This window comes from Rhinolophus ferrumequinum, chromosome 4, assembly GCF_004115265.2.
Source record: "Rhinolophus ferrumequinum isolate MPI-CBG mRhiFer1 chromosome 4, mRhiFer1_v1.p, whole genome shotgun sequence".
NCBI lineage: Eukaryota > Metazoa > Chordata > Mammalia > Chiroptera > Rhinolophidae > Rhinolophus > Rhinolophus ferrumequinum.
The window spans coordinates 85,802,771-85,874,859 of record NC_046287.1 but is presented as its reverse complement, the minus strand read 5'-3'; the positions used below and the strand labels follow the sequence as shown (position 1 = coordinate 85,874,859).

Genomic DNA, 72,089 nt, shown 5'->3' with positions numbered 1-72,089 from the left:
AGTGGGGAGGGGATCAGTGTGAGACTCACTGAGTTGTAACTGACTGCGGGCAGTTAGGGGGAGGTGCTCGGGTTGGACTTGGTCTTGGGCTTCTTCAGGGCTCTGCTGGGTGGTGAGGTCAGCCATTAACCTCCCACGGGTGTAGCCTTAGCTCTTGGACGAGTGGCGCCTGGGGCATCTGAGCCACACGAGGTCTAACAGCTGGGGCAGGGGCAGGACTGCTGGTGAGCCCCGTTGGGATAGGTGCCCAGTAAATACTTGTTACTAAAATGAGAGAGTGGGTTCCTGGTGGCCTTCAGGTTCTCAGCCCCCATTCTTCCTGAGGCTCATCATGACCCTGCAACACAGCGACAGACCATTTATAAGTTCCCCCTTGGTTTGAACTTGTTTAATTTGGCTTCTGAATGTCGCAAGTCACAGTCCCACCGAGCCTGGAGGTGGAGAAGCTGGCAGAGAGCTCTCAGGGATGGAGAGAGAGCTGCTAAGTGTGTTGATGCTGGTCAACACTCAGGCAGTTGATCTAGAAACTGAGAAGTGGCTGCAGAGCTCTTAGCTGTCAAGTATGTGTGGTGACTGTGAGCAATCAGGCATGTGTGTGTGTGTGTGTGTGTGTGTGTGTGTGTGCGGGGGGAGGTGTGCAGCCTGGCTTTCTCCCGCAGTACCTGGAGCAGAGTAGGCATTTGGATACCTAGCAGGTTTGCCTCGCAATCATAAACTTGGGTCTGCCAGGTAATTGCTTTTCCAATTGCCATTTTCACTGGGGCTGGGAATTACACGCTGGCCATGACTGGACTTCAAGCAGTTCCCAAAGTCACACAGGAATCCAGGAGCCTTAAATGATCCAAGAGCATGAGAGAGGACCGCCCCTCCCCAGCCTAGCAGGTTTGCTCCCCAGTTTTCAGAATCGATGTTCAGAGTGATTCCTGGGAGTCCACTTGTGGGCCACCTGTGGACAGGGGAATCTGCTGAGGCCAAGCACCCTGGACTCTGGGACAGGCCCTCTCTAAGTCATGCCATGTGACCTCTGCCTCAGAGCTCTTGCCACCACAAGCCCATCTGACCAGACATTCAGACAGCACCTGTCTAGCCCAGGCCACACAGAAAGTTCTGAGCAGCTCGCTGCCTCCCAAGCCATAAACACAGCATGCAAGGTGATACTCTATTCTATTTTCAATCCATCACTTTAAAGGGGTTCAAGCATTTTTCTCCCGCAAAGATATGCCCCTCCTGTTCCCTCTCTCCTACTCAGCTGGGACGGGTGCAGTGGGGGCAGAATGCAAAGCATTTTCTCAGCAACGCAACCTAAGGCCAGCTTCCTCATTTACTCCCCTGGCCAGTGTGGAGGACGTCGTGTATGTCGTACATGTGTGTTGGGGAAGAAGTGCTGGTGCAGCCTGACCAGCTGTGCACCTGGGTTGTGCCTTTCTGAAATGTCAGGGCTGAGACTTCTGCTTTTGTTCTCTGGGTCCTCTATTACACCTCTCTCCAGACAACGCTGGCCCTGTACAAGGGAAGTCACAGGATGAAGAAAGTAGGCTGGGTAGAGGTGGTCAGTCCTTCACAGACCACCCAACCACAGGCGTTATCACTCGGGAAAGGGCTTCAGTTAGAGCACTGGGAACCTCTGCACACACCCTTTTCTTGAAGACTCACTAGACAGATAAACACTTTAAAGGTTTTGAGAGGTCACCTCCATGAAAGAGTCCCGTTTACACACCAGCGTTTTCCAAACTGACTCAGCTTCAGGAGCTTATCTTGAGGAGCTTGCGTGGGTCGGGGGCAGGCGTTGGCTGTTACCCCTGGAACTGGTTGGCTCAGGGGCCTGCAGAAACCTTAGTGCGATGGGTTAGTTTCCTATAGCTGCTGTAACAAATGACCAGAAACTGAGTGGCTTAAAACAACACAGACTTATGCTCTTGTAGTTCTGTAGGTCAAAAGTCTGAAATGGATCTTATGGTCTTATCAACAATGCAAAAGGAGCCACTTTAAAACAGAGCTGGTGCTGCCATGCCAGAAGAACTGCCTTACCCATCTTATACCTCAAACCTTGGAAATGTTAAAACAGAGCAAAATTACCTTTGGACTGGGCCTAGGGCAACACTACAAAAAACAACAACAAAAAAAAAACCAACCTGTTTGCAAGGATAACAAGAAAGCAGATATGACTACTGGACTGACAACTATCAGACTGAAAATTAAAAATCATTATTTGGAATTAACATCACTATATTATGTTACCTACACCAATAGAAATGCCTTCCTTCTGTTGATGTAATTGTTCCCTTTCCCTTTCTCATAAATACCCCTGGCCTTTGTCTTCTAATAGGAACACTATTTGGGCTTCTGCCTGCATCAATACATTCCAAACAGCTGTTCTTTAATCTCAAATAAATGCTTGTTTGCCTCTCATTGTGAAAGGGGTTTTATTTTTAAGTTAACAGGCTAAAATCAAGATGTCAGTGGGGGTGGGTCCTTCTGGAGAACTGAGGGAAGAATCAGTTGCGTCACCTTTTCCACCTTCTCGAGGCCACGTGCATTCCTTGGTTTGTGGCCCCGTCCTCCATGTTCCAGCACAACATTCCAACCTCTGCTTCCGTCATCACACCACCTTCCCTGACTCTCCCCCTCCTGCCTCCCTCTTTCAATGACACTTGTGGTTATATCAGCCCCACCTGGATAACCCAGGATACTCTCCCTAAGATCCTTACCTTAATCACTTCTGCAAAAGTAACATTCACAGGGTTTGATTAGGATGCAGACATATTTGGGTGTCAGTGTTCTGTCTACCACAGTGCGTGGTGTTAAAAGGATGGAGTGGGCTGTTTGAATCCTTGATCAGATTCAGGCAACGGTCTGTCACGTCACGTGGAACTGGCTAGTCATTTTCTCAGACAGGCCTCTATTAGTAAATCCAGATGAGCCCCTGGGAATTCTGCCCCCCAATGCCAGCAGGAGTGGGAGGACAACCTTTTGACAAACCCACTCCAGTTTTAGACTCTGAAAGCTGAGCTGTGACGTAAGCCGCGATGCCCCAGGCTAGACCTTGCATCCAAGCCATTCAATGAAGCCTCTCAAGAAACAAGATAGAAGTGGGCCAATGAGGAATCGGCCTTGTGGCTCTGACACGGCCTCAGTATCCCCACTCACGACAACCTGGGGAAGCAAAGAAATTCGTGGCTTGTTAAGATCAGGGAAAACAAAACAATACTAGCTGTGCCAAATCCACAGAGGTTTGGGGAATGGCGTTAACCAGCTGACAGAGCACATTGTCTCAGGGGTCAGTGCAGGTGGCTGCCTGTTTAAAAAAAAACTGCCTGTTTAAAACAAGAAGAAAAGAAAGAAAAAGGGGAGAGAGGAAGGAAGGAAGGAAAGAAGGAAGGAAGGAAGGAAGGAAGGAAGGAAGGAAGGAAGGAAGGAAGGAAGGAAGGAAGGAAGGAAGGAAGGAGAGAAGGGGGAAAGGAAAGGGAAGGATAGGAAAGGAAAGTACAGGAAAAAAGAGGAGAGGTGAGCAGAGGAGAGGTGAGGGAAAGAGAGGGAAAAACTCCAAACCCATTTAGGCTCTCAGTCCATCCCCCTGCTGAGATGACAGCCCCTTCCTCTGAAGCCAGGAGTCTCTTCAGTTTTCGTTGCAGGAGGATTTCCTTAGAAAGGCTAATCCAGCCTATATGCATCCATTTGGGTCATTTTTCCAAGTGGGTATCTGCTCTTTTGCATGCTTCCGGAAGAAGCACCCTTTGGGGGCTCAGTGAATTATCTGAATCAATGAATAAACATCAGTGCTGCTCCAGGGGCTCGAGGCTGAGTGGGGAAAAGGAGCTTCCTATTCTGTTAGGTTTGAAAAGCACACCTTCCTCAGCCTGTGATCCCAGATGGATGCATGGGCCGCCTTCCCTGCCCTCAGTCACCGTTGCCCCAAACTGCCCCACCGTTGCACACGACCGTCTGGAGAGTGGAGCCCCAGCCAAGGTGCAGTTTGGGCTCTCCTCCCCCAATTTTTTTTTTTTTTTTTTTTTTTTAAACAACCCCTCTCTTCCTCTTTCCCTCAATTCCAAGGGAAAGTGGGCTGGACCTTTAGGGGGTCTTCACAATCCTGGAATGGGGTTGAGGCCAGGAGGGGCCGAAGTTGGCACTAGTTATTCTTCCAAGGACCCCCCCACCTCTGCACTCCTGGGTCCACTGTTCAGCGTACGGGGTGGGGAGGGAGAGAAGAAAGAGGAAACCATGTATTTCTGTATATACATACATATATCTACATATAAGAGAAACACATAGATGTTACAGGGATAGGTCCCGAATGTCCCCTAAATCCAGTTAGAGAGAAACAGAGATGTGTACCAGAACCTTCCCTTATAACTCATACCCTTTACACATGGGCCCCCCCATACACACTTGCCAAGGACTGGTATGAATGGTCTTCTACCCTTTCTGCCCCTTCAGAGGTCAGTCCAGGTCCTTGGAATCAAGTCAACAAATGTTTGCAGGCCAACTTCTAAGCTTAGCCCTCGAGGCCCGTCTTTAGTTCACCCAGGCCACCCTGACTCCCAGCACAGCCCTGACCCACCAGGCTGGTCACCTGGCTTTCCCCGATTCCCTTTTGCTCCTTCAGTCCTCTCCCTGCTTGTTCTTCCATGAAATTACAACCCACACTTCAGTGGGCAACCCAAAGGCAACCCTCATCCCAACACAGGGACCACATGCAATTTCGCTCTCCTCCCCAGGTTCTTCTCCTAAGACATGGGATCTCCTTTGGCCCAATAGGGGTGTGTGTGCGTATGTGTACACACACACACACACACACACATGCACAGGTGTCTGTGGTAGGGAGGGGAGGGGAGGAAGGATGGGAGGTGAGGAGAGATGGACTCACTTGCACTGAATGTCCTTAGTGCACAGGGGAGTAATGATAATTGGCAGTGAAAGTGTGTATATGTTAAAACATTATCTAGAAATGGGTGAAGTTGTCAATGGAAAACAAATCCCTTATCCTGAGGTGTCTAGTATTTTTCATACTTTTACAGAAAACCCCACTAGATCCAAATGTAAGTGAGTCTCAAGTAAGAGAACGGTAGTGTTAGCTTCTTTTAGATTCCCAGAAGTAATACATTTCAAAACCTAGCTGGATTCTTAGTACATGTGGATTTTAACCTGAACTCTCACCATTAAACAGGAAGGAGAAAACAGAAGTTTACAAAACACGTGTATTCCTCCAAAAACCCAGAAAGATGCGCTCTCTGCCCTGCTCCTTCCAGAGCACTATTTGAAGTCAGGTTATTCTGAGACTCAGTCTCTATGATGTCATGGCCACTCCACTTGTGATGGACATACACCTGTGTGCTGGGTTTATCTTTAGCCCCCAAAGCTGAGTCATCAGAAATAGCAGAACAACATGATTCTATTTTAATCAAATGTTACTATATTCTCTAGGAAATCATACCTGAGGTGATGTAATTCTACCCTGGAGAAAGACATCAAAAATTATTGGTAAAAATGATCAGATTCCTAAATATAATGCAGATAGGTTGAAGGAGACAAGACCTTGTCCTCTAAATCAGACTGAAAAGACACGTTAAAAAGAAACCACTTCACTTTATTCACAGCTCTTGTTCACCAGCACCCTTTATGCTCGTTTTCCTCCTTCCCACTGTGCACCAGCATCATTCAAACAGTCAATAAATAGCTTCTAAGAGACTGCATCCCATTGCCAGATAACCCCGGAACTGCCGAGGGAGTCATCACCACACGTTCCCTGGGAGTGGAGGAAATGTCACGTCAGTGCCATTCTATGGTCTCGTAGTCGCTCCTGGGGCACGTAATTCCATTTGGCCTTCACAAGCCAGTGAAGGGGGAGTGCACTCCTTCCAATCCGATTCAGAAGCTCAGGTCGGATGAGTGACATCCTCCAGGAATCCAGCCTGGTTTTGAACCAGGTCTGCCCAGCTCTAAGGCTGGTGTTTTTAACCTCTGCACCACTGCTTTGGCCGGGGCGTGCTTCCTGGAACGCAGAGCACGCTGCAGAGGAGTGTCAGGCTCTGGGACCACTGGGAAACAGGAGAACTGGAGTCCAGCCTGGTGCACAGTAAACAGGACCACGGCCCCTCCTTTCAAAGCAACCTGCCCGGTGCAAGAACTCTTAGAAGCAGACCCATCTGTAGGCGCTTCCTCCTGCCCAGCCAAGGCACACACAAAGATGGTTTTCACTTGCTTGAAACAGAAAGGCTGGAGTTTTTCTTTGTGTTTCTTGTGTCTAGAATACAGCCACCTTCACTCCTAACAGCAGCGGCAGCTAACATTTGTTGGGGCCTCAGGATGAGCTTTCCCCAGAGGACCTCGTTATATCCTCACAACCCTGGGAGGTGGAAGCTATTATCATCCCACTTTGTACAGATGAGAAAGCTGAGGCCCCAGATCACTTTATTTTTAAAAACTGTGACAAGGTAGGAAGTCCTAAGGGGGATTGGATACCATGTCCATTGCCTGTTGAGGTTACCTGAGTCCATCGGCCACCTTGCACTTTCATGGGGGGTTTCCTATGGACTGCCCCTTCTGTCCTCCTGTCTCAGGACAGTGCTTCTCATCACCAGATGAGGAAATAGAGGTCCGGAGCAGGTAGGCCCTGGCCTGGGTGCCAGCACTGTATGGACACAGCTGGGGACAGAGTTCTGCCCAGGGGGTTGGGGTAGAGGCTTATAAGCCCAAGCAAACCCCGGAATCTTAGAACTTGGAGCCACAGAAAACCACTGAGTCCTTAAACACGTTTTTGTTTCATGTTCAAGCTTCTTTTAAAAAAAAATCTAAGCTTGCCAGAAGATAATATGAAGCTCAGATGCATGTGATATAATAATAAAGGAAATCATCACTGTTGAGTCATCCCAACAATGTACTCTGCACGGCCAAATGCACATGGAGGAGCCTCTGAGCCCTGGGCTGCGAGTACACATATAAATACATCGTAGCTCAAGGTACGCCAGCCCCAGGGCTGAACTCCTGCCTCCCACTCTGCTCCATCTCCCACATTTTCATGATGATGTTTATCTGAATTTCCAGATGCATCAAAATGATCAAGAGAATTTGGGCTCTGGCTGCAGACCGGGAGGTTGGTTTTGGTCAGAGAGACACCTGGTGGCTCTTGAGATAAACCACACAGTCCTGCCCAAGGACACTGGTGTTGCCCCAAGCACGTTACCACAGGGTGCCAAGGAAGCTCAGCTTTTGCTAAGGAGAGTACCCAGCGTCTCTTTTGCAGGGATGGGGGTGGCCCAGAGGAGCACAATGGAGTGGGTGTGGGGCTTTGTGGCCCGAGCCAAGTGGGCTTGAACACCTGGCCAGCTCTGTGTCCTGGACAGTTACCCTGACTCCCCTCAGCTTGGTCCCCCATCTGTGAAAATGGAACAGTGATGCACATAGCTCTTAAAGCCATTGTGAGAACTATGTGTTTCCCTGAAAATAAGACGTACTCCGAAAATACGCCCCAGTTAAGATCATCAGTCAGACGGACGCATTTAGTACGTTATGACGATGTTCCAGAAGAAGCAGATGACATGACTGTATTTGAATAAATGTAGATTGTTGTACATGAAAAAATAAGACATCCCCTGAAAATACGCCCTCATGCATCTTTTGGAGCAAAAATTATATAAGACCTGGTCTTATTTTTGGGGAAACACGGCAGCTGAGCAAGAATGATGGAACCTACTGCTGCAGCACCCCTGCTATTTGTTTCCTGCCCTCACTGAGACCTGGGTGCCTGTCAGTTCACAACAGGTCTATCCCAGGGCCCACTACAGCACTTCTGTGCTCAGAGGGTTACAATTTGGTCAGGGAGTTGGGTCTCCATGGGCAGCCAGGCTTTGGTCCCTCAGGGTCCTAACGCAGTACACCCACAAAGGACATCCCTCCATGAAATCATATTCATGGGCTGCCTCTTGAGAGCCAGGGGTGCTGCTATTAGGACAGCCTTTTTTCCCCTTTACATATTTCAGTATGCTTCAGTTTTTGCTACAAGCAGTTATTTTTATATTAAGAAAAATAATAGCCATTTCCTTTTCAGAGGAAAAATATGTTAAAACTTCCATCATTCTTGTTTTCATCTTAGTCTTTGGATGATTTTACATGTTTATTCATCTTTTGGAATAGAATAAAGGAGACTGTGGGATTTTGCAGCATTATTTAACATTCTCATATTCTATCCTTTAATTTCAACTGTTGGCATTGTCTTCACAAGGGAAAATAGCACACAAGCAGACATCTCCCTCTGGAACGAACCCAAACAATGGTGTCTATGTATTTCCTTGGCCAAGTTGAGTCTGAAAATGAGGAAAGTAGAGTGATTTCATTTCTACCAGCTCCACAATACTTTCCAATACCAAATCAGCTTTCCTACACATCAAGGTAATCTGAAAGGGAAACTGAGAGTCAGAGCACAAATGGTTGCTTAAAGCATTTTTTTGCTCTGGCCCTTACTCTCTCCCTTCTCTCCCTTTCTCTCTCTCTCTCTCTCTCTCTCTCTCTCTCTCTCTCTGTCTCTCTCTCTCTCCGTCTCCTCCACCTCACTAGGCCCCTCGCTCTCATCTCATTAGGCCCATTCTCTTCCCTGAGAATGTATCACTAACAAACCCTGCTTGCATATTAATCAGCTTGCTGACCTTGGATTCTTCACTGGATTGGCAAGGAGAACTGAGACTCCCATAATACTCTGGTGCCACAACTCAGATTGCACCCTTTGACTCCAACCATTTGGAGTACAATGAGTATGGATTGGAAGCTTTTCTTGCCTTTCCCACCTTCAGAGGAGATTCTGGGCCTTTTCAGACTTCTTTCTTTTACCTCTCAAATTTGCCTCTCCAATCCCTTAAGGCCATGCTCTTTTTGAACACTATGGCCCAACAAGGGGTAACACTAATACCAGCAGACCAGGAGGTGGAGGAACAAAGAGACAACTGCTTGCAGGAGGGCTTGAGTACTTCGTTCTGGGTGGAATAATCAAAATCATACCCTGTGCTTTCCCCATTAGCCCTCTATAATTTCTGCCTTCTGATCAAGCCTTTTTTGACTCCCAGAAGAATGTGGGAACTACCAGGACTCTTTCTCAACCGCCAGAAATCCAGAAAAGGGGTGGGACAGTCTTGCCATTGCCCATCTCCCAAGGTGACTTGTCTCGCTCAGCGAATTTCCCTTTTCTAGTTGGGGAATCAAGAGTCCATTCCTGCTGGTACCCCCTTGAGATGCATCCTTTCTATTTGGTCACAATTTGATCCTCAAAATTTAAAAAAAGGCCAACTAATCTTTTTTTGTAACACAGCTCAGCCACAATACCAACTAGGGGAAGGGGAGATTTGGCCCCTTAGTGGGACCCTAAACTATAACACAGCCTCTTTTGTAAACGTCTTGGGAAGTGGTCAGAGATTCCTTATCTACAAGTATTTTTCTATTTGAGAGGCTGTAGATTTACGTAAAAAGTGTGAACTTAGCCCTACTAATGAGGTGCTTACTGATCCCCAAAAGCTCTCTGAACCACCCCCCAGTGCCAAGGACACCAGAGAAAGCCCCTTTGCTGCCTTCTTTGCTACCTCTGTACCCGGGTTCCCCAGCACAACCATAACCACTGGACCCTGCTTCTCCAGCCCCTAAAGCTGCTCCGACTATTAAGCTCAAAAAAAAAAAAAAAAAAAAAAGGCTTTTTTAAAAAATATATATGCCTTCTTTACTTAAAAAAAAAAAACCACAAATAATGAGGTTAAGAAAGAGTTGTATGCAAAACAGTAACTCAAGAATTTTACATACATTAGGGAATTTATCTATTGAAATACTGACATAAATTTTTTAAAGCAAAAAAAATCCTTCTGTAATCTAATAATCTTTTTCTAATTAACCTCTTTGGCTGATTTTGCTATGCTGGATTTTCTTAAAATAAAGGTCACTTATTAATCTTGATTTCTTAGTAAACAGTACAATTTTGGGTGATATATTTTTTGATGTGTCAATTTCCAGTTGTCATTAAAAAATACTCGAATTTGGGGAGGGCATTTAGCTCAGCTGGTTAAAGCGCGGTGCTCTTAACAAGATTGCCGGTTTGATCCCCACATGGGCCACTGTGAGCTGCGCCCTCCACAACTAAATTGAAACAACTACTTGACTTGGAGCTGATGGGTCCTGGAAAAACACACTTAAATAAATAAGTTTTAAAAAAAACACTAGAATTATTACATTCATTTATTTAAAAGGAGATCACACCACAATTCTTCACTACGGTCTTAAAGGCTGAAAACTTATTAAAAATGGGCAGATGTTATAATTTATTCTGGTACATGTGGAATCATATCAGGGACATTTGCTCAAGTTTTAGAAAGCATCTATTCTTTAAAGAAATGGAACCCCATAAAAGGTGGTATCAACCTTCCCTTTCCACAATGCGACAGGCATACATGAAATTCCCATACCTGGGCATCCAGAAAGATAGTCAAGCACGCCTAGCTCGATGTCCTACGGGGCATGCTGAGTATTCCCGTAGTACATTGGCAAACAATACAAACCCATGACTGACTTTCTAGCTATGCGATCAAACTGAGCCACATGACAATCATCTCGATGTTTCTACAGAGAAGTGTTGGTATCAGGATGTGAGAGAGGGGGGAAATCTCAAAATTTGATATAGAATTATGTCACCGTCACCAGTGCGTCTGTGAAACCTCCAGTTAGAACAAAGTTCTAAAGTGATACAGTTTGTGTCTGTGACGACTTCATAGTGTCTATTTCTCTTTTAAGGAAGGTGACCATATGGCCCAGATTGCCTGGATAGTCCTGGTTTAGGCCAGTTTTCCTGGAATTATTATTAATAATTATTAGCAGCCCATAACCTTCTTTCATTCTTAAGTGTTCTGGTTTGGATGATAAATGACCCTGTCACCTCACCTTCATGTGTGGCCTCACGACCTGCCCACCTCTCCCTGCCACCCCCATATGCCCACAGAGCCTTCCCAGCAGAGCCCCTTGGTCCAGATTTTCCTACTACTCCCCCCACCAGAACTCCTTCAGAGCCAAAGAACCCGAAACATAGCCCTCCAGATTAAAATGTGTGCATTTGAAAATAGCCTTTTTCGACAATCACCCTCAACCAGAGAAGTGCATCTAATGGGCTGTCTGACTAGTGGGACAGACACCCCAGTGGGGGTGGTGCTTCAGAGCTCTCCCCACACTCCACTGAGGCAGGCATTCGGGAGGAGCTCACACAGTGCTGGGGATGGCCAATCAGAGGGCTCTGGCCACCCTCACCAGAGGAGATCCAAGATGGCGCAGTAGATAAACACTGTGCTTGCCTCATCCCGTGAACACATCAAAATTACAACTAAATTATAGAACAATCAGCCTGGGGAACCATCTGAAGTCTAGCTGAACAGAAGTTTTAAAACAGGATATAAAGAAGCCAAGTTGAGATTAGTAGAAGCTGTGGATACGCGCAATAGGCTGGCCCCACACCCATGTGTAGCAGTTGAAAATCAGGAGAGATATCTCAGCCACTGAGGTTCCTCACGAAGGACCAAGGAACCCCAGCCCCCCACACTAGGCTCCCCAGACTTGAGTACTAGTGCCGGGAAGAGGAGTCTCCCCAGTTTCTGGCTGTGAAAAATAGTGGGGATTCCGACTATCTAGGTGGGACGGAAGGCTGCAGGAAAACCAGACATTCTCTTAAAGGGCCCATGCAGGTACTCACCCTGGACTCCGGAGGAGGGAGGTGATTCTGGGGGTATCCAAGACAGATGGGGAGAGGCTGAGTTAATGTAACTTGGGATGAGGACAGTCCCAATTTTCCCTGTGTGGGGCCATTCTCCTGTGCAGCCGGCAGGCAAGCACCATCTTGCCTGTGTTGAGCCCGCCCCTACAGGCCAAATCTGAATCTGATTGGCTTGGTGAGCTCTGCTGCTCCACCCTGCTGACTCACTGAAAACTTGCCTCACCCACCTTGCTTACCGTAAGAGGCTTTATCAGCGGTGGAACCCTATAGGAGTCGGTAGGTGGCAGCAGGCCTCAGAGTGTCCTTTTTGTGGAGCTACCCCAGACCTGGTACGGGTGGCAGCTGTCCTCAGTTTGCAGCATGGCCTCTCCCACGCATCTCTAGGTTCAGCAGAGGCAGCGACCAACCATGGATTTCTTGGTAGCTCCTACCACATATTCCTCAGCTACTCACGGAGAGTAGGTGACCTGGGCCTGCACCGAAGCCCCTCCCAAAAGACCCCAGAACCAACATACTTGGAGGTTGGCTTCAGACAGCACCACCCAATTAGCTCCATAAGCAGCACACACAAAGGGCAGTTTCAACAGGCACCAGATCCCACTGGGGCGAATTCCGCTCCATGGGGTAAGCACCCCGCACAGCAGCCCATAAGCTATGAACATGGCTAAAACCCACAGCCAGTCAGCCTGAAGGTCAATACCACCCACTGACATGCCAACAGCAATCAAGGCTCAACTATAACAGGAGGGCACTCACAACCCATATAAGGGACACTCCTGGGGCACTAAGCACAGGCAACCAGGGTGTCTGTGGCATCGGGCCCCACAGGGCATCTACTACATAAGGCAACCCAGCAAGACTGGAAGACATAGCAGATTTACCTAATACATAGAAACAAACACAGAGGGGCAGCTGAAATGAGAAAACAAAGAAATATGTCCCAAATAAAAGAACAGGAGAAAACTCCAGAAAAAGAACTAAGCAAAATGGAGGCAAGCAACCTACCAGATACAGAGGTCAAAACAATGGATATAAGAATGGTCAAGGAACTTGGTGAGAACTTCAACAAAGAGATAACAAGGCATAGAAACCATAAAAAAGAACCAGTCAGAAGTGAAGAATACAATAACTGAAATGAAGAATGCACTAAAAGGAATCACCAGCAGACTAGATGAAGCAGAGAACTGAATGAGTGATTTGGAAGACAAAGTAGGAGAAAACACCTAGTCAGAACAGCAAAAAGAAAAAGGATCCAAAAAAAAAAAAAATGATAGTTTAAGAGACCTCTGGGACAACATCAAGCGTACCAAAATTCACACCATAGGGATACCAGAAGAAGAGAGAAAGCAAGAGATTGAGATTCTATTTGAAATCACCAAACATTTTCCTAACCTGGTGAAGAAAATAAACATACAAGCCCAGGAAGCGCAGAGAGACCCAAAAAAGATGAACCCAAATAGGCCCATTCCAAGACACATCATAATTAAAGGTTAAAGGTTAAAGGTTAAAGGTGCCAAAGGTTAAAGACAAGGAGAGAATCTTAAAAACAGCAAAAGAAAAGCAGTTAGTTACCTATAAGGGAGTTCCCATTAGACTGTCAGGTGATTTCTCAGCAGAAACTTTGCAGGCCAGAAAGTATTGGCAGAAAATATTCCAAGTGATGTAAAGCAAGGACCTACGACCAAGATTACTCTACCTAACAAGGCTATCATTTAAAACTGAAGGACAGATAAAGAGCTTCCCAGACAAGAAAAAGCTTAAGGAGTTCATCAGTACCAAATCAGTATGACAAGGCATGTAAAAGGGACTTAAGATAGGAAAAAAAAGATAAAAAATATAAATAGTAAAATGGCAATAACTATATATCTATCAACAATTGCTTTCAATGTAAGTGGATTAAATGCTGTAATCAAAAACATAGGGTGGGTCAGCCCAGTGGCTCAGGCGGGCGGTTAGAGCTCCATGCTCCTAATTCCGAAGGCTGCTGGTTTGATTCCCACATGGGCCAGTGGGCTCTCAACCACAACGTTGCCAGTTCGATTCTTCAAGTCCTGCAAGGGATGGTGGGCTCTGTCCCCTGCAACTTAGATTGAACACGGCACCTTGAGCTGAGCTGCCTCCCAGATGGCTCAGTTGGTTGGAGCACAGGCTCTCAACCACAAGGTTGCCAGTTCAATTCCTCGAGTCCCACAACGGATGGTGGGCAGCGCCCCCTGCAACTAAAATTGAACACGGCTCCTTGAGCTGAGCTGCTGCTGAGCTCCCAGAAGGCTCAGTTGGAGTGCGTCCTCTCAACCACAAGGTTGCCAGTTCGACTCCCACAAGGGATCGTGGGCTGCGCCCCCTGCAACTAGAAAACGGCAATTGGACCTGGAGATGAGCTGCACTCTCCACAACTAAGATTGAAAGGACAACAACTTGACTTGGAAAAAAGGCCTGGAAGTACACACTGTTCCCCAATAAAGTCCTGTTCCCCTCCCCCAATAAAATCTTTAAAAAAAAAGATAGGGTGGCTGAATGGGTAAGAAAAGAAAACCCTTACATATGCTGCCTACAAGAGACTCACTTCATATTGAGACACACACAGATGGAAAGTAAAGGAATGGAGAAAGTTATTTCATGAAAATAGAAACAAACAAACAACAACAACAACAAAACTGTGGTAGCAATACTTATCCTAGACAAAGTAGACTTTAAAGCAAAGGCTATAACAAGAGACAAAGAAGGACCCAGTAATTCCATTTCTGGGTATTTATGTAAAGAAACCCAAAATGCTACTTTGAGAGGACATGTGCGTCCATATGGTCGTTGCAGCACTGTTTACAATGGCCAAGATGTGGAGACAGCCTGGATATCCCTGAATGGATGAATGGATAAAGAAGAGGTGGTACATATATACAATGGAATATTGCTCAGCCAGGGAAGAGAATGGTTCTTGCCATCTGCAGTGGCATGGATGGACCTGGAATTATTGTCCTGAGTGGAGTATTCAGACAGTAAAAGACAGATGCAATGTGATTTTCTTTATATGTGGAATCTAAAGAACAAAATAAACAAACAAAACAGAATCAGACTCATAGATACAGAGAACATTTTGATGGTTGCCAGATAGGAGGGGGGTTGGTGGTGATGGGTGAAAAAGAAGGAATTAAGAAGAACAAATTGCTTGTTATAAAGTAGTCATGGGGATGTAGGGTACGACATTAGGATTACAGTCAATAAATTTGTAATAACTACGTATGGTATCAGACGGGGACTAGATTTATTGGGGTGATAAATGGGAAGGGGGTTGGGGAGCAGGGTGAAAATGTGAAAGGATTAATAAGTACTACTTGGTAGTTACAAAATAGTCATGGGAACGTAAAGCGTAGGGAATATAGTCAATAATATGGTAATAACTATGTATGGTGCCAGGTGGGTACTAGACTAGTCAGGGGGATTATTTCTTAAATCATATAAATGTCTGACCACTAGACTATACACCTGAAATTCATATAATATTGAATTCAACTGTAATTGAAAATTTTTAAAAATGGGGGAAAAAGGTAAAGGGGAATAAGAGGTTCAAATTTCCAGGTATAAAACCAATAAGTCACGGGGATGTAATGTACAGCGTGGGGAATATAGTCAATAGTATTGTGATAACATGGTTCGGTGTCAGATGGTGGCTGGACTTATCATGGGATCACTTCTTGAGGTATATAAATGTTGAGTAACTATGGTGTACACCCAAAACTGACATAATATTGTATGCTAACTATATTTTTAAAATCTTAAAAAAAAATAAAAAGAAACCATCCCTCTGTCCCCGGAAAAGTCACGGAGAGCAAAGCCAGCCCCTCGTGGTTCTCACTGAGGACGGCACTGCTCCGGCCCCCACACTCCTCACTCGGACACAACCAGCCAAAAGCACGTTTTTTGATGAAAAAGAAACTTTATTCTAATATAGCACTCATAGTTTTTGAAGTAGAAATGGTTCTTATCTGACCAAAAAAAATTCCTGCACTTTGAACATCTAAAAGGTAATTTTCTGTACAATTATATAAATATCTTTATGTCTATATAAACATGATATTTACGGTCCTACCAGCTTTTTGAAAAAATCAATACAATTAGATTCTTTAGACGATTAGCCTACTTAGAAAACAAGAAATATTCCCCAAGCACAGCAAAGAATAAAGAGGACACACGGCAGGAAAGTGCTGGGAGGAAAAGGAAAATTGACAACAATAAAAACAGAACCCTGCACTTGGATTTTAGAGGATAAGACCCAGCAAAAAGCAAATCATATGCAAAAGTGAAAATGAACCATCCAAGGGAAATGAACTTGATCATGAGGTCATCAAGTGAGATGACCTTATGATCAAATCTCATTCCAAGTTGATACAAAAAATACACCACCTGACAGATTTGTTCTTCCAGGAGCAAGGGGCTTTTTCTTGTATATTCTTTTTTTAAAAAATTAAAGTTTATTGGGGTGACAACTGTTAGTAAAGTTACATAGATTTCAGGTGTACAATTCTGTATTACATCATCTATAAATCACATTGTGTGTTCACCACCCAGAGTCAGTTCTCCTTCCATCACCATATATTTTGAATCTTGTACATCCTTATCAAGCAAAATATTCAAAGTGGAGCCGAGATAAAGAAAAGACTTCAGAGCCAACAGACAGGGATTCAGACCCCTGTTCTGGCATGTATACTGGCTGTGGGATCCTGGGCAGTATACTTAGCCTCTCTGAGCCTATTTTCCCACTTGTGAAAAGTGGACAATAATATCTACTTTGTTGGGAGGATTAGAGATAACTTATAAAAAGTGCTTACATTGCCTTGGAAAATAACACACTCGATAAATAAAATTATTTTGTGTGTGTGTCAAGGGATTCACATTAGGATTTAGAATAGGCAGAACATTTAGAATTTAGAATAGGCTCTGCCTATTCTAAAATTCTAATTCTACTAGTCTATTCTCATGAGGTCTGTCAATCAACACCAACTTTGGAGTCTAAAACTAGCCACATTCCTGCCCCTCCAATGTCATACAATCATAAAGAGCACTGAAACAGACTTCCCTTTGGGAAATTGTAGTCACCCCTTTCCTACGACACCAACTCAACGTGCAGAAATGGAAGTCCGTGAAAAGTACTATGATTTCCTCTAAGTTGGGTATCATTGCTTTCCTTGGAGGTGCACAATGCCAGGGGCACTGCTGACATGAATTCTATATTGAACTCCATTCACATAGCAGACCATGTAATCCAAGAGCAGGGAGCCGCGAGGGAGGTTTCTGCACGCACGAGCCTCCCCACAGGACACCTGCTTCAAGCACCAGAGGCATCCCCGGCTCTGAGGCATCTGAACCCCACAGGAAGCTGGATTTCTTAAGTCTCAGGCTCTGGGACCCTTACTCCAGCTAAGCAGTCAGAGTCGGTGGGGAGAGAAAAAGTGCAGAGAAGCCATGACTGTGGAGAAGGGTCTCGAAAGCAAGAAAGAGCTCTCCTCCACCTGAAGAGAAGCCTGACAAGCTCTCTGGCAGGGCGTGCAGTGAGGAGATTCAGGCAGAAGTGCACACACGTGTCTGTGACTGGAGAAGCACCTGAGAGCAGCAGCAGGGACCGCGAGGATGTGAGTGGTCCTGACCTGACAGAGGATGGGGGTGCCGCGCCCCCAGTGTCAAGGACAGAAAAGGAAGAGATTGGACCAGCAGAAACTAACAGTGCACTTGAGGTAAACTGTGGTCTCAGACACGTGACGCATGTTGTCATCGTGAAAAACAGGACAACACCAAGGTTTTGCATGCGTCCTATGCAAAGGCCCAGCTGAGGTTTTGGTCCTGATGAGATTTTCCTCATTTCACAAGTCGTCATCTCCAACCCTAAAGCAGAGGTCTGAGGAGGCTGGCTAGAGTCCAGCAAGGTTTCCAAGAAGCCCACGCCAACAGCATGGCTGAGGTCTCAGCCTCGCCTGTGGATCCAGGCAGGGTGGTCCTACCCGGGAGCCGCATCTGGACAAGGCCACATACTGCAGGGAGGAATGATCTAGAATGTCCAGGGAATGGAAGTCCCCAAAAGCTTTGCCCATCCTGCTGCTGGCTGCTGGAGCTGCCCCTGTGGGGCTCGAGTTGCTGCTCAGCTGGGAGACGGGCCCTGGCTCTGCATCGGCCTGGAGCTTTCAGATGCACTGCTCCTCGTCTCTGTCATTCAGGAGCAAAGACCACTTGTCCCCACTGTTGTCAGCTGTGGTGTTGTGCCGCGACAGCTTGTCGGACCTCAGGGAGGACAGAGACACCTGGCTGATGTAGCTGACCTGGTCCCAGGGCGTGGCTCTGGGGGAGTCCCGCCGCCGGTCGTCCAAGCCGACGTGCACGCTGACCTGGGACTCCGACAGGGGCTTCATGCGGCCCTGGGCCTGGGCTGTGTACCTCTCCAGGTCAGGCTTCTTATAGCTGCAAAGCAAGAACCCAAGAGCATTTGAACTACTCTGGACACAGACTTTTTTTTTTTGAAGCCTGATTGAAGGCCTTTCATTCAAGTCTTTCAATAACATGAGTATCAAACTCCTAGGGTTCAGGTACAGTTTGCCCAATTTAGAAACGTCCTATCCAAGTGCCTGGCACATGGTAGGCTGTCAGTCATTTTTGTTAAATGAAAGCATAAGTAAATAAACATCTATTTTAAAAAAGGAAAACTGTCAATACACAGGGATCCCATGTCTACATACAGTCATGAGCCATATGACCATGTTTCGGTCAACGACAAACCGCATATATGACGGAGGCCCCATAAGATTATAACGGAGCTGGAAAATTCCTGTCACCTAGTGATGCTGGAACAGTCCTAAGGTCGGGTAATGCGTTGCTCCCGTGTTTGTGGTGCTGCTGGTCTGCCAGTCTAAAAAGTGCAGCGCTTACAGTTATGTGCAGTACATAACACTTGATAATGAAGAAACGACTGTTAATGGTTTATATATTTACTATACTTTTTATTGTTACGAGTGTATTCTTTCTACTTACGACAAAAAGTCTGCTGTAAAACACTATGCTGTGTTACACTGGCAGCAGCCTCATAAAGCTTGTGTTTATCACGTGTCTTAACTGCATCATTTTCTCATGTGCTTATTTAATCTCACATTGTACAGTAACACGCTGCCCAGGTTTGTAGTCCAGGAGCAACAGGCCATACCACGTAGCCTAGGTGTGTAGCCGGCTGGGCCACCTGGGTTTGTGTGAGTGCGCTCCGAGATGCTCACACGGTGATGAAAGCCCCACGCCGCCTTTCTCAGCAGCACCGGCCTCACTGCGGTTAGGCGGCACAGGGCGGTATTTTCATAAGCAGCCCTGGGGCAGAATAACTAGAATGGCCCAGCACGGGATGGCTGTTAGGTGGTAAGTTATTTTCTCATGATAAATCATTAGGCAAACACACGCTTGGCTCCACTCAGGGCTGTCCCTTCGGACTTTGCCTTTGGTGAGTGAATCAGAAACCCGAGCACAGCACACACCCACAGCTAGCCCAGGAGGAGCACCGGCCAGCCCTGTGCGTGCAGAGCAAAAGGGCCTAGCGAATGCCGCCCGCAGCGTATGCTCCCGCCGCGTGGGGACTCACCACTTGAGCTGCAGCGACGAGAGAACCACAGACACGGAGGAGGCTGCCATGGCCGCCGAGCCCATCCACGGCTGCAGCACGATCCCAAAGGGCATGAAGACACCTGCCAAGGGGAGGACAACATTTGCACCACAGCCCAGAGGAGAGAGCAAGGGGAGGGCCCACCATGAGCTGCTCCTCAGGGTGGCTCAGAAGCCCACATGCCCACAGGCCTCTGAGGCAGGCAGCGGGGGTGCCATCAGGGGACTGGGGTCTCCGTCTCCCTCCGCCATGACCTTCCTGGGTCCATCCACAGCAGCGTCACCCATTTCAGGGGACACTCCAGGGGAGCAGGGAATGTCATGGACCTGAGGGGCAGCAGCAGGGCGCGGGGAGCCAGCTTCCGGAGGCACCGCGGAGATGGCGAGTGTTCAGACAACACACGCTGGTGACCACAGGCCTGTTGGCATGGATTGTCTCCCGTGAGGGCTCAAAACACCTTTTTAAAGGGCAGTAAGAGCCAGGCCCCAGGACAGAGCCAAGAGAATGCGTCCATGTTCGGGAAAAGACTTGGGGCCGAGGCACCAATACAGCAGGAACCAGCTCGAGCCAGCTCTGCAAACAGAAGGTACACCTGCCTGGCCGAGGTGACCCAGGAGGCCACAGCAGACAGGTAACCCTAATCTGTGACGTGAGTCCCCATTAACGGCTCACACACAACTGGGGGCCGGAGGGGGGGATGTCATGTTTAAAAACTTCAGGTCTCAGCCCACGTCGGAGCCTTTCCTTGCCGAAGTGTCTGAAACTTTGCCCTACCTGGTAACTATATTCAGCAGGGAAGGAAGGAGTTATAAAGTGGAAAAGATCTCTCTCTTTCCATGATAATTTCTGTGAGACTGGGTGAGTGAGGCGCCATGACGTTTTAAGATAAGGTTCTCAAACATCAATCACTGTGCCCTAGCATGTAGCAGGTGCCCCTACCTGTTCATAATGATTGCTTTTCGGACCATATGTCTTAATACATGGTTCAGAAGATAGGGCCATAGCACACAGTGAAGCATCCTGCTGGCGGGCAGACAGCTGGCGTCACGGTAACCTACCTGCTGCGATGGGTATCCCAACCATGTTATAAATCAGCGCCAGCACCAGGTTGAGCCGTATTCTCCAGACAGTCCTCTTGGAGAGGTGAATGCCAGTGGCCACATCGAGCAAGTCATTCTGTAGCAGAGGAACACTGGGTGAGCCAGGAGCTGGGCCCCTCGGCCCTGACCACTCCCACTGCTTGCACCGGGGGAGGAGGAGACAGCAAACTCACTCTGATGAGAACAATGTCAGCCGCCTCGATGGCGACATCTGTGCCTGTCCCGATGGCGATGCCCACGTCGGCCCGGGCCAAGGCCGGGGAGTCGTTAATCCCGTCTCCCACCATGGCTACTTTCTTCCCTTCCTTCTGGAGCTCCTGGACCTTGGCCACCTTGTGAGAAGGCAGCACCTCCGCAAAGACTTTGTTGATGCCGACCTAAAAGGAAAGGGAAACAGCGTCAGAAACAAATACATGCCAATACCCGGCGCTGGCAAAGGACAGGAACAGCGGCAGAAACCCCAGTCATCCTGCCCCACCCCCACCCCTACCCCCCTCAGCCTCCAGGGCCAGTCATCAAGCCAGACAGGCTCTAGGTCACATGGCACAGTTATCCCCTGCTCTCATCCCAAGGCCTGGCAGTGGTTTGGGGCCCTCTCTGGGCTCCTTGCCCACATCCCCGCCTCCCATTCTCTTCTTCCTATGCTGTCCCAGTGTATCTCCAAATCAATAATCATTTGGTCACTTTACCCTCCTGCTTAAAGTCCTCCAATGGACCCCAGTTCCCTTAGGACAACATCTAAACTCCTTGGTCTGCCTCCCAAGGTCCCCTTGGATCAGGTCTCTGCCCGTCTGCAGCTCCCTGCCTCGGGGCTCCCATGGGCCTGTGCTGTACCACTCAGCTCCCTGTGCTCCCAACTCACTGAGCGGCCTGTTGTGCGCTGGCAAGGTCAGCTGGCCGTCCCTCATCCCTCCCCCACTACTTTATCGGACCACTCGTGACTCAAACATCCTCTCCCCTGGAAAGGCATCCCCGGGCCCTGCCAGGCTGGAGGGTAAGTTGGTGGCTCCCCTGTGTCCAGTGCTCTCTGGAGCACCAAGCACTCAATTTATACATGGTCCCTGGGCCACCCTCCCCACAGGACCATGAGCTCCTCAGGGCAGGTGCCCTCTTCACCCCTCTCTGCAGCCTGCCCGTCACATGGGTGGTGCTTAATAAGTGCTTGCTGAATGGATGAACAAGTCTGAACCAGGAAGGGGGATACTCAACACATCTTTTTTTTTTTTTTTCATTGCAAAGCCTGGGAAACAGAAAATGATGGATGCATTGCTTTTCCAGGGTTGTAGCCGGTCAAGCATGAACACAGCTCCAGGTCCCAGAGATGTGATCTTTGTTGTGGCAGCATGGTGGTCCCCTGTGGGATGCTGCATGGCTCCCACAGATCAGAGCACAGGGACGGAAAGTACCCAGTGAGGGGGAAAGCGCAGAAGAAACGCTGAGCACTGGATGCATGGGCACTTACTTTTTTTTCTGCTTCTGCAAGCTTAAAATCAGTTTAATTTGAAAGGGAGACGATGGCCCCGGATCCTGGATCCGGCCCGTACCTGGGCAGCAATGGCTCTGGCTGTCTTGCGGTTGTCGCCCGTGATCAGAACCACGTCCACACCCATGCTCTCCAGCGTGTGCACAGCCAGGGCGGCCTCCTGCTTGACGGCATCTGCGACGGCGAACATCCCACAGAGGACCCCTGAGGGAGATACCACAGTAAGTGCACAGCAGCGGGCCACAGGACGGCCTGGGGAGCAGATCCGACTTCATGAATGGGGACGTCATTACATGCAGAAAACAAAACACCCAACTGTATAACAAACTATGGTTTTGATTTGTTTTTTAAAATGTAATACATTGACAGACGCCAAGAGAAATCTGGAAGGACTATCAAAATGTCAATTGACTCCATTGTCTTCTTTATAGCTCTAGAATTGTCCAACTTCTCTACAAGGCACAGCTATCACTTTGCACAGTGCCTGGCTCATAATGCAATACATGTTATCTATTAAACTATGAGAAATATAACAAATACAACAAATGCTACTTAGAAAATGATGAATGTCCAAACAGCTAGAAAAATCAATCCTTCCTTTTCTTTCCTCTTCCTACAAAACACACTTGTATAGAATTTTTCTTTTTTTCAGTGAATCTTTTAGATACCGAAGCAGGATGGCTTTCAAGGCCTGAGGTGTGACGGACGCACAGTAAGGGGGCACAACTCCTTTAGTTCAGCCAATTCTGGTCTGAAGAGCTGAGGGGACTGTGGCTTTAGAAGGGCTTAGGACAAGGCCTGGTGGTGGGAGCAGGAAAAATAAAGAGAATGGGAAAGAGGACACATTTGCCTGGAGCATTCAAAATACAGCAACATAAATTGTTATTTATTTGCATATAGTTTTATTTCTATTAGCAGAAACTAACACTAACAAAGTAAGATTCTAATCTATCTGAGACGTAAAGTGCAACATACAACGGAGTACTAAGACACATGCAATCTTGAGAAGCTCTGAGAAAAGTTGCAGGGATCTCACTATTTAAAGGCATGCTGCAGTTAACCCCCTTGGAAAGTGAACTGTTTTGTCTGCAGGAATGAATGAGAAGGATGACGCCAAACTGCCAGCATGGACAGGTGCAAACAACGATGGTGAAGACACCGGAATTCCAAGAGCAAGGAGACCAATGCCAGAGCTGGCTCTGGGGTAAAGATGGAGAGAGCGAGCGAGAAAGGGTCTCGGGACTGAGAATGAAGTGAAAAAGATGGCAAGGCAAGCTCACAAAGTAGAACTGAAATTAATAGGGAGGAAGATGTATTTTTTATTTATTAATAGGGAAGAAATTAATTATGGCCGGATGTTTCCAAGCAACGTCATTTCTGAAAGAGCAGACAGAAGGCATGAGCAGAGCCATACCGTCTATAGCCACCAGAATGGCGGTCTGGCCCTTCATCTCGTGGTCTGTCATAGCGTCACTGACGTCGCTGGAAATGGCTAAGCCGTTGCGCCTCATCCATTCTCGGTTTCCAATCAGCACAGAGAAGGTCTGGGGGCCCACATCTGTTCGTAAGAGTTGTGGTTATTCCCAAATAGTCCAATTTCACTGTGAGAAATTACTAACAACTATGAAATCGTTGTAACAGCAAAATAATCATTTAACTGTTCCGAGAAACTATAACTTAGTAAGCACCCTTAAAGGACCAGGGGAAAAAGTATAATTAATGTGTAGAACACGTGGGTCTGAATGAAAGCGGGTGTTACAAGGCACATGCTCCAGGCATGAGAATGTCACAGACACACCCAACATGAGGTGGTGCCCTCCACTGGCTTTGAGAGGGACCTGCCGCTTCTTTTTCTGCAGGGATGAGAAACACGTGGTTCTCTGTCCAGCACCAAATGCCAGTGCTGATTAGATTCATTACTGCTTGGCATGGATGACCCAAGGTGAACCAGCAAGGTAAGTCTTTCACCTGTCACCTTCTAACTACATATGCCACCAACAGGTGTCATTATACAGACCGGTCCCTGGACGCTCAAAGGAAAGGTCATTCTGGGGCTTTAAACTGCCGAGGGGCGTGGTTTCCACACTCTTATGCTGGTGGCTACCAAGCTATCCTAAGAATAAGGCTGTTATTCAAAAGCTGCTGTCACTCCAAGCAGTGTCCCTTCTCAGCTTGAGCAGAGCATTTCCATCTGCTTTCCCTGACTGCTGCCAGCTCCGTAAACATGAAATATCCCATCAGAGTTCTACAACATGGGAGGTTTCCTGTTTAGGAAGAACAAAATAGAAATCCCATCTGTCTACTTTGTAGCTTATGAGAAGCAAGGCTAACTTGGGATAGGAAAGAAAAGACTCGAATTTATGGAGCAGATAAGCAATACTCTATGGATTTAAGTAATATACTACTTTTGTCTATGATCGGCATCAAGATTCAGACGTGGCAAAGAACACCAGAGAAACTGCAGGCTTTCCTGGGGAGGGAGGCGCACGGCCCTCCAGCCCACACCGGAGCCAGGGCTGTGCGTGCGGCAGTGCTCTCTGTGGTTTGGCACACCGCCACTTATCCCAGCTAGACCCAACCCCTGGCCGACCGAGTGGCAGAAACAAAGGCCAGGGATACCTGTTTCCACGGGAACACTGCCAACCCCGTTCAGGGGAGCGGCCTGTTCGCTCAGATGCTTGCTGGGGGCCAGGATGCCTTCCACGTTGCTGACTTTACAGCCGATTCCACAGCCTGGCACTGCCTGGAAGTCAGTGCAGTATCCCAAGGCTTCTGTTCCAAGTTCCTGTGAAGGAAGGGAGTGGGGAGAAGAACCAGAAAGCGGGGGGATGAGGGGAGGGGTGAATTGAGAGAGAGGCAGGGCAGAGACCAGAGACAGAGTGAGGGCAGGAGAGAGAGCAGCACCAACCAGGAATTAAGAGGAAAAGGAGGGATGGGAAGTAGAATTGCAGGGAAAGGTGAAGAGATGGACTATTAATTCAGCAATTCTTTTTCTCTTCTCTGACACAGACATTATAATTATTAAATTGAACAAAATTAAATATTTGATTTAATTTTGGCCTAAACTCTCTACTCAGGTGAATGCCTCATAATACTGGGCTGGTTGCAGACTAGAAAGGGGAAAGGCAATTCACACCAAACAACTCAAATTAAGGACGGAGGAAAGGGAACGGGGGTGAAGGTGCCAAAGAGAGTGAAGATAGTATTTTCATTTTGCTAATAATTTCATTAAAACGATGCAAAAGGAAAGTGGTGACAAAGCTATTTTGAGGCCATCAAGAGAGAACTGCCCATTTACAGACCCTGGAAAGAGGAGGGGTGATGTGGCAGCAGGAAGAAGTGAGGGACTGTTTTTATTTGGTTAACACAACAGCAAAGGAAGGATGACTGAGGGTGAGCAGAATTCTCCCTGAAACGTCAGAAAGGTGAGAGGTGAAATGGCAGTCTGTCTGATCCTACATTAAAGACAAAAACACAAAATGATATTTCTGGAAGGTTCCCCGTCCAAGACGAGTCGTCAGCTTTTTCAAGGTATCCATGTCACCTTCTATATTGACTGGTACTTGTTATTTGCTCAGACCATCTGAATTTTTTCAGGGGAATACTCTGGCACATCCTGCTGCCTCTAAACTCAGATTGAAAACAGAGAAAATTAAATAAGACCTTTCATCTGGAGAGAGCAAAAGATGAATGCTTCCTCCTTAACTGTGCCAAGAACCCACTGGGCTTTCGGCTCACTTCTGCTGCTTCCTCTCCACTTCAGATGTCGCTGATTGAGTGGATTTCTCCCTCTCTCACCCCAAGACCCCATTCATTTTTGTATCCCTTTGCACTAAGGGCTCATCAAGTACTGCATTTGTACACCATCTGTCTTCCCCACCCGACCATCAGCTCCCAGCGGGCAGAGTTCACATCTTACTAGTTGTCCCAAGTCCAGATGCTCAGTAAAGGCTCAATAAATGACAGCTGATTTTGTGACAATCTGGAGATGTGACAAGGGACTGGCTACTGTGAGCCATATCTCCACCTGCTCCAGGGGGGCTGCTGGGAAGTTTTCCAGCCCATACAAGCCAAGGCCTCCTCGAAGGAAGGAGCTCGGGGCTTCTGGCCCAGCTGGGGAGAGCAGAGGCGGCAGGAGTGAGGAGACCAGCAATGGCCAGGTCTACATACCTCTTTGCAGTATTTGGTGACAGCCACACCCAGCGGGTGCTCGCTGCTGGCCTCCGCGGTCCCCACCACAGCCAGAACCTTCCTGAGGGGCAGAGTGGCCATGTCCACGAGCAGGAGGGCGCGCATGACCTTGGGGACCCCGTGGGTAATGGTGCCAGTTTTGTCAAACATCACAGTATTTATCTGCCAAAAGAACCACATCTTGGTGACCACAGATACAGATGGAAGGGACTTTCAGAATCCACATAATCTTGAGGCAGAACTTCATTCAATCTCCCTCAAGCAGATAACAACACTGCTGCAAATTCCGTGACATAATGGCCTGCAATCAACCCAAGGTTCAACCGTTCCCCCTGCAAAAACACTGTTTCCCTCTCTGCCCAGTCAAAAAAAATCCACATTGTGGCTCAACCTTAACCAGGCTCAGACAGAATTTCTCACTCCAGTGTCATGGGAGATGGCAGGCCACCATCTCTTGGACAGCAACACTGGTCAGATCAGGAACCAGGGCCCTGGGAGCTGGCCCAGCTGTGTCCACTGCTATCTGCTGAGCCAACCACGGTTTTCTCTAGCCTGCATAAGTTCAAAAGCCTACTGAGAATAAAGCTCTTGCTCTCCAAGTTCAAGGAAGGACATAACAACAAGTAACCACTGGAGACAGTTTGTCCCACTTGGTCAATGGCAGCTTTGCACCAGTCCCCACGGGTCTGGGCTCAGCCAGTCAGCAGCAGCCACGCTCGGGCTGCAGGCCTTTGGGCAATTTAGCTCACCTCCTCCTGCTGTAGTTCCCTCGTCTGTAAAATGGGAATAAGCACCATCTCAGCATTGTTGATGAGATTCAATCAACTAATATTTATAAAGCATCTAATTCTATACCTGTTGGCTGCTGGTGTCATTCTATCAACCCTGACTTCCTGTTTTACTTCATTAATAGTGCTACCACCCCCAGGCCTCTCTCAGGTTTTTCTCTTCCTATGAAATTGAAACAGATACTATTTTCACTTGACCTCTCCAAATTTAAAAAAAAAAAAAAGATTGTGTAGTAAACAGCTCCAGAATCCTCCCAGCCAAGACCCCAAGGGCGGCGGGAGCACAGCAGCGTGGGGCCCACCTTGTGGGCCATCTCCAGGGGCTTGCCTCCCTTGATGAGGATGCCGTTCTGGGCGGCCACACCGGTGCCCACCATGACCGCCGTGGGCGTGGCCAGGCCCAGGGAGCAGGGGCAGGCGATGCACAGCACGGTGATGGACGTCTGGAACGCAAAGCGGATGATCACCTCTGCCTGCGAGATATGCTTGCTGGGGGTCTGAAAAGAGGACAGAGAGGCAGGTGGAGCGTGAGATGAGGAATCACACAGAATCCTATTCACATAGAACATTCCAGTGCAGGCAGTGGGGCCGGAGACAGCGTGAGGAGTGGGGTTTAGGAAACACGGTGTGTTCCCTTCTGCCTTGGGGATATCACATTGCTCACTCTATGGCTCCATGTCCCAAGTTTCTCACCTGATCCTACAAGCTTTCCTCAGGGAAAGACATTAGGAGAGCAGAGAGTCCTATAAAAGTCCCTGATCGGGGAAAGAACACAGACCAGGTACATCCATATCCTGGCTCTGACACGAATGGAAACTCTCCGTGTCTCAGCTTCCTCACATACAAAATGCAGGTAATAATACCCACCTCACAGGATGTTGTAAGGATTAAATGATATACATCTAAACATATATATTATATATAATACATATTTATATAATATTTATATATATATATATATACACACACAGAGGGTGCCAAAACAATGTATACACATTGTAAGAAAGGAAAAAAACTATTAAAATTGTAATACCCAATAAACACCGATAACAAAAGATGAACACAAGTCACGTTTGACTTCTGCAATTACAAGAGGTGCTCAATGTGGTTACCGTCAGTGTCCAGACACTTCTGATTACGGCAAACTACTGCTTGAGCAACGTTGACCAAAGTGTCCACTTGTATATATATTTTTTGGCACCCCTAGTGTGTGTGTGTGTGTGTGTGTGTGTGTGTGTGTATTTGTCATGTGTATAGGCTTTTTATCAACAAGACTAGAAAGATGTTCATCAAAGTGTGAAAAACAGCTACTTCTAAGAATGGGATTCAGAACCATCTTTACTTTCTTCTATTTTTCACTATTGTTTTCTTCAGAAATCCAAAACAAACAAAATATGGGTTTCCTTTCCAGTTACCTGGTGGCACATATTGGTATTATTATTTGCATTCTGACATCTTGAGTTATCTTGGTTTATTTTTCAAAATGGCTACTGTCTCTGGAGTACAATCAGGAGATACTATATTTACTTAATTACAGTAAATGCATGTTTTCTAAAGCAGGAATATAGACCATAATCTCTTTAGCTTCTGTCTAAATGTTATTCTTTGATTTTTTGAAAGGCAGGATTCTAAAAAAAGATATATTATTAAAGGGTCATTTAATTTTCACAGAAACAGTTGGCTTTAGGTAGTTGGGGCATGTTGTTTAAGACATAATGCAATTCTTAGAGGTAAATATGATGTGTTTTTTGTGTGACTTTTTTAAAAAACAAACAAACAAGAAAAAAAAAGACAGTAATTCTTATCAAAATGACACATGGCATACTGATGGGCCTGGGTAGACTTCTAGAAGTTAACATGAACCCTGTCCCTACAATAACTTTTATACAGCACAGTGATAACAATATCTTAAAGGAACATGCAGTACCTCATTTGCCAGCATCCTCCCTGATATTGCAGATGAAAACAAAATAAGCCAAAGTAAGATGGAAAGGCAGGAAACAGCAGAAAGCCACAGATTCCAACTTGTTTAGGACTGAGTTTTCCCACAGCTACATGTTAATGTGCTGCTCCACACGAAATCAGAAATTTTAGGCAGTCAGGTGCCATAATAGCTACTGGCAAATTCTAGGAATACAGTCACAAGTTACTCTTAAAAGCACTGAGATCTCCTTTGATGTCAGAAAGTGTATAACTTGGACGTTTTTCATTTTAAGATAGGAAATTTCAGGGAGAAAAATGACATCTTAATGGATGATATACACCCGAAGAATATAGCATATGCCTTAATTATGGGTTGAAATTTTTTTAAGAGGAAAAAAATTATCCGTTCCATATTTGCGGTTTCTTAGTCTATAACTCTAAGGTAAAATGCACACTCCACTGGGCTAAGTATGAGATATATTAAAAAATAAAGGAAAACATTATTCTACTCACTGTACAGCTCTCCCGTACTACTCCAAGTGGGCCATTAGCTTTTTATGTACATTTAGGTTTCTCAACCTCAGCACTACTAACATTTGGGGCCAGATAATTCGTTGTTGTGGGGTCTACCCTGTGCATTGCAGATGTTTAACAACATCCCTGGTCTCTACTCACTGGATGCCATAGCATCCCCTCCTTAGTCATGACAACCAAAAATGTCTCCAGACATGGCCGCATGCCCCTGGGGCAGCAAAGTTACTCCCAGTTGTGAATCGCTGATGTTTATAGTTTTTATTTCTGAAGCACAAAAGTTTTGTTGTCTTTTTTTCCATCTTTAAAAAAGTTTGATAAACCTACATTTCTTAAGATAATGTACTTCATCCACTTTTTAAACTCAAAAATGTATATTCCTTTGCCTCATATATAATGTGTAATAAATATTTACTAAAAAGCTATTAGCATTGCTTGGGAAGTTGCAAGGTTAAAGATGGTATTTATGCACATAGAGGACAAAAAATACATTTTTCTTAAAATTTGTTAATATTATCATGCCATCAAAATCAGAAGTGAGCTATCCTCTAAGGTATGTGACTCATAACCCCTCAAATGGACCATGCTGCATCATATAAATGCTTTAAGCATTTTAACTGAGAGCCAATGGGTTTTTGTGAAATTATCTAACTAGAAAGCAAAGGCCATCTTTAATAAAAAACCTGCAGCAGTAGAGTAACTGATTGTGCTACCCTGGCTAAGATGTTGCTGCCAATAAGTGAAGTAATCAAATAAAATGTAATGAGTAATTAAAGCCCAATGAATCTAAGACATGAACGGAGTAATGGTAATAAATTATTTGAAACACAACAACCATAGAGCCACAGCGTTCAACTTACAGGAAAGTATTTCTGAACAACACCAAAATCGATAAAACCGATTATAATCCATACCACCAACGTCAAAGTTGAAATGATGATGATAAATGGGACAAAATATCCACTAAACCGGTCAGCCAGTTGCTGAATGGGTGCCTATAAAAATAAAACACAAAGACCATGGGAAATTATAATCTGCAAAGAAGTCAAACAGCACGCGCATGGACAAGGACTAGGGCTCTCAGCTTCCTCATTAACTCCCAAATCAGTAAACTCTGCCTGATTCTACGGAACTCTTGGAATGAGTTCTAAAACGAGGAACCTAAAGTGATAGCATTTTAAAAATTGCTTCATTACCTTTGACATCTGAGCCTCTTCCACCAGTTTCACGATCTGAGCCAAAGTGGTGTCGTTGCCCACGTGGGTGGCATTAATGAGCACAGAGCCATGTGCGTTTATAGAGCCGGCAATCACTGTGCTTCCAGGTTTCTTAGTGACAGGCATGGCTTCTCCTAGAGGTGGAGAAGAGAGACAGACCATCACACGCTCAGCCCCATTCAGCATTCATGGGACCTAGCCACTGCGCTGATCCCCACCCGAAGGGAACGTGAAACAAGTCACCTCACCTGTGATGAGGGACTCGTCGGCCATGGAACTGCCTTCCAGGACTTTCCCATCCACTGGGAACTTTCCCCCGGGAACAACCTTGACGACATCACCCCGCTGCACCAGCTCCACGGGTACTTGCTCTTCTCTGCAACAGATGCCACTCAGATTACACACATGGCCACTCACTGGAGCCCATCCTCTGGGTCTGTCACCCAGGCCGGGTTCTAGACACACTGTTGGAGTGGTTACACTATGTTTGCTTTCCATTGAGCAGCAGTACTCACTGTATGTGTCAGTTAGAGATCGGGTCAATATTTATTGTGCGGCTAGTAAGGGCCAGGCACCGTATTAGTTACTGGGACTGTAGCGGGACCAGGTATAGGGGACCAAAGTCTCTACCCTCATGAAGACAAATTCTATGGAGGAAACAGACAACAAACAAGATCGTTCCAGTTATTAAATGAGTGAGGAGAATGTGACTGGGGGGGCTTCCTTAGGTAGGCTGGGGAGGAGGAGAAAAATGAGAAGTCCTCTCGCGTGGATGATGACATTTGAGCTGAGATCTGGAAGACAAGAGGGGCCAAATTACGGGGAAAGACCATTCAAGGGAGAAAAAGCAGCTAAGGAAAGGCTCCAAGGCAGGCAGGAAGGTGCCCCGGAGAAACGGGAAGCCCCCGAGCATGACTGGAGGGAAGTGAGTGCAGCACGCAGAGTCCAGACCACATTCGGTCTCACAGAGCAGGGTGTGTGCCTTGAAAGTAAGGCTTTCAGTGGGAAAGTGACATCCTCTGGTTCACGTGTTCGACTCATCTCTCTGGCTGCTGCATGAGAAGGGCTGTCGGGGTAATAACACAAGTTGAGGGGAGATTTAGGCCGCTGCAGCACCCCAAGCAAAAAGCATCAGCAATGTGGCTAGAGATGGAGTGAAGACATAGCCAAGATGTTCTTAAGGCCTGCAGAGGCACTGAATGCATAAGGAAAGATCAAAGATGAGGTCTAAATTTTCAGTGCGAGCCACGGGATAGATGAGAAATCATTCATGAGAATGGAGACAACTAAGGAGAAGCAGCTGAGGGAGGGAGAGGGCAGAGGAGATGAAATGAAGATCTTCACTTTAGCCTGCCGAGTCTGAGATGCCCATTCGGCTTCCATGTAGAAACGTTAGGTAGGAAGTTAAAAATATGACTGGAGCTGGGAGAGAGGTCAGAGCTCGAGGTACATGCCTGGGAACAGACAAAATAGAGACCCATGTAAAGCCATGAAATGGTTTTATTTGTTGTAAGCTCATTTGTTTTATGAGCTTACCTAGAAGAGTAACTGGAAAAGAGAAAGAGTCCTAGAACGAAGCCCTGGGACATGCCAATATTTGGAGGTTGAGCAGGAGCAGAGGGGCCCACAAGGGAGATGCAAACGGCCAGCCAGGGACGCGGAGGAAACGGAGGGAGGATCCAAAGGAGTGAGCAGCCAGCCCATCCTACCACGTACTGCAGACGTAGTTACACAGACGCAAACGTGTAAAATTCATCACACTCTACACTTAGAATTAATTTGTGTATGTCAGTGAATATAAGTTACATCATAATAAAAAAGAAAGAAAAAATTTTAAAGGGACATGAAAGGGTGAAAACGCTGGTGAGAGGTTGAAATGAAGATTAAAAAGATGCAAAGGTTGGATTTGGGTACATGGAAATTACTCGACATCTTTGGCAAAAGCAATTGCAAGAACTGGTGAAGGCAGAAGCTCAACTGGAATGGGCTGAAGAGAGAATGTGAATTGGGGAAACAAAGACAACAGCTACAGACAACTTTTAAAAGAAGTTCTGCTGTGAAAGGGAAGAGAGGAACAGCAGCAGAAGAGGGAGTGGATTAAGATAGAAAAGTGTGAATTGTACATGTGTAACTGCATGCTGGTGGGGATGGTCCTACAGAGAGATAGAGACAGAGACAGAGATAGAGATAGTTAGATAGTGGAGGAGGGAGATGGAAGAGTAGGAACAGAGTGAGAAAATGCAAAGGAGGCCATCTGGTGAACCACGGCCGGCCGTGGCAGCGTCTCTCTAAAAGCATGACATGGGCCAAATACACTTACTTGTATAGAGAACACTGGCTCATGAACAAATGGTGAAAGAGTCAGAAAAGCAGGCATGTACAATAATAAGCAGAACTCTGAGGTTATTTTATACTTTCCTTTCATTCTACAAAGGCTACATTCAAACTACCAGAGAGGAATGTACAGGATGCCACCTTATTGGTGTGAGAAAGAAAAAACAGACATTTACTGAATGCAGGGACTGTGCTAGATTTTTGTTATGTCTGATTGAATCTTTCCAAAATCCTATGAGCACAGTAAGTGATATTTGCCTATTTGGCAAAAACCTGAATATTTCTTAGAAAGGCACAAAATTGAACACGCATGCCCATTTCTTTAAATGTTGCTAGGTATGAAGACATGAAACTTAGGAATCAGCTTGCGCAGACAGATGTTTCGTACGTTTACATCAGTCCTTTCTTTTTAAAAAAAGATTAGGAATGTCCTCAGCCTAGTGACGGACTCCAAGCCTGTCTGAATCTGCAGGTCCAGCTCCCCCCACCACGGCGCCCCCTCCCTGCAAGGGTGCGAGGCACACTGCTCCAGCAGTGCAGACGTGCAGGCTGCAGGGCAGACGACGTGCTTGAGACGGACGAAGTGCGTGTGTGCCACTGTGTGCACCAGGTGCTGGGGACACAGCAGTGAACAGGCAGACATGGCCCTGACCGTGGGAGCTCAGAGCCCTCGTCACAGAGCAGCAGTGCTTCAAAGCCACAATGTACTCCTTTCTACAAGGCCGGTTTTCTTCCCAGGATTAACTGAGATGACATGTGTCCCAAGTGGTTAGCACAGTGCCTGACATATAGGAAGTGACCCGTGAGTGTTGGCGACTTTCATTACCACCTAACGGACGTTTTCACTATCGACTGCCCTCCGTGTAACAGGCACTGTGCTAGGCTGGGGTTACCAACAGGACAAATCGCGCCTTCATCTTGTGAGGTGTACAGCCTAGAAGCTAAAAGGAGACTCATATATGTATGTAAGTTTAATAATGACCATAATGAAATAAAGGGAGTACTGAAAAGGAGAGACCTTTTAAGGGACAGTGGGCATCACACTGAAGCCCTGAGCCCTGGGAACAGATGTGTAAATCTGGTGGCTGGGCGGTGAACAAGGAGACGGGGAGGATCTCTGTAACTCGACAATACTCTGCTTCTTTTTAAAGTCTTCCAGTGACGGAGACACCCAGGCTCCAACAGCGCCCTCCTAAGGCCTGCCTGCATGACCTGGAATTTATCATCCCACAGAGGTCTCCACTTGGCAAGAGAAGCCCGCGTCAGGAGAAGGAACACCTGCTCACTTCAGAAAAGGGGGTTGTAGGGGCCAATGGGCAGACTCTCCCCTCCCCCATAACCTAACCAGGAAGCTTTAAACTGTTCGCTTATATGATGATACGTGGCACATATGTCCACTTGGGCACCTTTCTATTAGTAATGCTAATCTCTGCTTAATCTAACTTTGAATTTCCCCTTTGATCTGAGTCAATCAACCTTTCTAACTCTACACAGCTTAATTTAAAGTGAAGAGCCCTTTTGGGGGGCAAAGTAGCTCCTTCTGGTGAATTACCTGTAGTATTTCTTCCTCGGAAACAAATGCCCCCAAAATTCTGAGGTGTGGGGAATACGCTTAAGACAAGCTTTTTCCCCAGCATTTCTTCAGCTTTAAGAGTTTCTGCCAGCAGTCTGTTTACCTTACCTGTCTTTTTCCTCATCTCACACAAGTTAAAAAAAAACAAAGAAAACACTTAGAATGGCCCCTGGATTAGATAAAATTCGTAACTTTGCGTTCCCAATTATAAGAAACAAAAAAGTTCAATGTGGGAGATTGGGGTCCAGGCTGTGCAGGCCTTTTCATGTCCAGCATACACACCTGCACAATTTATTTCTTTAACAGTTGACAGTGTTTCATTCCTTCAACTAGTCAGTGTCTGAGCACCTGTCACGTGACTGCAGTCACCCAGTGCTCCGAGAGCTCCGAGGTGACCAAGCCAGGCCTGGGGGACAGGGAAGGCTTCTGGGGACATGATACCTCAACCAAGACCTGACGGACAAGGAGCCAGGCGAAGGGAAAGGAAGAGAGCTGTCTGGGGGCAGGGATGACGTGGAGGCAGGAGAGGCTCTTCCTGGGAACGGCCGTGGTGGCGGCTGGAATGACGCAGGGGCACCTGGACAAGAGACTGAGCCCGAGAGGCACACGGGGCACATGACAAGTCTCACATGCGTGTTAAGGAACGCGCATAAGGACAACAGCAAATCACCAGGAGGTTTGCAACTACAGACGAATACAATCAGATCTGTGGGAAAATATGTGGCAGGAGACCAGGCTGGAAGCAGGAGGGCAAGGAGGAGACTGTTACAGTGCTTCAGATAAAAGATAGCTGTGGCCTGAACAAGTGTGGGAGCAGTGGGAGGGGCAGTGTGTGAGGCCACCAGAGGCCGTGGAGCTAGAAGCAAGAGGACAGAGACAGGATGTGCGGATGAGGGAGGGGAAGGCGTCACAGAGGACGCCCAGGCCTCTGCCTCAGAAGCTGACATGGGACGGTGCCATTCACGGACACAGTCAGGCAGAGAACAGGGAAGAATCTGTGAGGGGAGCACAGAGGAAAGCTGATGGGCAGGATATAGACAGTTTACTTTGAGTCCTTATGCTCACCCAAGAGACAGATTCCAACAGGCAGCTGAATACTGAGATCTGAGGGAGGTTTGAGAATGAAGACTCGGGGGCGATGAGGTGTCCCAGCGACAGTCTATAACACACCAAGACGACAGACAATAGGGCCAACACGGAAACACCAAGAATCACCGATATGTAAGAAATGAGGAGAGCAAAGAAAGTCCATGAAGGAGACAGCAAGCAGCAGCTAGGGAAGAAATTATCACATGCCAGATTGAGCACCCAGGCAGACGCTCCCATCACCCGAGCCTTGGGATGGAGAGAAAGGACACATATCCCCAGCAGAGGGATCAAGGAATAGGCCCATCTGCTATTCCTGCAGGAGAGGTGGGAAACTCCAGTGTCCTTTAGAAGGCGCCACACACCTGTCCATGCCAGCAGAGGCCCAGAGGCAGGAGGGCCCTGCAGGAGGCGAGGCTGACTGGGGGCCCTGGCACCAGCACGCCTCATGTTACAGAGAGTCGAGCTCCTCAGGAGGGGCCGAGTGAGTGGCCTTGGCCCCGGGAGAGCAAGGGGTGACGTGACGCTGGGCCCGTCTCCTCCCAGCAGCCCGGAGCACCCTGTCAGGAAGGTGCAGTAGGAACAACAGGAACAACCTCCCATTTGACAGACGGGAACTGTACCAAACAGATGTTAACTGATGTGCTCCAAACACATAAGCCCATCTGAGGAAAGCCAGATGGTCTTCTAGCTTAAGAAATGGTACCGCCACATTATGGTGGTAGTACTCAGGCGCACAGTGTGTCCACAGCCAAAAATTAATCACCATCTTTGGAAAAGAACTGAGTTATGTGAGGTTAGCCCCACAGTCCTTCGGCATTTCAACTAGCTTTCGCCTTCTGGCAAAGATGCACATCTTCGGTATTCAAATCCATGGAGCAGTCCACCCAATTATAGGCCATGCTCCCAAAAGCACCTCCAAATGAAAGGCCGACAGCAAGTGCAGCTGCCCACAGCTTTATTTCCGTTCTGAACGTTTTCACTTCTCAGAAACTCTCATGTCATTAATTTATAAGAAAGAAGCAGCCAAGGTGCATTACTAGTGTAGCAGCAGCCAACGGCACGTGGAAGCCCCCAAGTGCCAAGGGCTTTGTCACACAAGGTCTTCCTATCTGGGAGACGGTTTAGCGGGTGGCTGGGAGGGTGGCTCTGTGTCTGCAGGGCTCCGGTTCCAGCTCTGCCACTCACCTGCTGCGGACTTCGGGCAAGTTACTTCACCTCACCAAGCTTAAGGTTCTTCCTAACGAAAGGGGTAGCTATCAGAGTTAAAGCAGATAATTGACGCACATGCTGAGTTGTGTACCTGAAAGTACACAGAAAGTGCTCAAATCTCAGCTCTCACCACCATAATTCTGAGTATTATTTAAAAGCCAGCATCCAGCCAAAAGCCAGTGCTGTAGTCAGCCTGTGCCTCATTCACTTCTATTCATTCATGCCTCCCTCACTGGTTCATATTCTTGACACAGGCTCACTGAGTGCCCTGCTGAGAAGCAAGGGACCTGTGTCAGCCTCAGAGGGCTGTCTCTCAGAGGACACAGCTGGTGAACTAGCACTGGCAAGAGTGTGATGAATGGGTAAGTGCACAGTGGGAAGGGCTTACGTAGGTGAGTTTTGGGGATGTCATACTTGATGGCAAGAAGCTGCAAAGGCAGAAACGTTGAAGATCAACGAGAACTCGACTGAGGAAGGCTCCCGAACAGAGGCCCACAGGGAGAGACGCCTCTCCCATGGGGGGTGTGGGCGGGATTTCAGCAGTCAGAAGTGAGATCACAGCTTAAAGGGGATCACAGTGGTGGGGCCGGAGAGATTTCAGGACTGTGAAGAAGGCCTACAAATAACCATTGCCTACAATATGAAAATGAGGCGGGCCAGGGAAATATTTGCACAGAAGCCTCATCTGTGAAAATATCCACATTATTATATATGCTCTAAGAGTCAGCATATCTAAGGGTAAAGAATGTGGACTGTGGAACAAATGGCCTGGGTTATATCCCAGTTCCACTTAATACCTGTGTGACGTAGGCCAGTTGCTTAGCCTCTCTGAAGTTCAGTGTCCTCGTCTTTAAAATAAGGGTACTGACAGTCCCTTCCTCATCAGGTTTCTTTTTTCTTTTCATTTTTTGGTTAGATTAAATACAAAGAGGTTAGAATAGTGTCTAGAAAACTGTAAATGCTATATATGTTCCAGTAATAATGAAAATAAACATTATTATTTTTAATATCTGCCAACCTTACGAAGAAGAAAAACACTACTTCCATTTTCATTCCTTGGCAAGTTGAAACCCTTATCCCTCAGCCGTCTGAATCCTCCAAGTCTTGTAAGAAAGGCCCAGCTCATACTCCACGTTCCCTGTGAAGCTTTCCTTGACCACCACAAGCCTTCCTCTTCGAAATTCCAGGGATATGAATCATCTGTGCCTTTCCTTTACCATTCAGCATACATAACACCACTGTGAACTCTTGCTTATCTTTTGGTATTTAATTGTCTGGTTTACTTAACTGGATTGAAGGAGGGATCTTACTGTACAGTCTTTGCCAGCCCTCACGAGATCTAGTATAACGTCACAGACATGATGGGTGTTTGATGGGTATTACACAGAATGACATAAGTTGATCAGGTACTTTGGATGAAGATAACCCACCTGATGATAAAGTTGTCCTCGCCAAGGGTCACGACGGTGGCTTCTGTGGCTTGGAGAGACATGAGTTTGGCAAGGGCTTCTGAGGTTTTGCTCTAAGAAATAACCAGAATGTAAAACGAGAGCTGACGCCTACAAGAAAAGGCTGCCCCCTTAACACAGCCACAGGGCGCCCCAAAGGGCTCTCCCCAGACGGTTTGACTCCTGCCCAACCACAAGCAGCCATGTCATTGCCACACTAGATGTACAATGCCACTTAGCTCAATGAATTACATTTCAGACTGAAAAAACAATACCAATCTACCCACTGACAGTTTTCTTTTAGGTTCAATCGAATTTCTTTCAGGGCCGGAGCCCCACGCTTTTATAGGATACATTAAAATGCTGGGTACAATGCAGTGTGTTAAAAAATGGCATGACCCTAAGGTGGAAATATGGATTTCTAGACTAATAAGCTATATCCTCAGTTATGTACTAAGAGGCGGTGTGACCTCTGACCTGAAATCCGGGGTACTTTCCATGACATGATGCACCTGAACAAAGGTTTTAATAATTAATCAGATTAGCTGGGATTTTGGAAGTAGCGACAAATTTGGAGATTAGTGATCAAAGCACCTAATTATATGTACGGTTCACATTTCTTTAAGTCTTTCTCTAGGTTGTGTATAATTAGTAATTCTAAACAGGGTGTTCAGATGGGTTAAGATTTGTATTACTGAAGGAACAGTTCTTTTAACGTGAAATGGCAGTTACCTTTGCCACGTGTTCCAGCCACCGCCCAAGGGCAATGAACACAAAGAGCATGGGAGGTGTATCGAAGAACGTCACAGGGCTCTTCTCAGCCTTCTCAGCAATGGCCACCACCAGGATGACGAGAGAGTAGACATAGGCGATACTCGTGGCCAGCACAATGAGCACGTCCATGTTGGCTGCCCCGTGGCTGAGAGATTTGTAGGCCTGTACATAGAAGTACCACCCACCGAGGAACTAAAAGAAAGATGAAGGAGAGTGATGGCCATGACGAGCAGGGCATGCTGTTCAAGGAGCAAACGGGGTGGCAGATATTCTAGGCTCACCCACAATTTCGACATGATTTTTTTCCTCTGTAATCAATGTTTTTGAAAACCATTTCCTGATTCAGAGGACTAATGGCCACAGGAATGGATAATCAAGGGCAGGGGAGAACTTTAAAACTCAGAGCACACAACCTAAGTGTCCATCAACAGGGGAATGGTGAAATAAATCACACGCCCTTATTACTGTGACTAACACTGTGCAGTTCCTTCAGAGAATGTGCTACATCTAAAAACCACTGGAGTGAAAGATGCCTGTGTTACATGAGTAAGTGAAAAAGCCAGTCATAAATCAGTACGTCTAGTATGTGTCTGCCTTATGTGAACATGTACACACACACGCACACGGTATTTTCTCTACATAGATGAAAGACACACCCAACTAGTAATAATAATACTAAGGTGAGGCTGTGAAATGGCAACGGTCTGAAGGCAGGGTGTGCTTAGTGAAAGAATACCTTCCTCTTTCCAAAGACTTCAGTATGGCTTGACTTGTTTATAATCAATGTACATTACACTTGGAATTAAAAAGAAAATACAGGAAAACACAAATTCAGCTTATGAAGACTTGCCCCCAGATAGTCCTAAATTAAGCATTTTAATATTAAGTCAAGAGTTTTATTTTTCTATCCCAAAATAAATGGAGACCACACTTCCCACTAGAAATGCAGCTAATTCCTTAGTGTCGCCCCAGACTACAAGCTCCATGAGGCTTGCCTCTCTTAACTTACAATTTCCTCAGGAGCACATTTCTGCCACTCAAGGTAAGACATTCAAGAGAAGCATGAGCTCCAGGGTGATCCCGCTGCTGCTTCTAACAACAAATGTAAATTAACCTAAATAATAAGCTAAGTGCAGACAAACTGGTTCACCAATCTTTGTAGCAAGGTGGTTGCTGTCTCAGGGAGACTTCCATCACCTGCAATCAAGTGTGAAACTGACAGTGAAACCAGGTCCTTTGATGTGCCCTGGGCTAGAGGACACCGTGCTGCTGGTCATAAGATGGAAAAAAGCAGCTCCGGGCTGGGCTGGGTCAGGAAAGCTGCAGTAAAGCGCTGGCCACACACAGGCATGGAGTGCAGAGGGTTTCCCCTTTCGGATACGTACCTGGACAAAGGTACACAAGATAAAGAAGATGAGATTTAGAATGGACAGTCCCGGAATGATGTTGTGGTCCAGGACCATGGCCTCGTGGGGTTCACTGCTGGGTATCAACATATAGATCATTAAACCCATAACCGGGATGCCAAACACCAGGCTGCAGAGGAAAGACTTCTTCCACCTGGAAAGCAACGAGCAACACAGACAGATTAGGTCCTTCCTGCCACTCGGATTATGGGCTGGTACCCTCCTGAGGACTTAGCTTTAAGACTTTGTCACATGTCTGGGACAGACCACCAAGGGCAAAAATGAAAGGGTGGCCCTCTCCCTGACACTGGCCATCGGAGGGAGCATGCAAGAGTCTAAACTTCGCTGCAAGGATATTCCTGAGGTGTTTAGAACCAGCCTATACCTGCCTGCGGCTGACGTGTTACCTCCGAACTGTAGGTGAGGTGGCCGGGCCCAGAAGCTGAGAATCCAGCCCCAGAGAGGTTTAACATCTCTGTCTATGCCTGCCTACCGCTTTTTCCAAAATGCACTCTTACACAGGTTCCCAAGAAAAAAACAGCTACACTATTGTATTAGTATAAACTTACTTATACATGTCCTTTTTAAACTATTACTTCAAATAGAGTCAGTGAGACTTGTGAGTCTGTCTTGAACACCACAGTATGAGATGGGGGTGGGGGGAACATGGGTGACAGCGGTGGTCTTATTATACATTAGCTTGAGCATCCATGAAATTCTAACCAAGTGGTTTTGGACGCTCTAAGGCACCTTAACCCCCGTCGGAAAACCACTAGCCTGTGAGATTAAAGTCTTACACCCTCAGGCTGCCGCCCGAGGCCCCAAAAATCCAGCCCCTCACTAGCATTCCAGACCCGGTCCTGCCATGCCCCCCAGAGCAAACGACGGCAGAGTCCGGAAGGCTCTGCCTCTGGGCCCCTAGAAGACCCCCACTTCCACACCCACCAGACTTCCTCAGCCTAGGAAACTCCCACTCATTCTGTGAGGCCCCGATCCTGTGCCCTCTGTTTGTCAGCTTCTCAGACCACCCAGAACCCACTTGGATCGCTGCTCATCATCCATTCTTTCCCAGCCAGAATATGGGCACCGCGAATAGACAGCATTCTATTCACGCCCTGCCGCTGGCACAGTGCCCTGCATACCACAGCGGCCTTGTGTTTGTTGAACGAATAAGGGAATGTGTGAAACAATGAATGAACCCAGGTCTCCGGCTTCCCACGCCGTTTTCTTTCCACTTGGCCATGCTTCCTGCCCTTGGATCCTAGTTCGAGAACCCTTTCAAATAAAGTCTTAAAATATTGTAAAAGAAGAAAATCCACACTCCCGTCCAACTTCAGTGCTGTCCCACCTGTTAGCTACCAGCCATAGGTGGTTATTTAAATTAAAATTAGTTAAAATTAAATGAAATGAAAAATTCGGTTCCTCAGTCACATTAGCTGCATTTCAAGTACTTGGTAGTTAGTGGCTACCGTCCTGGGCAGCGCAGATAGAGACGTTTCTGTCATCACAGGAAGTTCTACTGGACAGCATTCGAGGGTGAACATTGCAGGGGTAAAGGCAACTAACCCAAGTGAGGGCACCACGGAAAGCAGGGACAGCGACAAGCACAGGATGAGGCAGGGTCAGGCCCGGGGAGAGGGAGACACTTAGACGAACGTCTCAGTTTATCTTTTCTGTTCTACCTACTGCTTTATTTCCACCTTGTGGTCCAAGTGATGAGCGTTGGGGTTTCTCTGGGCCGGGGAAGCATGAAAGCCGATTTCCTTGTCATTAAAAAGAGAGGGTGAGGAAACAAGGAGGAAGGCACTTGGTTAAAACACGCATTGGTAGAAAGCATTTTACATCTTTTGAAATTAGAAACTTAATCTAAAAGCACCTCAGAGGAATGTACTGGTTTTTTTCCTCCCACAACTTCTTTACCCAAATCATTCTACAAATCCTGTCACAGCTTCAGCACCATCTATGCTTAGAAGCTATATCATCCCCAAGGAGACGGCTTCGGGCGGCAATTTCTGTTCCTTCCGTCAACAAAAGGAGCAGGTTCTGGGAGATAAGGTCAACATGTCCCAATGCTCATCGGTGTTGAGTTGTAAACTCAGAATTTTTGCATTAAGGAATCCCAAACATCCAGTGGTCTGCTACTTTCATTCTCTGCATGAGGACACTGCAGGTCAGAGAGGTTAAGTACCCTGCCCAAATGCACAGCAGGAGCAGAAGAACTAGGTCCAGCGCTCAGGTCTCCAGGCTGCCAGCCCAGGCCTCCTCACACTGAGCAGAGTGGAGCCATAGCTTCCACTGAGGCCTCAACCGTGTGTTGTTTCAGATCAACTCAAGCATTTCCTTTGCTGCCTGTCCCCCTTGTCCTCTCTGCCATATTTGATCTGATCATGAAGTCGCTAATATCCTTTATCAATACACACAGAAAAAGCTGTCAGGAAATGTCCTGTCAGCCAGCATGATATACAGAGGGGCCCCAGAACTCTGGTGTTGGGATTTTACACAAAAAATTAAAAGTGATGGTGGGAGAAAGAGCCCCTAAGATTGTCTAAAGACAGATCCTTTGACAACTAATAGCGGCCTAATTTAACTAGGAAAAGATGCCCCCAAGTCACAAGAAGGGAGGCCAGACATTGGCAGCAAACCTCTAATAAGGACAAAGAGGGGCTGTGCTGAGCTCAGCGGGCTGGGTAGAGGCCAGCAAGGCCTCTACCTCGACTCTCCCTACTACTTAGTCTAACTGCTTAGTCTCCTCAATGCATTGCACTACTGTTCTGTAAGACCTGTGGTACAGTAGCAACAGAAAGGCCGCCGAGCTTGGAACGGAGGAGCTGGGTCTGAGTGCCAGTTCTGCCACCGTTGGCTGGGCACCGGTAAACAAAGTACAGAACCCCTTTGGGGATCTTTGCTCATCTGATAAAGAAGCTGTGTTGTCTGCCTCTGAGCATGAGTCACTCACAGTCCAGCAGCAGCAGCTGCAGCATTCTTTGCATGTCAAAAAGCTCTGCCAGTCCATTCATCCTCTTAAAACTCACGTACACATGCACACACAAAATGAAGAGAAAATGAAAGACAATATTAAAAACCTGCTACAAGATGTTTCATTTCCCAAGAAATTTTGTTAAGTAGTGGTTTCCACTAAACTTCATTTATTCTTAACCATTAGTTGGTACAAGTTAATCCTGTTTGGTTTTGACTGTCTTAACCCATTCAGATCACCACTAATGCTCATCCTCGTATGGTGCAGTATAAGATAGATTTTAAAAAGTATGTCTGTGGAGAGCCGGCCCGGTGGTTCAGGCGGTTGGAGCTCCATGCTACTAACTCCGAAGGCTGCCGGTTCGTTTCCCTCTTGGGCCAGTGGGCTCTCAAACACAAGGTTGCCGGTGCAACTCCTCAAGTCCTGCAAGGGATGGTGGGTTCTGCCCCCTGCAACTAAGATTGAACGCAGCACCTTGAGCTGAGCTGCCGCTGAGCTCCAGGATGGCTCAGTTGGTAGGAGCATGTCCTCTCAACCACAAGGTTGCCGGTTCGACTCCCGCAAGGGATGGTGGGCTGTGCCCCCTGCAACTAGCAACGGCAACTGGACCTGGAGCTGAGCTGCGCCCTCCACAACTAAGACTTGAAGCTGAATGGCACCCTGGACAACTAAGATTGAAAGGACAACAACTTGACTTGGAAAAAAAGTCCTGGAAGTACACACTGTTCCCCCAATAAAGTCCTGTTCTCCTTCCTCAATAAAGTCTTTAAAAAAAAAAAAAAAAAAGTATGTCTGTGGAAATAGTATGTCTGTGGACAAAATGAATGGGAATGGAGGGAGGGAGTATATGAACACTATTCTAATTGATTTTTCAAAGGAGAAATTATCAAACTCTCCCATTAAAAAGAAGGCTTCGTACAGTGGCAAAATACAGTATAATTGATTCCAATATCAACATTTCTTTGATCTATAGATACTTGGTACAGATATAAATCATACCTAAAAATTACATTGAGGTGATTTAACCCCATGTACCAGGTATTTTGGCAATATTGATGTTTCTCAGGGAATATCTGAAATTAAAACAATAATGTCTTTTTCCCCCAACTTTTTCCTACTCATTCACTGATTTTCCCTCTCAGAATATCTGATATTTACTTAACTTCATAGTTTATTTTAAAACGATTCACCCGATGGGAAAAGTTGAAGTATTTAGGTGACCTTTTTTTTTGTTTTTTTACTTAGTTATATTTTCTCACTTTTCTATAATGATTATAAAATGACTTTTTTTAAAGGTGGATACAATTTTTTTAATGAATGACTTACCTCAATAATTTTGACAATATCGCGTGGACCGATAATTTCAGGATCAAACTTCACCTGGGCTTTGCTGGTTGCAAGGGATACGGAGGCGTGGGTGATGCCATTCATCTTTGCAAGTTTGGACTCTATGTTGTGAACACAGGAAGCGCAGGTCATCCCGGTGATCTGCAGCACAAGACGACAAAAATCCCACGCACCCAGGATCAAGAGGATCGTGTCAGAGGAACACAGGCAGCCACAAGCCTCGGAGCCTCTCCTCCTTCCACAGCACCCTCCCCAAGACTCTGGATGCCCATCTCCAAACCCCGAACCTTCCCCCAGGGGCTTCAAAGATATAAACAGTGGTTCCTTCCCAATTCAGGTATAGGAGACGTAGCCACTCTATTAAGGCTTGACTTCCGGCTCTGATAATGATGGGCTTTCATAAACTATCTACACTCTTCTCAGTCACCTCACCAGTAACACTAGGATAATAATGCACGCACCTTCTCTGCCTCAAAAGGGTAAGGATGTGCAGCTCTGCAAAACCCTCTGAGATCCTGCAATACTCTCTATAATCTCAAGTGTTGCTGGTGTTTGGTCTGCAGTTGTTGCTAAAACCCTCCCGACTGCAGGGCTCTGCTGGTTCAAAGGGTAATAATGTCAGAAGCTTATTATCAGCAGGAGGAAAGGATTTAGGAAGTGACTGATTGAGGCGATGGACGTGGATAGGGTATTTCCAGGTGAAGGTAAGAGTAACCACAGAGGGAGAAGCAGCATGGGAAAAGACAAAAGGCAGGACAGCACGGGGTGTACAGGCAACCACCAACAGCCAGCCTTGGCTGGGCACAGAATGTGCAAGGAAAGGAAGAGGGGACAGCCTGCCACGTTGGCTGGGTCCCCACGAAGACACCTGAGCACCCAACTACAAGGTTGCTAAGCCAGCACTTGATGGGAAGTCATCAGAATGAGGAGACAGAAGCCGCCCTTTGCAATGTGCATCAGCAATCCCAGAATCAAATATCAGAAGAGATATTGGTCCCATGTGGAATTAGGGAGGAAGGAGAGGCAAGCCCATCTGTAGTCTTAACACATTCCCCTCGACATGGGACCCGAGGAAAAGGTGGGAGAAGGAGGCCCATTCACACAGATGAGGCACTTCCTGGCTGGCAAGTAGCTGTGCAAATAGAATTTTATAAAGTCTACAAGTATTTCAACAGTGCTTCTGAGCTCTCGTTTACCTTTATGATAACACCGTGTTTCCCCGAAAATAAGACCTAGCCGGACCATCAGCTCTAATGCGTCTTTTGGAGCAAACATAGAGCTGATGGTCCGGCTAGGTCTTATTTTCGGGGAAACACGGCAACAGGTAACACGGCACACCTGTGACGTGCCAGGCTCTGCCCTGGGTACTGTCCTGCTCACACCAACCCTACAAGGTAGGTGTCGGTAGCCCCAGCACTGACAGGTTTAAGAACTTGTCCAAAGTCACACACCAGTGAGTGGCAGAGCTGGAGCCGGGCTCTGAGTCTGTGCTCCAAACCACTGCTATGTGCACCATGAGGTGATCTTCACAGACCAGGTTAAGAAATGTCCCTGCCGCGACAGAGCCAGAATTCAAGCCCAGTGAAAGTTGCCAGTCTGCCACGCCATTCTGTATCTTATTAAGAAACAGGAGTGACACATACCGTCCCTATAATATGTATTAGGCAAACCAGACAATGCACTCTTCCAACTATCAGTGGTCAGCATTTTCCAGGATACAATTAAATACAGAAATAAAATGTCTGAAATTGTGATGACGATATAACTATTGATATTGCTTAGTTTAAAAAAAAAATTTCAATAAAAAATTATTCAAAAAAAGTTTCCCTTTCCCAACAATATTCTTGTTTCAGATTTTTCCACACGTAGTCCATGGTGGTCTGAGTGAGCGTGCAGAGATGTCCACATCGGGACCTGGAGGTCTGCAGCGGGCGCCCTGCTTGTATCGCAGGGGCCGATTTGAGGTGTAACCTAGAGAATAGTACCCTTTGTCCCTCAACATGCAGGGAAGCCCGTCCAAAGGGGAGGCTTCAAAGAACACTTATCAGGAGCTCAAAGTGCCACTCGTGTCCTCAGTACCTTTTCTTCAAACATTTACTTACTATTAATGGCAGCGACTAAACACAGTAAGGAAGTGAAACTCTTTTACTTCAGTAAGACATTCCTTGTGGGTTTCTTCTATGTCTCCCCTTATTTACACAAAATGAGCTTTATACATTCAGTGCTTGTAAACATAATCATATTCAAAATACTGACGTACCTGTTGTTTCAATGGTTTGTTGACATGTGCAGCTTGGTAACAGTAGAACACAGCAAACACCACCACCGGCCCCCTCCACACCCCTGCCACCCAACCACACTGGGAACAGCAACCACCTTCAGCGTTCACCTCAGACTGAGAGCTCTGGGACAGTCTTGTCCCCAATTACCTTCTAGACGTACCTGTCCCCACTTACAAGCCCTCCCTATCTGTGATGGCACTGACTACCGTGCTGACTCAGCTCATCTAGCCTCAAGACACTGCCAGCATTCCAGCTTCTCTCTATCTAGGCTTCATGGAGGGTGTTCATATTCAACTCTCTCAAATCACTAATTCAGGACAATTGTCCTTTTAAATTCCTCTTCCTCCAACACTCCCACCACCTTCTCCTTCTCCTCCTAATATCCTGAATGTACCCAGTGGGATCCACTCCTGTGACTTTCTGACATAACCGACATCCCTTCACAAAATGAACAGGTCCTTGTTGGCTTCAATGCCAAACAAAACACCCAACAGCACCAACATGGCAGAAGCTGACTGGTCACAGCCATGGCTGCTGTCAGAACACATCTGCAGGTCGTCAGAGGCCTGCTGTCCTCTAGGTCCCAGCTCTAGGTCAGTCACCATACTTACGATCAACTCAATGTCTCCATCGGAGCCTGCGTAGTCTTCCATTACTGCTGCCTCAAAGCCCAAGTCCTGGATGAGCTGAGCTATCTCGAGTGGCTGGATGACTTCTGGATTATACTTCACCTCTGCCTTTCCGGCCATCAAGGCAACCAACACGGAGAGAATACCTGAAACAGTCAGGCCACAGCTGTAACACTCTAGGCAAGGCCTCTGGAGTGACATGTTCAACATAACCAAACAAAGAAAAACATGTGCCCCAGACGTCTCTAGAACAGTGGTTCTCAAACTTGCCTGCACGTTAGGATCGCTTGGGGGAGCTTTTAACTATCATCATGCCTGGCCCTTACGCCAGAACAATTAAATCAGAACCTCTCAGGTGGGTGCCAGGCATCTTTATATTTTTAAAGTTCCCCACGTGATTCTAATGAATAGCAAAGCCTGTAACCACTGTTCTAGAACAATGTTCCTCACACTTTAAAGGCCATATGAATTAACTGAGGACCTTACTAAACTACCGATTCTGGCTCAGATGGTCTGGGGTGTTGTCTGAGGTTTTGCAGCTCCCAGGTGATGCACAGGCTACTGGCCCAGGGCCACTTTGGATCAGACTCTAGAAGACACGGATGGGCGTACGCACCTCACAGTAAGGGATCTAGTCTGCAGCTAGCAACTACTGTTACATAAAAGACAGATTTTTTTCTCCAATCACTTTTCATATAAAGAAAAATAATTTTCAAAAGTGGTTTTCCTTACGCTTTTTCAGTTTCTGATCACTTTCAGGAGTGAAAAAGAACTCACACAGGCTATGTTGCTAACAGTATTGTGTTAGTTTAAGGGGGATAAAAAGGCTCATTCAAATAAATGAAAGCAATGATGTGCTTTAGAAAAGATGCTATAAGGGATAAGAATGAAGGATTCGAGCCAGGAACAGAAACACAGGCACAGTGACACACAGGTTAAATTTATGAGCAGCCAGCCCATGGATAAGAAAGCAAGTCTTGTAACACCTCAATTTGAGAATGGTCATTCTAGAGCCCCAGGAAGCAATAAAGCACAGTGAAAGAGAGGCTGAAAAAACCGTCATCCTAATTTAGGGTTGATTCTAAGGGCCAAGGGACCAATCAGAAAGACACATGGAACCACTGGAGTGAGGAAAGAAAGTTTTCTGACTCTGGTGGGAAGGGAGAGTCATGGTTAAGATATTTTCCAAACGAAAAATTGGGGCAGGCTTTTTGTTGCACTTTCAGGTTTCAGAGCGTATTGGAAATGTAGTTTGGAGGAGAAGACTTTGGCAATTCCATAGCAGCCTACAGTTTACAGGGACAACAAGACCGAATATTTGAAATTAGAACTTCAGAAAATGCAGTCTGTATATGCACTTGATAGTGAAAGGTTGATGGGATTGGAGGGGAAAGATAAAGATACTCCTAGGACAAGCTACTTGAGGAGGCCACCCTCTAACTTGGATTTCCCATGGCTAACTTACTCAGAGACACGTTTTACCTCAAACAAACTAAATACTTCTTAAAGAACAGATGCCAACTACCCATGAACACTAGACAAACCGCTATACTATTGCATTATGAACTTGCTACCAGATTATCAGGGCTACCGACAAACACAGTCAATGGCGAGTCTGAAGGCACGGTGCCCCATTTTGCTGACTGCTGTGTCTGACAGCCCGCACGTAGCATTCCCAGTGCAACACGGGTGTGTGTCTCTTACCGGCTTCTTTCTGCAGGTTTCTCTCTATGTTAGACACGCAGGACGCACAGGTCATGCCTCTGATCTGTAAAAAGCACCTCTGTGGTGCCACTGTTGCAGAGGCTTGCGGGGACGTTGCCGAGCGGACAGGGCTGTGGATTTTAGGGGTACCCCCAGCATGGAGAGACACTTCCTGTGTGGACACAGGTGTGCCAGCTGCTGTTTGCGCTGTGGAACTGGCCGCAATGTGGTTTCCAGAACCGTTTGCTAGAATAAAATGTCAGAAATCATTCAAATTAGAAGGATAAATAGTTGGCTTTTTCGCATAGCAGGAGGTTCAAGCCTGACAATATTCAAAGGAAAGCTCTTGGAGAGGATGTATGGTTGGTGTTTTCATCACTCTCTCTCTCTCTTCCCACAACCAGCGACAGAAGCACACAATTACAGACACATGAAAATATGCCAATACTTCAGGAATGGAATGTCTCGCTAGGTCAGGGGTGCCCCAACTGCGGCCCGCGGGCCAACTGCAGCCCGTGATCCATTGTTAATTGGCCCGCAGCAAATTCCAAAAATATACTTAGTTTGCTTAAACAAACCAGGTGAGGCAATACGTACTTCACCTCGAGTGAGTGGCCCGGCTGTTTGTGTATTTTACCCATATGGCCCTTGGTGAAAAACGTTGAAAACAGTTTGGACAGCCCTGGGCTAGGTGATGCTCTAATTCGGTGATGACTACAATAAGAACTCACCGGGCACTCAGCTAAGCACACGTACGACCTCCTTTAATCCTTAAAATAGCTATGTGGTAAATACTACTATCCCCATCTGAGAGGTGAAGAAATGAGTGATAAGAAATTAATTTGCCCAAACTCTTCAGCTCCTAAGTAGTGAAGTTAGCTTTGAACCAGGTCTGCTTAACTCCAGGATCTGTCCTTTTAACCACTACCTCATTCTAGCCAGCAGAGGTTCGCTCACTCCCCATGGGAATCAAAATGACCCAAAACACCTTGATTGAGTTGTTTGCCTTTTTCTTATTGTTTGTAGAGTCCTGTATACATTCTGGACATGACTCCTTTGTCAGTTGAATGCACTGCATATAGCTGCTTCTAGTCTGTGGTCTGTTTTCACTCTTATCTGATGGTGTCTCTTTTGATAAAAGAAGTCCTTAGTATTAATGAAGCCCAGCTTACGAATCAACAAAACCAACTTTAATGATGAGTGTTTTGCTCTATTCATATATTTGTCTACATCAACGTTGTGAAACTATTCATGACCTTTTCTTCTAGAAGCTCTATTATTTTAATAAATGTCCACATTCAGGCCTATGATATACTTCACATCTTGAGATGTTTTGCACATTTTCTGAAAAGTGCTAAAACTACTTCTACTCACATTCTAAGAGTCTAGCTGATGGACATTTTCAGCACCTTCATGGAAGACGCTGCAGTACTCTGGCCTTACAGAATCCCCGCCTTGTTGAGCAGAGACCATCACCTGTCACCCACCAGCACAGTTTTAATCTCTTGGACTTTGTCATTGTTCAAAATGACTCTATCCCTGGGATCTCTAACTTACAAAATCTATTCTGTGGCCACCACGTCTCAACACTCCACCTCCCGCACCAATCGTCTCTCCTGCGTCTGTCCAACCTGTCCCTATTTCCTCAGTCCATCAGCTGTTTTCTGGATTCACCTTCCTTTCTATCCAAATATTGTGGTCAACAATTTCAATAACATTCGTGCTATCACAGAGAATCTCATATACCCTTACTAACCTACAACGTACACATTGCCAGTCTCCAACATTGAGGTAGGAGTAAATGCTGGGTCCTTCATCAATGTATGCTAACACTACGGGTGGGCACATAAATTCATTAGGCTTTCTTTCTGGAGGCCTACATGACAATACGTATTATTAAAAACCATACCTCTAACTACCTGGTACTTAGTCGAGCCAAAATATATATTTGTGATGGAATAAAATAATGTTTATACCCTGTGACTCCGCATTTACTCTTTCAGATATTTATCATAAGGAAATAATTAAGTATGTGCATAAAGATTCAGCCTCAAAGATGCCCATCAGTATTATTTACAATTACCTGCACACAAAATAGATGGGAACAGTCCAATAGGAAACTAAGTTACGGTACATCCATATGATGGAATGCGATGCAGCCATTGAACATGGTGTTGCACACACACAAGCATGGACTTAAGGATGTTTATGACAAATTACAGAGGGAAAAAGATGACAAAACTATGTATAATACAAAAACTACATATTTCTAAATATAAATTCTATATGCTTTGAGAGAAGTCTAGAAGACTACGTATGAAATGAAGTGCACCACGGGACTTTGGGGGAAGAGAATTCCAGCCAGAGAGAACAGCAACTACAAGCCCCTGAGGTGAGAACCGGCCTGATATGAGGAATCCAAAGGGGTCAAAAATGTAATGGGTGAGGGAGGGGGTTTCTAGACCACCATAAGGACTGTTCCTCTTAGGATCTCTGTGAATACTGGGCAGGGAACACACTGCAAGGCTGAAAACCAGGAAGCAGAGACACCCGTTCAGATCTTCCAGGATCTGGGAGACAGATGACGGTGGCTTGGACCAGGGTGCTGACCTGGCCAACCTCATCTCCCACCATCATATCCAAGCGTCATCCCAGCAAGACAGCTCCCAAGACATTCCTGGAGGGCTCCTGCCCGCGGGCCTGTGCTTGTATCTCCTGCGCCCCGTGTGCCTGCTGAAATCCTATCCAAGCCCTGTTCCAACATTACCTCTCCCAGTAAGTCTTTGGGAGCCCCCCAAACACATGCCGGATTTTCTCCTTATCCTCTGAATCCCAAGAGCACTTTACCGCACCTTACTTGTTGCAGTTACTCTAAACCTGCCTTGGATAATGGGTCTCTGTGATCTGCTACCCTGTTCGAGTGTGAACCACATATTGGGGGTGCTGACCTGCCTCTGGGCAACTCCCGGCAGCCAGCACAGTGCCTGGGACCCAGAAGAACCTCGACACAGGCTGGGATGAGAGAACCATGCCCAGGAAGTGACATTAGCCATTTCCAATGGTGACAGGAGACTGCCATACGGGACAGATGACTTCCTCACACTATATTCATATATCCATTCATCCGTTTATTCGGTCATTCAAAAAATAGTTACCGTGCAAACCAGGGAACAAAGGCAGAGCTGCCTTCTAGATAAAACCAGGTCTAAATGTATTTTTAGCTGTCGAATAAGCTGACTGAAATTCAATGCCTGTCACTTGCCTATGTGCTCTCAGACCATTCCCTTCCCTCCATTATCCATTATGACGGGATGTGACCCCAGCAAACCACTTTTCCCAAGCTCCCTCGTCAACTGGTTTCTGATTAAATTTGGCACAGAGGAGGTTAAAAGTGAGAAATGATAGGACAGAAAGGGGGTAAAATGAAAATGTTTCCCATCTGTCTACTGGGACCCCAGCTCCTGGCCACAGCCCTTCCATCGTACTTCCAGTGGCACCAGTTGCCACCAGGCGACTTGAGCCCTGTGCCCTCTTCCCTCAGACCCTCCTGCCTGGGGATGGTGGCTTCTGCTATTATTAATCTCTTGGGTTTCCTTCCCATTTTGCTTGGTTTTTCAACTCTCTACAATCTCTGTAAATAGTTCCCCAGATTAAAGCCCTCCAGTGAGCTACCCTGTGAGACCCTGCTATTTTCTTTCTCTTTCATTTCCTTCACAAATACCTACTATGGGTCGGGTGCTACTGAGTCAAAGGAGAAACAAATCATATGGTTTGAGGACTGTCCTCAAGGAGCTCCTAGTCAATCCAGAAAGTGTGATCAAATACAATAATGCCTTCAACATTACATGGCTATCAAGGGCAGTCACCAGCACATTTACGGTTTATCCTAAATTATGATTGCCAGGTCAAATACAGAACATCCAGCTACATTTGAATTTCAGATAAATGACAAATAATTTTTTTAGTATAAGTGTCTCCCAAACAGTGCACGGGACATCTTTATGCCAAAACATTATTCATTGTTTATCTGACATTCAAATTTAATTAGGTATCCTATAATTTTATTTGCTGAGTCTGATCCCTAAATACTTGGGATAAATATAATTCTCATAATTCTGGGCAACAAAAATCACTGTTTTCTTCTTTTATGTTTATTCAAATCCAATTATACTGGATTATGTAATTCAACGTAAATTTCTTTTTACTTCCAATAACCTGATTCCACTGTTGAAAGACTTTAAACCTCACACAAATATAGCAGACGACAGCTCGGTACTTAAACTTCTTACCTTTTGAGTACAGGATTTACTGTTCTAGTGTTTTCCTTATTGATTTATATTTTTTTAAAAATACACAAAGAAAGAAAATAACCCTCCTTCCTGAAACTTGGTACAAAGGACAGAATGGGATCAGGTCACTCCACACGACTTACCCCCTCCTTTTAAGGGCGTGTGTGTGCAGGAACACGTGACAGCAGAGCAAACTTTCCAAGGAGACATACTTTGTCTCAGTGGCCATCGGAAAGTGGATGTGGGAAACTCACGTCCAGCTGGCCCTGAGTGTGGCCAGTGGGCTTTGCCCACGAGCTCTTTTTAGTGCCAGGCCGGCCACTTCCCTATAGCATGAAGCTGCAACCAGAGGCTGATGAAACTGTCCGTGTCCTAGTCCAGCCTGCACTTGCACTGACATACAGGGCCTGTGTCTTGGGATCTAAACAGTTAAAACATGATCACGCACAGAGTTGTCCCTCACAAAAGGTCCCACACTCCATCCTTTCTTCAGCCTCTCCCTCCACCATTCTTCTCCATCTATCTACATCCCCCATCCCTCCTGGGCCTAAGCTGCTGGACGTCTGTCCTTCCTCACCACCATGCAGGCGGGGCTCCCACCTGACATGGGCCCTGAAGCAGCTCCTCCCATGGCCTCCTCCGAGCACGCCAGCCTCTTCTGTATCACTTGTCTGCGAGGTCTGCCACGCACCCTTCCTTCCACACCAGTGCCATCATGTTCCTCCTCTGCCCCTTCCCTTCTCACATTTACTCTTCCCGGGTCTTCTGTCATCCCTCCTGGCTCCCACCACTCAAGTCTGCATTTCCAGCCCCACTCTCCCCAGACTTCAGGACTCACAAACCCAACCATCCTCCAGCACCTCCCTCTGCTGGGGCTTATCCCAGGCTCTCCCTTCCCTCCCTGGCCCACCCCCATCACACACACCCTTAACCTGACACTGAGCGGATGGGTCTGACCTCCAGGGTGTCATTCAAATACATCGCTTGCTCTCCAGCCCACATCAGGTCTCATCCAGGCTCCTACACGGTCTCACTGCCTCAGTCCACACTGCACCCTGATATCGACTGGTCTAAAATCGAATGTGACCTTCACTTCCTGATTAAAATCCACTGGTGACTCCCCTTGCCTTTACAATGAAGTCCGAAGTCAGCCTGACATGTAGGCCCCAGTCGAGGCGGCCCAGCCAGTCCCTCTCGGTCTCACCACTTTCCCTGAGTCCTCACACTCAGGCCACTCTGCTGGCCTTTGCAGCTTCCCCAGCACACTGCGCTGCCTCTCGGGCTTTCAGGCCACTGCCCAGGTTGCTTCCTGGGCATCCAAAGTGCCTGGTCATCCCCGCCCCAGTCCGCTGCCCTCACTGGCTCACTGATCCCACTCACTCTCCCAGAGGAGTGCCTCCTACGCCCCGGGGCTCGGCTCAGGTGCCCCTCACCTGCGCTCGCATAGGACTTGCCCCGCTACACTGAATGCTTTCCTTCCCCTCGGTCCCCTTCTCGTTACAACCTAAGCTCCCAGGAGAGAGCATGTGGCACTCATTGAGGAGCCCACAACTCACAAGCCTGGTGCATAGATATGCTGCGGCATTTTCTGGGCTCCTGTGTAAGGGCCATGAAATAAAATCAGCAAGTGAACAGTCAATAAGAGGAGGAGGGAGGGGGATGGCCACCGCCCTGGAAACTCTGCCTCGTGAGGTGACATCAAGGCATGTGGGCACCTTGCCTTGTGTAGATTGTCACCCCCCACCGCTCTTCTCACAGCCCTCAGGTGGGGCAAAGGAAATCATCATCAAATCCTTTCCTTAATTCCCACTTTCAAGAGAATGGGCTCCAGATGGTGAGACTAAGGTTCTGTCTTTATTTTGTTTTGTTTAGCAGAGAATCTTCAGAGGAAGCGATGATAATTCCTTTGGACAGGGAAGGATCTGATGTTCCCAGGGTACTCTTTAAAAACACACACAAAAAACCACACAGAATCAGAGTTCTCTTCAGAAAAGAAGCCAAGAATCCAAGGACCTTATAGCATTTTAGTCCCAGCTGCATGAGAGGCAAAATCTAAACACCTGGAAACTCTATTTCCTCTCTCCTGACAAACTTAACACATGAAGTTGCAGAATTCTGTTACCAGGCTCGACATGTGAGGCAGTGAGTGCGGCTCACCTGTCCAACCACGCAGGTGCTATGGCATAAGACACACAGAGAAAGGAAACAACTCCAGGGTGCACGTCAACCAAGCAACTACGTACCAGAAACGACCGAAGCCTCAAATCCCATGTCTTCTACAGCAGCTCGTAGTTCTTCTGCGTTAATGACAGAGGGATCATAGAGAATCGTTGCCATCGCTTCCGCCAAAGAGACCGATATTTGCTGCACCCCCTCCCTTTGGGAGATCAGGCCTTCAATGGACTGGACACAGGACGCACAGGTCATGCCAGCAATGGCAAGCACCAGGGTACAGCACGTGCCTTGCACCTGGCTTCGCTGGCGGGAGGCAGGGGAGTGGTGTGTGGAAGATGTGTTATCTGTCCCACTTCCTTCAGGTCCGTCAGGAAGAGAAACTTTAAAATTCCCTGGTGGAAGAGCCTCAATGGCCCTCTGCAGGGCCCCTGGGGAGACACGAGAAGGGGCGTACCGTACTTGGGCAGTTCTGTTCTCCAAGGACACTTGAATATTTTGAACTCCTGGGAGTTGGCCAATATTTTCTTCAATATTCTGAACACAAGACGTACAGTGCATTCCATCTACTCTCAGTTGCAGGGTGACCACATGGCTCCCTTGGGGCCCCACGGTCTTCGAGTTATTGACATTCCGGTTAACAGAAGTTGAAGGTGTCTTTGGGTTGGTGCTCTGTAACCGCCCAATATCTATTGGTCCCAGGCTCACGGGAGCCACTTTGTTCTTGATGACAGCTTCAAAACCCATGTCGTTTACATGGTCCCTGAGGGCCTGGGGTTGAATAAGATAAGGCTGGTATGTGATGACTGCCTCTTGGTTGCCGAGTGACACTCTGACCCTCACTACGCCTTGCAGTTTCCCGATCTTGCCTTCTATGGAGCTGACACACGACTGGCAAGTCATGCCCTCCACTCGTAGCTTGACCACGGCCTCCAGGGCGGGCGCCGACCTGGACGGCCAGGAGCCAGCCTTTCCTTCTGCGATGCTGGCCTCGAAGCCCATGTCCTCAATTTGACAGCAAACTTGTGGGAGGCTCACGACTGACGGCACATATTTCACAGTTGCGCTGCCTTGTTCCAGGGAAACTTTAATGCTCACGATGCCTTTCAAACTGGAAATCCTGCCCTCGATAGACTTTACACACGACAGGCAAGTCATGCCCAATATGTTGACGGTGCTGGTGGATGTCTCTGAAGGGCACACACCATCCAGACCACCTTCGTAGCCAGCGTTGTCAAAGGCGAAACTCTGCTTCATCGCTGGTTCCCAGCCCCGAGCAGGCAAAGGAAGTTTAGACAGGATCTAAAAGGAAAAGAAATACATACCATTTTTTATCCTAAAGACAAAATTTTTTTCTCAAATAACCCAGCGTGTCCTGCACTGAGAAAAAGGAAAACAATGCCACTGGTGTCAAAACATCCCAAGGGTCCAAGAGCAGAAAATGCAGGCAAAGAAAGCTATAAGGACATTACAGCTGACCCTTGAACAACTCAGGGGTTAGGGGCACCAACGCCTATGCAGTCAAATATCTGTGTATAACTTTGACTCTGTAAGAACTTAATTACACTCAGCCCTCCGCATCCATGGATGTAAAAGTTGGTCCTTGGGGGCTGGCCTGGTGGCTCAGGCAGTTAGAGCTCCGTGCTCCTAACTCCGAAGGCTGCCGGTTTGATTCCCACATGGGCCAGTGGGCTCTCAACCACAAGGTTGCCAGTTCAATTCCTTGAGTCCCACAAGGGATGGTGGGCTCCACCCCCTGCAACTAAGATTGAACACGGCACCTTGAGCTGAGCTGCTGCTGAGCTCCTGGATGGCTCAGTTGGTTGGAGAACGTCCTCTCAACCACAAGGTTGCCGGTTCAACTCCCACAAGGGATGGTGGGCTGCGCCCCCTGCAACTAGCAACAGCTTCTGAACCTTGAGTTGAGCTACGCCCTCCACAACTAAGACTGAAAGGACAACAACTTGAAGCTGAACAGCACCCTCCACAACTAAGATTGAAAGGACAACAACTTGACTTGACTTGGAAAAAAGGCCTGGAAATACACACTGTTCCCCAATAAAGTCCTGTACCCCTTCCCCAGTAAAAATCTTTAAAAAAAAAAAAAAGTTGGTCCTTGAACAACACAGGTTTGAACCACTTATCTGTGTTGTTCAAGGGTCAACTGTATTTATCAAATGAAAGGTTCAGATGGGTTCCTTTTAGCTCTGACATTCTGTGATTCTGAACCTAGAAATCAACTTGCCCACCTTAGTGAAATGTTTCTCTTACTCAGAAGACATGGAGGCTTCCATAGGAAAGGAGGAGAGCATGACTCAACTTCCCAGCACAGAACAAGTATGGTAGGCCCATGACAGAGGCAGCAGCTCCTGGAGGGCCTAAGAGAGCCTCCCCGACCACTGGCTGATACCTGAAACCTACCCCACAGAATTTGGTCCTTTTAGCTCCAACTTTGGGGGCCCAGCTGCAATGCAAATACAAATATTAGGTAACACCTTAATTCTGTATCTCTTTCTAGGGGTGTCCGTCTCAATCTCTTAGCAGGGGTTAACTACCCTTAACAACCACAGACACATGTCCCAATGCAGACCTCCCAGGCCCCACGGGGTCAGACCAAGTGCCTGTTGAAAAAGGTCTGGAAGTAGGCTCCCTGAGCCTGGGGCCAAGAGGGGCAGAAGGGAAAAAGCTGGAAGAACAGGAAGTTAAGTGTAAGTTAAGTGTAACAAACAATGAACTCCTCAGTTCTATCTCCTCTGAGTGTCACTCCTGGGTATTCAGGACAGCTGTAGTCATTACAGAAAATTACAAGTGCATCACCAAATTAAACGGACCCATTTTCTTAATGTACCACAATACAAGTGTAATTTCCCGATTTCTCCTCATAATGATGTGGCCTCAGCCATTCTATTAACATGACATGATTTTCCTTTCACAGGGTCCCAGTCTCACCACCCTTTTAATTAGATACCAGTAATATTACATGTTTCAGAAATTTGGGAACAGGCCATATATATATATATGTGTGTGTATATATATATATATATATATATACACACACATATATATATACATATATATATATACATATATATATACACACATATATATACATATATATGTGTATATATATATATATGGTACATGATTTAAAAAAAAAGAAGCATGTCACTCTCCACATCTACACAATCCTACTTATCTCCAGTTATGAGGATTGATCTCCATATCCCCGTGCATAAAATGCCTGCCTTTCCAACTTTAGCTTTTGCGCAGCTTAACAAGATGAAAGGTCAAACAACTTTTAAAACAGAATGTAAATGTTTACTTGTATATCCACAAAGGAACTCATAAGCTAGTTTAAGATTAATTATTATAAAGAATTGTTTTTAAAAATATTCATTATATAGCTTTTCCTAAAATAGTATAGAAAAAAGGGAATAATTACTAAGTAATTTATGGGTTAGCAACTCAAAAGAGTTTATTGAATTCAATAAATAAACTGAATTTATCTATGGTATAAATATGGAAATGGTATGACATGGCATAACAGTATTAATGGACAACTGGGAAATCTAAAGCCACTTCAGAAACCTAGCTGGAAAAATATAAATTTGGAACCTATATATCAAAAGTCATTTCAGATAGATTAAAAGACTTAAAAAAAAAGCAAAATAATAAAAATACTAGAAGAAAACACAGGAGAATATCTATTATAATCTGAGTGGGGAAAGCCTATATATGACAAAACAAAAACAAGAAAATCCAGAAGCTATAAAATATAAAAGACTGATAAACAAGTATCTAACCACAGTAAGAGAAAAAAATTGCTCAGATCAAGGCAGATGATAAATAAGAAGTGAGGGGAAAAACAGATTTGCTTCACATTAAGCAAACTAAAAACTAATTTAATATATAATGAGCTCCCCCAAATAAGAAAAAGGGTAACAAAGAAAAAGAAGCAATTCATCAAAGAGGAAATGCAAACGGCTTTTCAATATATGAAAAACTATTAAAGGAGAAATGTAACATTCCAACTTCACTGTGGCACAGTTTTCACCACTCAGGTTGGCACCCATCAACTGGATCCCCAGAGCTGGTGGAGCTGTCACTTCTCTGGAGGACAACTTGGCAATGCCTATTAAAATTCCAAGTTCATATATTGTTTGACCCAGCAACTCTATATCTAAGAATTTAGCCAATAAATAAGTATGTTTATGTGCAAAAGGAAGCATGCAACAAAGGACTGCAAAAACCATAAATGTCCACCTATTAGAGGATGATTAATTAAATTACTGCACAGCCATACAATGGAATACTAGCCAGCTCTTAAAAAGAATGAGGCAACCCTATAAACGCTGAAATAGACTGATATCAATATATCATACAGTGACAAAAACAAGGCAGAAAATATATAGGGTTTCAGTTACCTGTGGCTGCATGACAAACCAAATCTAGTGACTTATAACGAATGCTCACATTTTTCAATTTGGACAGGGCTCAGAAGGGAAAGCTTGTCTCTGCTCCACACAGCATCACCTGGAATGGTCTGAATGGGGCTGGAAGGTTCCACTTCCAAGATGGTTCAGTCACCACATGGCTGACAAGCTAATGTCTGCAGCTGTCTGGAAGCTGTTGGCAGGGACCTCAGTTCTCTTCCAGTGTAGCCTCTCTACTGACTAGGCTGGGTACCTCACAATTGGTGGTTTCTGGGTTCTGACAGAAGTGTCACAATAGCGAGCATTCTCAGAGAACAGGTCCCAATGTATAAGCACTTATCAGGCCTGTCTCTGCATCACACTTGCTCGTTCACCATTGGCCAAAGCCAGTCACATGGCCAAGCCTAGTCCATATGGGAAGGAATTACATAAGGGCTTAAGTTCACTGGGAGGGCCACCAAACTAAGTCTATCACAGTATGCTAGCATTATTTATGTGAGAAAAAGACTATTATATACATAGATGCTTGTCTATGCATGGGTTATCTCTGGGAAAATACGTAAGAAACTGGTATAGAGCTTGAGGAGGAGTGGGCAGCTGAAGGGTAAGGTGGCTTGGGTACAGGAGTGACAAAGCAGAGTTACAGGTACTTTCCACTGTACAGTTTATAGTACAATGCACATGTGTTACCAAATTTTAAAAAATAATTTGAAAATGAAAATAAAATAACATGAGCATAAAGGAGATCCAGAACAGTGATTTGATTGTAATTGGTATAAATTAAATATTTGTTTAACTGAAAAAAATGAAGGAAAAACTAAGACGACATCCAAGGACATTCACTTCAATATAGTATCTTAGTAGTAAAAAGAAATTGCCTCCTTGTTATAAGACATGACCCTCAATCACCCGGTCTGTTGGAAAAATAAATCCCCAGTGATTCACTCCCCAACTTACTGTTCTTGGTCCTAGGTCTAGTTACAACTCACCAAACCCCAAATGACAATGCTGCTCTTAATCCCTGGATTACTGATTCTATGTTCCTACCAAAAGGGTTTGCAGAAGTATTTGTTTGTAGCAAACAATACTCAGAGGCCCCCTTACAGACAGGCAGGTTTCTAAGGACAAGCAGTTAAGGAGAACAAAGCTTTGCAAATAACACAACTTTATGAAACACCAGAGTACCTGTTGGTTTACAAGCAATCTCATAACAGTTGCTGGGTGTTTGGATATACACACGTGGGGTGTGTGTGTGTGTGTGTGTGTGTGTGTGTGTGTGTGTATGCTTTTAATTCCATTCCTCAAGACAATCTTTGGTGGAGGGAAAAACTCTCATCTAATGAGTTCAAATCAACAAATAAGTTTAGGGTTAAGGGCTCATCAAGCAATCATAGACATTGGAGAGTGGGCCCAGGGTACATATTATGTGTCCAGGGAAAACCTTGGGGAAGCCCTAGTGTTATCTAATTCCTACTAAATGATATATATACTCCTGAGGACAAACATGCAGGCCCAACAGCAGGTTGGGGAAAGACGTTTGCTAGCTCTTGAATTTTAATAAACTATGAATATGACAGGCATCAGGATTAGAAGAAACTGGAAACACAGGAGGAGAGGGGCATTTCACAATCGGGGATCCACAATGAACTCTTTGCTACCTCTCTAGGCACCCAGGTCATATGGAATTTGCTGAGTGCCAGGGTTTACTAAAAAAAAAAAAAAAAAAAAAAAAAAAAAAAAAAAAATCTAATGGAATATAAAGTGTTGATTTACCAAGGCTCAGCCAGGAAAGGAAAATAAGACCATCACATGGGCCAATTAGTGTGAAAAAATTGGAAATGGGGTGGCATGTTTTGGTGAAAAGCTTCAAAGCCAGACTGAAATTGAAACGCCCAGAAATGACATACCTTGCAGAAAATGACACAAATCAAAGAGCAACACTACCACGTGCACAATGGAAGGCCCAGTAGCCACTGCTGAGGTCGCTCTGTTACACCTGGATCCCATCATCCTTAAATAGGACACTGCTCGACCACTTATCTTGGAGACTTCTTACTTGAAGGGTGCATAACAAACACCATTAACAACTTATAGGCCAAAACGTTATGCAAGTATGCAACTTTTCCAATACATAACCTCCACCCCATACAACTCTATATTCCTGAACTTTCAGAATTCAAAATACAGAAAATCCTGATTTTTTCACATGTACACAGACCCAATAATAGCAAATAGTTAACGATTCTCAGTGTTATTTTATGAGGATTGCATTTTATATCCCTAATACTGAAAATAATTCTCTAAGTCGGTATTCTTATCACCATTTTACTGTTGAAACGGACTTGGAGGTTTATCCAAGGCTATAATCAATTTAAATAACAGAGCTGGGATTTAAATCCAGCTCAAAAGTCTAGCAGGCTGTATTTTTTTAAAACAGCTTCTAAGGTTACTCTTGCTTTTTAGTCATATTAATTGTAGAAGAGACTACAATGCAGAGAAGCAAATGAAGGAAACAGAAAAACAGCCAGTGCAGTGGGGAGGCCAGGGTGCGGCCAGAACCATTGGGCCTGGCAGCCTGAGCCTGAGCTTGGCCTTCCTCCCTCAGGACCTGTCACCTCCAGCTAGCTGTCTCAGGCACTTCAGAAAAACTACAGCTGAACACGGACATTGGCTCTGCTTTCTTCAATAGTCCTAATCCTAATTCTAAGTACACGCAAGGCAACCACAGTAGGTGGCACAAGCAGAGGCAGCAACGGTTCCACGACCTTGTACGTTCTCCTGAATACATGGTGTGTGACTGAGTCACTGCCTGGCTCTGTCCTCATCTGAGAATTCTGTGGATGCCACAGATTCATAGGGGAGGGAGGGTCAGAAGAGACTGCTTGAAAAGATCCCACTCAAACCACCCGAAGCAGATGGGTGTCAGTCTCTAAAACTCTCAATGAGAACAATCAATGCCCCCATGTTAAACCTCTATGTGTGCCGATTTACAGGAGTATACACATATGTATTAACTCCTAAATTGAGGTTATCTATGGGTAAATTATGCAATTCTGATTTTTTACTATCTGTCTATATTTTCCAATTTTTAAAATTTAAATTAATAAAGCAAACAAGTATTACTTTCCTACAACATGGTTTTTCAGTTTCTCTAAGGCAAGAAAGAAAATGTTTTGTTAAACCACACTAACATAAGCAACAACATTAATCATTGTGATAAAGAGGACAACGAGCTGATGATATAATTGCACGTGGCTCTTTATCCGCTCAAGAACACTTTCATGTATTTCTGTTAAAATATGTATTTCATTTCTTACTTGTGAATTTCTTGAGAGGATGTCTGCTAGTCTTGAGTATGAATCCCGGCCTTGTCGGAGTGAATCCAAGCCTTAGTTTTCTTAGGTATAAAACATAATAATAATTCCCTACCTACAGTTTTGCAAGGAGGCCTAAAAGCTAAAAGTCTAACATCATTAATGTTTGAAAATGAATGACTATGAAGACAAACATGGCCTCATCTGATCTTCGAAAGCGGCCCAGGAAGGTATGAAGAACATGTTCTTCATCAATAAAATAGTGGAAAATAAGTTAATCATTAAAAATAGGGTACATATTCCCCCACCTCCACGTTAACCCCTTCAAACTAGCCTTTAACATTGTTTCGCAAAGGTCCAGAAAGAACTTCCAATGATAATTATTTAAATTTTACCTACTGAAAAAACAAACTAACCAAAACAGGCATTAACTCAAACGCTGATGCCTGACTACTAGCCGGGCTGTGTGTGGGACAACCTGATCTCTATCCTCCAGGGCCACCCCTAGGCCTGGTGCTGACTGTGCACTTTCTGGGAAATTCCATACAAATGACCATCTATGGCTTGTTTCCTTCTCTTGACACAGAAGAAAAAATATTAACCCATACTGAGAAATTGGAAGCAGTACACCTATTATTTGCCCAGAAAGAAAAAGTGAATAAAATTAACAACAAAATTAACAAATCTAGATGCATACATACGTACAACATATGGTGTTATCTACATACAACAACATAAAACTTAGAAATTCACAACTATAAGACCTCTCCAAGAAGCACTTCACAATATTACCTCAGAAAACCCGTTCACTATCTCATTCCACACAGCTTTAGTATCAACCATTTCAGAGAATTCTGTTGCTTTTAACATGTATTGTAACAATTATTCCATCAGGCTTTTATCAACCAACACTTTTTTCTGCTTCAGAATTTTCTCTGATAACACTCCGTATTTCAAGGCTCTCCCAAACAACAACAAAAAAAATTTAAATAACAAGCCTGTCACTATCAAACAACTGTCAGTACCTTGGAATATGTTCTTACATTTGAATGAAATAGTTTAAGTCAGAACCATAAGATCATAATCCCCTTATGTCATTTCTCAGAATTATAATAAGATTATGAAAAAAAAAGACCTACATTAGATATGTACAATATTATCACTGGTTAGAAGAAATGTGACACCAAAAATTTTAAGTTAATTCAGATATCTACATTATATGATGGAAGTCAATGAATTTGGGATTATTTTTGTTGTTAATTATTATTATTGATAAACTGAATATGGATGTCAGATTTGATGAAATAATGTAGGTAGTATTTTATTTTATCACACAAATGCACACTATTGTGGCTAAAGAGTGTAGTGATTTCTGCCTAGAATTACAGGTATGACCAGATATACATACCAAATGTTTATAACTTATGCTACTCTATAAATGCATGATAAGAAGTTGCTACATAAAATAATCCTCAGAAAAAGAAACATAAGTGGTTGATAAACTTTATAAAAATAATAACAACATATGGTCAACTAATTTTGACAAGGGAGCCAAGAATACTTAGTGAAGAAAAAACAATCTCTTCAATAACTGGGGCTGGGAAAACTGGATATTACATGTAAAAGAATGAAACTAGACCCCTATCTTATACCATTTACAAAAATTAACTTTTATGATTTAAAGACTTAAATGTAAGACTAGAAACCATAAAACTCCTAGAAGAAAACCAAAAAAAAGCTCCTTGACATGGGTCTTGGCAATGATTTTTTTTGGATGTGACACCTAAAGTACAATCAACAAAATAAAAAATAAACAGGTGGGACTACATCAAACTAAAAAGCTTTTGCACAGCAAAAGAAACAATCAACAAAATGAAGACAATCTACAAATGGGAAAAATATTTACAAACCATATATATAACAAGCGTTTAATATACAAAATACATAAAGAATTCATACAACTCAATACCAAAAAAAAAAAAAGCAAATAATACAATTGAAAAATGGACAGAGCAACTGAATAGACATTTTTCCAAAGACATACAAATGGCCAACAGGTCCGTGTTAAAGATGCTCAACATCACTGATCATCAGGGAAATGCAAATCAAAACAACAATGAAATATCACCTTATACCTGTTAGAATGGCTATTATCAAGAAGACAAGAGATAACAAATGCTAGTGAAGATGTGGAGAAAAGAGAACCCTGGTGCACTGCTGGTGGGATTGTAAATTGGTACAGCCACTATGGAACACAGTATGGAGGTTCCTCAGAAAATTAAAAATAGAACTACCATACAACCAAGCAATCCCACTTCTGGTTATTTACCTGTAGGAAATGAAAACACTGTTTAAGAGATATCTGCACCCCCATGTTCATTACAGCCTTATTTACAAAAGCCAAAACATGAAAACAATGTAAGTGTCCATCGATGGATGAAAGGCTAAAGAAAATATGACACACACATGAATATTATTCATCCATGAAAAAGAAGGAAATTCTGACATTTCCAACAATGATGAACCTTGAGGGCATTATGCTAAATGAAATAAGTCAGACAAAGAAAAATACTGTGCTATCTCAGTTTTATGTAGAATCTAAAAGAAAAAGAAGAAAGAAAAAACTAAACTCATGGGAAAAAAAAAAAAAGATAAAATTTGTGGTTACCAGAGGAAGGTGGTAGGGGGAGGCAGAACTGAATGAAGGTGGTCAAAAAATAGAAATCTCCAGTTATAAGGTAAGTAAGTAGTAAGGATGTAGTGTACAACATGAGGCCTATAGTTAACACCATTACAAGGTATATATGAAAGTTGTTAAGAAAATAAATCCTGAGAGTCTTCATCATAAGGAAAAAAAAACACTTTTTTGGGTTTGTGGGGTGTTTTTGTATTTATATGAGATGATGGATGTTCACTAAACTTACTTTAATCATTTCATAATAAGTCAAGTCGTTATGCTGTATACCTTAAACTTAAATAGTACTGTATGTCAACTGTATCTCAAAAAACGGGGTGGGGGTGAGTAAATGAGAAGGAAAATCAGATACTACTTTTCACCCAATAGGCAGGCAAAATTTATGTTGGATGATACAGTAAGTAAGCATGTAGGGAAAAATAATTCTCAACCACTGTTTGTAGAAAAATATATTTGTACAGCCTTTTTGGGGAACAATTAAGCACTACCTATCAAAATTTTAAATGCCCATTGCCTTTATCCCAGTAATTCCACTTCTGGGAATTTCATCATATATACAATTACACGAGAAGGTTCATTGTTACATTTGGACAGTGAAAACCTGAAAATCATCTAAATATTGTTCTGTAGAAAACTGGCCATGTAAAGTATCCATCCAACAGAATTTTATGCAGTGGTTTAAAAAAATATGGGAATTTACACGTATGGACACGGAAAGACATCTATGACAGATTAAAGGGGAAAAAAGGTACAGAACTGTATGAGTACACAGTATACCCTACTTGTCTAGAGGGGAAACAAATCCACACTTCTATATTCTGTTATCGATGTTTATATCCAGCAGATACTAATTTCAGAGAAAATTAAACAAATACAGTAAGTTCTTTAGAAAAGCAAATATTGTAGTGGTGCTGCTGCTGATTCCATGACAATGGGTCGTGACTTCTTTAAGTGACTAGATCACCCCACTACGTATAATTTTTTTCCCCTTTACTTTAGCAGGAATAGATTTACCTGTGCCAGGTAGGTCATCTTGATTTCATCTAGGCAAAAATAAAATCCTACCTGACCACCCCTTACCCAACATACAATTCTGTATCTTACCTTCTAAAACAGTTAAGTCTACAACCTAACAATATAAATCCACTTCCTGTTTATTTGTTCACTCATTCAACAGCTTGATTACTGCGGACTGATATACTCTCAGAGACAGGCTAGAAAGACAAATAAAAACAGCCACCGGGCGTGGTCGGTTAGCTCAGTTGGTTAGAGCATGGTGTTCTTAACAACAAGGTTGCCGGTTCGGTCCCCACATGGGCCACTGTGAGCTGCGCCCTCCACAACTACGTTGAAACAACTACTTTACTTGGAGCTGATGGGTCCCAGAAAAACACACTTAAATAAATAAAAGTTTTTAAAAAACAGTCGCCAAAGCAGTCAGTAGGACCACGGGTAAGGCGTCTTGGGCAGTTGCTTCTAGGAGGAAAGGGAAATTCTACACTCTCCAATTGTAACAAATCCCCAGTCACCTCTACCCCACCCACTCTGAGAGGCAAGAGTGGTGCCTTTCCACTCCATTGTCCTGGGCCTGAGAGAAACCATGGCTCAGGGGGCAGGCCAGGTACTAAGGCCCCTGCATTCTAGTCTTTGGTTAGCTCGCTCCAGTTGGGAGAGGTAGGTAACTGTCTAGGACCCTCACCAGACTGAGCCCAACCTGCTGAGCCTGCTAATAATACACAGGGGAAGACAGAGAGGCCCTCTCCAGACCTCATTTTTTTTAACAGTTATGCCTTAAAAGACATTTCTCCCCCTCTGCCGGTCCAAAACACAGAAGCAACTTACAGCTTGCTCAACATCATGATCTCAATCTAAATTGTGCTGCATAAGCCATGTAAAATACAAGCACACAAAGCCATTCACCACAACCACAAGTTTGAAATGTGCTATTCATAGAAGCTACCTGCATCTTGTGTGTGACACAGCACCTGCAAGCTAACTTTCCATTCACGATAAATTAGTAGCTCTCCAATACTCAGATATTTTCAAAACTATCTCACCCAGTATATTGAATAATACCTCCACGTCCCAATAGAAACGCAAGGGTCTTGTTGTCAGACAGACCTAGGATTCCATTCTTCCAACAAACTACCTAAACTGTCTATCTCAGCTTTCTGTCTGCTAAAGGGGGACGATGATATTTAAACGAAGTGACGTTAGCAAGGTCCCTTCCATGAACCAAGTACTAAATAAGTGAACGCTCAAGTAGATCCAAAGATTGATTGATAACAGACTTTGAGTCAATACATTAACAGTGAACAAGAACTCAATTGTAATTGACTTGTAATTTGGCTTTTATCATCATAACCAGCCACTACAAACTTCCGCCATTTGAGGATAATTAACTTAAATTCTTTCTAAAAATAATCCTAAATTTAAAAGTGGGATTGTAATGAAAACTGATGATATTGATGTCTGTGTGTATATAACTGTCCACAAAATATTAAGTAAAAAACACAGGGCATACAATACTAGGTATGACCTGATCCTATATTTGTAAAACAAAAAAATAAACTCACATATGCTTACCCGTATTCTTATTTGTAGTGGGAAAACGGTTGGGGCATTAGGTTGCTTTCAATTTCTTCTTTATACTTTTCTACAGTCTCCTTGCCTCATCTTAAATTTGTTTTGTATAATGAGCATCTGTTACTTTTATAATTAAAAAAAAAGATAAAACTGTGCTCAGACAGAGTAATTGGCTGACATAGTTCTACCAGATATTCACAGAGCACCAAACATATCTCCGAGGCGGGAATTCTATTGAAAATCATAATTGTGGTAGAAGCAATGCCATTTTGCATTTATTTGGCACTCTACAAAGTGTTTTCACAATTCTATGACGCAGGACTTATCCACTTGGCAATGAGGAATCTGAAGGTCAAGGCGACCAAGATTCACCTGTCAGGTCCCAAGCCAGGCAAGGGCAGAGCACGCGACCACAGCTGCCACAGCCCCTACCTGGCCAGCTTCCAACTGCACCCCGAAGTCATGTGAGGTTAGTACTGGCCATTAAAAATCATCAGAATACTTCACGTTCAAATACCTCAGACAGGCTGGATTTCGTAAGACAGAAGTTTGAACATTTTAAAGACATGCTCTCCAGCATTTTCCAAAAATTTTTTTTAGTATTTTGCTATCTTAATACACTCAGCTAAAAATATAAAAGCTGACCGTGAACTGCATAAACGCACATTCAATAAATCTCTTTCAACATATGTAAATCTCTTGCATAGTACATTTCAAAAATCTCCGTTCGCAAAATTTCCTTTAGTTTGGGGGTCTTTTTGAAAATTAACACTAGAAGAAACAAAAGTATCTCCTAAAGGGGCAGAGTCCTTACAAAAAGCTTTCCTTTGTATCTAACTAGTATTTTTTTTTCACTATGTATCTAACTAGTAATTTTTTTTTGTTTTCCCCTACCTATCCCAATGAAAGACTCCCTACAGACCACCAATCCCACCTGAAATTCCTACTAAAAAGGCACCATTTTCACAAAACGCTATACTGCCTTACTTTTGAAGTTACCAGACCTTTGGGTTAACAAAACTTTCATTTGCTTAAGAAAAGCAGTTTCATTTTGCAGCAACATTTTCAAAATGTTTATTGAGTTGAAATGTGGAGGTTAACAAAATAAGGTACACATTTTAAAAAAAAGATCCATTTTTGTCTGATTTGCATTTTAGAAAACTTTTGCTCTACAAAGGCTTATAAAATATCCTGAAAAGAAAAAGCAATAAAACCCAAGATTTATCCATCACAAACTTAATCTCTGGAGAATTCACCTTGACTCCTGGCTCAGTGCTATATTCATACTCTTACTCCCCACCCCAGACGCCCCCTATGTAAGACATGGTGGAAACTTCCATCTATAAACCGGATCCAACCCCCTCTTGGCTTTTTAGCCCTTCTGCAATCACACTGACCTGATTGGAACTGATTTCTCCTGTTCCATTCAAAACCTTCTGGGAAAATTCTCCCTCCGGTGATGGGGGAGAGCCTTCCTCCAGCGAAGGTGCTGGCCTGCTGGAGGCCCTGGCCCCAGGGCTCTTCCTGAAGGACCAGCGCTGGTAGACAGACAGCAGGGTCACCTGGGAGTCGCACAAAGTCGCCAGGAAGGACTGCTCAGGGCTCCTGCGTGTCTCTCCCCCGGCTTTCTCCATGGCTGCTCCAGTCACACCTTCACCCCTGCTAAAGCAGTTCACCTTCACCAGGCTACTTGGTCAACAAAGAAGGGAATGCTTAAAGTGTCCTCCTGACTAGCAGGGGGAAGGCATCTTCTGTGCTCAGTCCTACAGGTTCCCCTCTGCTCCTGAGCCCGCCGGGGAAAGGCTGCTGCCGAGTCTTCAGGCTGGCAGCAAGCTTCAGGAGCTCAGGCAGACTGCACACCGCTGTATGTACATTTGCTCTTGTTTGTCTACACCCTTCTAACCAATTGCCACCCTCTCCCTCATCACACTGCATTCGGCACTGGGAGTCTTTGCACGCAGCCCGCACACGCCCTCACCCAGGGCTGCCAGGACACCTGGAGGCAAGCAGAAGAGCCCAGCACAATCATCTCCTGGAGCTGAGCGAGGTTTCCTTTTGGCCACGTGCACTCCCAGAAATGCAGCCTGGAGGCAGCGGAGAAACATTGCTTTTTATCACCAAACTTTGAGCATTTTCTTGGAATAACTTCAGCTGCCTCTTCCATTGCTCCAATGCTGGTGGTGTGCTGAGCACTAAGGGAGAGAAGTATTTCCCAGGCAACAGGACTTGAATTTTCAAGAAGGTGTAAGAAAGTTCCATGCTTCCTGCAGCTTTGTTTCCCCTTGGACCAACGGTTTGACTCAGTAAGAACTGACTGCAGAAACTCACTGGATAACAAGGCTTATCCGTGTTTCATAGGTGGCAGAACAGCCAGGAACGAACAACGCACGATTCAGGCTTCTCAGCTACTCACTGTTCCACAGGAGGATTAAGAGGAGGAGACACAAGACAGCGTGATAATCCCGGCAGCCTCCTGCTCCATAGGCAGCACTGCCTCCTTTCCCACCCCCACCCCTACACAGACCAGGGGAAAAAGGTGACCTGGTCCACCCACGGGAGGAACAGCTCAGCCAGTCCGTAACCTGGGCAACACCTCCTGGGGCAAGTTCCTGGGGGTGTCTGCACTACACTGCGGATTGCCTCAAGTTGGTTGGTAAACAGTCACTCAGTCCTGCATTACTCTCCCCCTCCCACCCCCGCAACAATGTGCTGCAGGGGCATGTGGGTGTCACAGGGCTGTGCACCCAGTGAGGACACATCCATTGTGCTCAAAGTCACTGAGCATTCTGCCTCTTTACGGGTTGCCCACAACGACCCTTGCTCCCCGTTAAAACTGCCCTCACTGCCTCCGAGAACTCCTCACCAAGAGATCTGCTCTCCTTGAGCGCCCCACGGGCCCATTCACCACAGGCCCCTGGAGACTGTCATTCTTCTGCCTCTCATTTACTCTGTGGGGATATGACCACTTGTTTTCTCCCACTTCTGAAACACACTCAGGACAGCCAACTTCAAACTGTGCCTGGGTTGGCTTCCTATCTTCCATGTGCTCAGCCAAAAAAGAACCTGCCTCCATTTGCAAGAAATGCCATTCAAATCAGGGAGCTCCCCACCCCCAAAAAAGGATGTTTGATGCTGAGGGCCTTGGGCCCCAACCCCATGCAGAAGCCAGCAGAGATGAGCCTGGTATGTGTGTGATTTCTTTCTTGCAATCACTCAACTCTTGCTGGCTTACCCGTGGCC

The 72,089-nt window shown here is 45.4% G+C and overlaps 1 protein-coding gene across 1 annotated transcript; it reads right to left on the bottom strand.

The window, feature by feature from the left end:
* Positions 1-15,661: 15,661 nt before the first annotated feature.
* ATP7B (ATPase copper transporting beta) lies at positions 15,662-71,261 on the bottom strand. The gene is made up of 21 exons (XM_033104917.1): positions 70,247-71,261; positions 55,893-57,123; positions 49,361-49,606; positions 47,639-47,802; positions 44,725-44,886; positions 42,108-42,184; positions 40,401-40,575; positions 38,974-39,207; positions 38,224-38,315; positions 30,837-30,964; positions 30,568-30,722; positions 30,232-30,366; positions 27,220-27,414; positions 26,109-26,291; positions 24,558-24,723; positions 23,353-23,496; positions 22,000-22,142; positions 20,629-20,832; positions 20,414-20,531; positions 19,335-19,437; positions 15,662-18,175 (listed from the first exon to the last, which is right to left on the bottom strand). The coding sequence occupies exons 1-21, from the start codon at positions 70,481-70,483 to the stop codon at positions 17,902-17,904; spliced, it is 4,566 nt and encodes a 1,521-aa protein (XP_032960808.1). The 5' UTR covers positions 70,484-71,261; the 3' UTR covers positions 15,662-17,901.
* Between the last annotated feature and the right edge of the window lie 828 nt (positions 71,262-72,089).

What these genes read in the sequence shown, in the direction of transcription:
- ATP7B (XM_033104917.1), bottom strand. Translation starts at nt 70,483, where the DNA reads ATGGAGAAAGCCGGGGGAGAGACACGCAGGAGCCCTGAGCAGTCCTTC. An exon ending in CCCTGGAGATGGCCCACAAG is followed by an intron (nt 26,292 to 27,219) that starts GTGGGCCCCACG and finishes TTCTTTTGGCAG; the next exon opens with ATAAATACTGTGATGTTTGA. An exon ending in TGGGATACCCATCGCAGCAG is followed by an intron (nt 19,438 to 20,413) that starts GTAGGTTACCGT and finishes TCCCCTTGGCAG; the next exon opens with GTGTCTTCATGCCCTTTGGG.